Source organism: Paramormyrops kingsleyae, chromosome 23 (assembly GCF_048594095.1).
Source record: "Paramormyrops kingsleyae isolate MSU_618 chromosome 23, PKINGS_0.4, whole genome shotgun sequence".
NCBI classification, from domain to species: Eukaryota; Metazoa; Chordata; class Actinopteri; order Osteoglossiformes; family Mormyridae; genus Paramormyrops; species Paramormyrops kingsleyae.
Window position 1 is genome coordinate 13290293 of NC_132819.1, and position 70186 is coordinate 13360478.

At 44.5% G+C, this 70186-nt stretch overlaps 5 protein-coding genes across 8 annotated transcripts; 3 read left to right on the forward strand and 2 right to left on the reverse strand.

Moving 5' to 3' along the window:
* The first annotated feature begins 5958 nt into the window (after positions 1–5958).
* adnp2b (ADNP homeobox 2b) lies at positions 5959–15111 on the forward strand. Of its 3 annotated transcripts, none has more exons than XM_023812033.1 (4): positions 5959–6163; positions 8353–8470; positions 9088–9180; positions 10131–15111. In XM_023812033.1, exons 2-4 carry the CDS (start codon positions 8363–8365, stop codon positions 12846–12848), a joined length of 2919 nt encoding a protein of 972 aa, XP_023667801.1. In that variant the 5' UTR covers positions 5959–6163; positions 8353–8362; the 3' UTR covers positions 12849–15111. The 3 variants fall into 3 exon arrangements, with proteins under 3 accessions (XP_023667801.1, XP_023667802.1, XP_023667803.1); XM_023812034.1 differs by lacking the exon at positions 5959–6163 and adding an exon at positions 6179–6300; XM_023812035.2 differs by lacking the exon at positions 5959–6163 and adding an exon at positions 6314–8056.
* Positions 15112–17592: 2481 nt separating this feature from the next.
* Positions 17593–19191, forward strand: txnl4a (thioredoxin-like 4A). The gene is made up of 4 exons (XM_023811943.2): positions 17593–17785; positions 18140–18293; positions 18488–18591; positions 18852–19191. Exons 2-4 carry the CDS (start codon positions 18141–18143, stop codon positions 19021–19023), a joined length of 429 nt encoding a protein of 142 aa, XP_023667711.1. The 5' UTR covers positions 17593–17785; position 18140; the 3' UTR covers positions 19024–19191.
* On the reverse strand, positions 18849–21473 carry LOC111843937 (heat shock factor-binding protein 1-like protein 1). Its single transcript, XM_023811946.2, has 3 exons — positions 20957–21473; positions 19809–19875; positions 18849–19686 (listed from the first exon to the last, which is right to left on the reverse strand). The coding sequence occupies exons 1-3, from the start codon at positions 20999–21001 to the stop codon at positions 19592–19594; spliced, it is 207 nt and encodes a 68-aa protein (XP_023667714.1). The 5' UTR covers positions 21002–21473; the 3' UTR covers positions 18849–19591.
* A 53-nt stretch (positions 21474–21526) lies between these two features.
* On the forward strand, positions 21527–44384 carry slc66a2 (solute carrier family 66 member 2). Of its 2 annotated transcripts, XM_023811941.2 has the most exons (6): positions 21527–21822; positions 22113–22618; positions 24725–24858; positions 26860–26910; positions 32297–32513; positions 41849–44384. In XM_023811941.2, the coding sequence occupies exons 2-6, from the start codon at positions 22416–22418 to the stop codon at positions 42054–42056; spliced, it is 813 nt and encodes a 270-aa protein (XP_023667709.1). In that variant the 5' UTR covers positions 21527–21822; positions 22113–22415; the 3' UTR covers positions 42057–44384. The 2 variants fall into 2 exon arrangements, with proteins under 2 accessions (XP_023667709.1, XP_023667710.1); XM_023811942.2 differs by lacking the exon at positions 26860–26910 and having other exon boundaries at positions 21528–21822.
* A 732-nt stretch (positions 44385–45116) lies between these two features.
* kcng2 (potassium voltage-gated channel, subfamily G, member 2) lies at positions 45117–58303 on the reverse strand. Its single transcript, XM_023811801.2, has 3 exons — positions 57730–58303; positions 51617–52470; positions 45117–46376 (listed from the first exon to the last, which is right to left on the reverse strand). The coding sequence occupies exons 2-3, from the start codon at positions 52373–52375 to the stop codon at positions 45552–45554; spliced, it is 1584 nt and encodes a 527-aa protein (XP_023667569.1). The 5' UTR covers positions 52376–52470; positions 57730–58303; the 3' UTR covers positions 45117–45551.
* Positions 58304–70186: the final 11883 nt, after the last annotated feature.

A 70186-nucleotide genomic window follows, 5' to 3' on the forward strand; every position in this document is an offset into this window, starting at 1 on the left:
TGGTCTATGAGCTATGGGTAGTGACCGAAAGAACTAGATCGTGAGTACAAGCGGCCGAAGTGAGTTTTCTCCGCAGGGTGGCTGGGTTCTAGAGATAGGGTGAGGAGCTCGGTCATTCGGGAGAGACGAGTAGAGCTACTGCTCCTCCACATTAAGAGGAGCCAGATGAGGTGGCTCGGGTATCTGCTTAGGATGCCTTTAGGATGAAGTTATTTTCCATTTGTGGAACAGAGCCCTTTTCCTCCTGACTTTATTCTTAATTTCCTTAGTAAATCACCTTGGTTGCACTTTCCTAGATTTAGTTTTGCTGGGAACAGGTATGAAGTCATCTTGCACTTGCAACAATGTGCTATTAAAAAATTCTCATGCCTCTTCAACAGTTTTGCTATTTAACTCCATCCAGTTTACAGTTTCTAGTTTCAGTCTCATACCATTAAAGTTAGCCTTCCTAACATTGTATACTTTTGTTTTGGACTTTGCTTTTCGGACACTAAAATTAACCTCAAATTTAACCATGTTATGATCACTACCGTCCAGTGGTTCTAAATCCTCAACTTTTCCAATCCTATCCTGGTTACTAGAGAAAACAAGATCAAGAAGGGCTTCTCCCCTGGTAGGTACACAGTCTCTGCCTGCAGGTCTGGGGCCATGCCTCAACAGTAAGCACTGAGAGGACCTAGCTTTCTCCACCCACTGATTACAGTCAGAGTCCACAACTCAACGGGAAACTTCATGGACAGGATTGCAGACATCTCTGCCCTGGGAGGGGTGGAGAAAAACCCCACTCTTCAGAAATGTTGGAGGAAGGTCTTGAGAATGAAGGCCTGAGCTGTGCTGGTGGTGCAGGGAAGTAGGCCACTCATGGGCTCTTCTTGTGAGGAGGGGGAGCAAGGAATCAACCTGCTCAGCATCAGGCAGCAGCACAACGTTGGGGTGAATGAATAGGTCACATTGTACCAGAAAGCCTTTGCACTGTTCAGGGGAGCCATTGTATCACTCTGGAGCCAGAATGACAGGTGACAGACTGGGAGTCATCTGCAGCCACGTTGGGTGGTGAGCAGTGGAGCAGGGATCGGCAAAGTCACGTGTAGGGAAAGACCGCTGTTCCAAGTACTGATCTAATGTACCACTAATGTGCTATGAAGCTTTACTGGATCCATTCGCAGTATAATACAATAATATTTTATTAGAAAACTATTTTTCAACATTAATTGCATTAAAAGGATGTTCAAGTAATTAAGTTATAGGGCTGATATCGACAGATTCTTTGTTATGTAAAACGTGGTGCCGATCAGACCAAGGAATCGCAGCAGCGAGTGAAGACGACGAAAGGGGGACTGACACAAAGTTTTTTTCTTTACGCTTCTCCACACAACAAGCAACAATAACACGAAAGCCATGAATGACAGGGAAACACGGGGAAGTTACACTAAGGACGGTAAGGCACACACACGGAGGGTAATTACACAATGGCCCAGACGCAAGGATCAGGCAAGAATCGAGTACTAACACAGTTAAAAGTACATGTGACAACCGCGGCCACACAGCCCAAGTACCTACACTAAAAAATACAAACAGGGGCTATATGTCACGCCCTGCATCCCTGCCCCTCTTGTTCTCTCCCTAGCTACTAATTTGTCTAACCTCTGGTTTCAAAATTCATGTGACTCACTCCAGCTGCCTCTCCTCTGCTCCCTCGTTAGTGGTGTATGATTGCCTCTTAGTCCTGTGCTCCCCGGTTTGGTCATTGACGTCACTCTCTGTTTTGCTCCTTAGAGTGCGCAATGCCTGGTGATTCTGCCTGATCCTCCCTGCCCCGTTTTGACTCCTCGTGGTCTATTTCCTTTGCTCTGCCTGCTCTGTTCCCTTTAATAAAGCTCTTTTTGGTATTTCCCCACGCCTGCCTTTGCGTCTGTCCTTGCCTGTGACGTGACACCATACACAGGAGCTCACGAGGCATGCAGATACTGCCGGTGCTACAATATTATATCGTATTTGAATTATACATAGTTCAGTAATTTAATTTGTACAGGACTGTAATTTGAAAAGCGTTTGAAACAACTGTATTGTATTTTGAAACAGTCAGTAAAATTTTGTAAATAGCGACGTTGACCGTTCAATTACCTTATATCCATGTAGCCTAAGTATAGAAATATCAGTTGGATGGTAATCTGCCTGAGACATAAAGAAAAAGGGGAAAAATCGGTTATAACGATAATCTATTTCACCCAGGCAAACGTGATTGCTGTAAGTGGATTCTACTGTATATAAATGTATGCAGTCAACCGTAGATTTGATCGAGTCACATGTGCACCGACAGTGAGGGCCAAATACAAAAGAAATTGAGGGGCTTTCCCAGTGTCAATACAGACAATTAAAGGTAATCAGCCATTTTATGAAAATGTATGCAAATACATGAGATGAGTTTAATTTTCTATAATTGTTAAGGGTACAGGTTTGGCAGATGGTCTAAAGCCATTTACTACTTGAATAGTTTAATGCTTCAATATTTTGCGGTTCACTGAGATCGGCAACGCATGCGTGTCTCAATCCCACGGTTAGCTCAGATCCTGTAGTGACATGCACTATTTAAAGATACACGCGGTGCAGCATAAAGCATGCTGATAATACGCGTAATCGTCCTGCTGACCAACCCCGTGGTGTCACATTTATGTCAGCCAATCGTGGAAAGGGTGTGAGATGAGAGCAAACGAAAGAGTTCGCCTTGGGGACCAGGCACAGGTGGTGCAGATAAACGGTGATCATTGCAGCGATGATGACTCATACAGCATCGTCTTGCTAAAATGACATCGATTCTGTCGATTTCATCTGCAGTATACGGCCCCCTTTAGAACACCTACATTTTTTCAATTTTTATTAAAATGTACACAGTTTAACGTCTTAATGGATTGCGAAATTAATCCAACAATAACAAATAAACAATTGGAAATAAATGAATCGCAGAGTGGTTTTTTTTTAACATAATTTTATCTAAATTTTTGATTCATCAAAGCTGCCACCTTTTGCAAATATAAAGAGCCAAACACAATCGTGGCATATTCTTTATACAATAAATATCAAATATTCGGCCATCCCACCTAAGGCACATTGATTTCAGTGAGGTGTGATGAGAGACACCCAGGAGGGGGAGAGAGAGTTATACTTTATCGGGAAATACCGGAAGGGGGGGGAAGGGGTTTCGGGTGCTGGCGGTAAAATTTGCCAACTGGGTGGGCAGGGTTGTAGCTAATTTTACCCCTGCTGAATAGCGGAATGTCAGACTTCTGTCCTGTTCCTCCCAATCCAGCTTGATGGGGCTCCATCCATGTATGTCCTATTATTTGATGCCCACTGCCCAGTGCCGCCTTCTTTTCTTCTAAGCTGGTTCTGACATAGCCCGGAGGTTTTGGGTCACCATATTTCTGTAGGATGAACCAACTAGATGTAGACCTGGGGATACTTGATAGCCATTGTAAAATGGTGTGGTAGCCCTTTTGGATCAGGGTGACAGTCTCTCTGTGCAAGTCCTCCTGTCAGAGTTTCCTCCAGTTTCCAAATGCCTTTTGTTGGTGTAGGACAATGCTTCCCAACCCAGTCCTCTGGGACCCATTGGATAGTTCACATTTTTGCTCCCTCCCAGCTTCTGGTAGGAGCAAAAACATGGACTGTATAGGGGTTTCTGAGGACAGGGCTGGGAAACACTTGTGTAGGAAACTGTGCTCACTGACACATTATATGATAATTTAATTTAATTTAATCATATAGTTATATAATGTTATTAATGTAAATTAAAGCTGTTAAGGTATATTAGGATGTTAAGGTATACGTACATGCTGCTTATGAATGTTCTGTGACTGCCTTATGAAGATGCACTGTATGTTCTATGAATACATTATTAAAGCAGTTAATGTAAAGTATGACTGAATGTCTTATGTTGCACTTGAGGTCTGTGAATAGGTTCTTGCTTTTTTAGAAGCTGCTTTTGCTCCAGTACTGCGTACACTTGTACCTGGGCCTTCATTGGATGGCTATTTGCTTCACTTTACATTGCTTTGGACAAAAATGTCTGCCTAATGTATAAAATGTAATACAGACCAATTGATTATAGGTAATCAGCAAAAGTATGGACACCTGTAGAGGCTTCATTTCAGAGCTTAGTTTGCTTCAATTGCTTCAATTGATGCTTCTCCCCAAAGGGACCACACAACAAGCAACAATAAGTTGTTAAGTTGGTAACATATTACTTGTTTCCTTAAAGGGCCTTTCTTATAAGTCTGAAATTTACGTTATTTTTCAGTTTTGGTGACCTTTTCTTAAATCTCTGGCAGTTTACGGCTTGCCTTTGTACCATTTCAGGTTGCTCACTGGACTTGAACAGCTAAAATTTCAATAACACTGGAAAAATGGGGGTGTTTCTGAATCTTTTAACCAATAGCTTGAGTAAATCTGTGAACGATGACTCATCAGACAGCATCACATTTTCCTTTCCTCAGCAGGGTTTATGTATTTGTGCACTGGCCTTCAGTAGCAGCCCTGCTGTGAAACCTATGAAATTCAAGACAAATTTTGAGAGACTGAGCTATAGAGGTGCTGATTCGGTGCTCATTTTGAAGGCCATACCTTTGGCAGCTGTATTGTTAAGTGTCACTTTATCTTAAGACCACTATTGCTTTTTGCTGGTAGTTTGTTCATGTTTGGTATATGCTGTACTCACTTTTGAAGCTATTTCCGTTGATACATTAAATAATATATTATTCATGTATAATATATATTTATATTATATATAAATAAAACTTGCCTTTCAAACTGAACCCTCTAAACATTTGGACCAAAGACGGATTGCTTGTTGTTAAACAGTGAAATGGTATAAACAGATAAAGCATGAATATAAGCATGAATATATACACATAGATATATATGTGGGTGTGGCTCACCAGGTTAGGACTCTGTGCCTGTGATCGGAAAGTCACTGGAAAGTCACTGGAAAGTCACTGGAAAGTCACATGTCCGCTGGGCCCTTGAGCACTGTGCTCCAACCTCAAGCCTCCCTCACAACTGTATATGTGTGTATGTCTCAAAGCAGAGCAAGATGGGGAACGTAAAAAGAAGCACTCCAACGTACCTGCACTTGAGCAAATGGCAAATAAAGCATTGTTTCATTATTATTATTATTTCAAATTTAGATTTTTGGACATCCTGTTTTATGCCAGATTACGCCTTTTGAAGAGAAATTGTCTAGTGTCATGATTTCGTTCACAGAACAGCAGTATACGTTCAACTGTTCTAAATTTGTGCCCTGTAAATCATACTGAAAGCACCAAGATCAAATTAAACTTTATATGTTATACTGCAGATTGTGTAAGAATGCATATATGAAATTAAACCTTGGGTGTAGCGTAAATATCCAATATGTGTATTTAGCTACTTGTAACTAATATAAAAATACTATTTGTAGTCGTAATTATAATTTGGACATAATATATTCATGGTGATCAAATAATGAAGTAGTCCCAATACCCTAAAACATAGATCTTAATATTTTATCCAAAGAATTCGAAAAACTAGCTAGCTCAGTAGCTCCCCCTATATAGCTTTATCATTGGCTAATAAGAAATGGCAAGATATGATGTCATCACAAAATGCTTCCTGACCCGCCCACCTGCCCCAGTTACCAAAAATGCTTGGCTTGACATAGACCACGTGACACCTTCAGATCTAGGTTTCCCTTTAGACACGCCCACCCAGCATTTTTTCATCCAACCACAGGAGATTGGCTCAATTGACAGTAATTAACAAGTCAATCAAGGTGGCAAGCAGGTCACTGGAAGTGAACGCAATTGTATTAATAAGCTCTGTGATGAGATTAAATGAAATTCCCAACTTTATTCAGTAATCGAGTAGCCCTTATATTATTGGTCAGCTTCTCAATATGCAAATTGGAGGCCAGACGTCATTTCCTGGTTATCGCGAGCGCCATTTTTCCTTTCAAGGGAAGGGTGATGCAGCATAATAAAAAAAATAGGAGCAACTGAAGCTTGATAATTGTGCAGTTTTTAGTATCATCGGCGACGGCACGTCGTTTTGGGGGAGCACGAGGGCTCGGTGCGCACAACGGTTTGAGCCCGTCCTACGCTGACACCGGCGAAGAGGAGCTCGTGGATTGGTGAGAATAGACCGTGAGCGAGCGCGAGCGCTGCCCGCGCGCACTAGGAAACGCCGCCCGTTCGGCTGGCCAACTAGCTGCAGGAATGGGACGCTAAGGCAGACCTCTGGCACACCGAGGCCGGCCCCTCGGCGCAGGTAGCCGGCAGGCTAGTCAGATAAAGCAGCTATCTGGCGTTCACAGTTGTTACTGCAAATCCGTGGCTGTGTGTTAGCATCCAGGCTCGCCAATTTATATACGATGTTTCATGTCTTTTTTTTCCCTCCTTTCTTCAGTATGAAATAGTACACTGAGTTTGTAGATCCCTTTTTTATTTTGACTTTCTGGTGGTACAAAGTAGTAAAGCTGTTAAACTTTACTACTTTTAACCAAATTTGTGCGCGCTGGGCGAACGCAGAGTTTGTGGATGAAACATACTTGCGATGCATATTTTAAAGAGACTTTTTTTCTCGAAACTCCCGACCAAAGCCAAGAAAGACTGGGTTTCAAAATCACAGCATCTTAACTGTAATTAGGAAAAATCAAAGTCTCCTGCGGCAAGAGTTAACATGTCTGCCTAAGTGCAATTTTTTTGTATTTGCGCTTTAGCTATATGGTCAGGATGACTAGCACTCAGCAGTGCATTTATACAGCTTTTGACGTTATTTGACACTTACCAAATTATTTTGAGATGCCTGTAGCTATTGAAAAACTCTGACTTTGCACTGGTAAGTGCAAATGTGTGCAATATAACAAACACCATTATATAGCCACTTTGGCACAATGCAAGAAGTTTTGGGAACGGTAGGCTTAAATGTCGAGCATGCTTAGGAAGTAACTTTGCCTCCAAGCCCATGGAAGTAACGGTCGAGGTATGAGTGAGGGATACAAGTTAATATCTGTTTCCATTGGACACGTTTACGTTTTTGGGGGGTGATGAGAGATCTGTCCAGAGTGCTGGAATGTCAACACTCAAAATTTGATCATGTGAGGTCTGAGTATGCTATATAGGTAGACAGTATTTTATCAATCTCATAGACTTCACGTGCATTTTTGTTTTTGTAATCACTATCATTGTTCACTGGTTTGTGGTATGCCTGATAAATTGTTTTTACTCTGTACAATCTGAACTGTATTTGTTTGGAAAATGAACGTGTGAGTGGTGTTCAGGTGTTCATATATTTAATATACAAAGGTTATAGGTTCAAATCCCAGCAAGCCCACATAAATTTTAACCCTATTCTCTGCTGTGAATTGCTTTGAAAATTCTCATTATCTGAAAAGAAATGTGTAGTGCAAAATCATCCAACATGATGAATTCTGTTTTTTATTTTTTTTTATTTTACACGTTTTGATTTTTTTTCCCACTGTTGATTTTAAGTAAATTCAACAATGTCATGCATTATGTACAACATTTAATTCTAGGTCAGTTGTTTGTACCAGTTTTGATGCATATTTTTACAATGAAGCATAATGTGATGGGTAAAGCACTTAAAAAGCAAAGTCATCTTATAAAAAAGGCATCCAAACAGGAGACTTTGAGGTGTGGGTGTAATAAGGCCTTGCTGCATTCTCCCCATCTGTCAGAGCATGAAGCTGCCTTTGATTGGTATGAATGCTGTCCAATCAGTTGATGCCATCTGGCTGTAGTGTCTTCTGATTGGTTTGGGCTGCTGGGAGGAGTAATTGTTTCATTTCCTATGTTGATAGTAAATCACACGAGTCATTAGAGTTTATCTGGCTTTAAATTGGCTAGCCTGTAATTAATAATGGAGCTCAGGTGTTTAGACGATTCAGAAAGTACTGTGATGAATAAAATCTTGTACTTTTTACTCTGAGCACTGATGTCCCAGTCTGTGAGAAGCATTAATTGCTATACAGGAACAAGCTAAGTTGACTTCTTTGAACGTTGCTGTAAGTTACATCAATGTGCATTTCAATTAATTAATCCACCAATTAAAATATCTCAGTCATATATAAAATGTCTGAATTCAGAAAAATACTGTGGTTATCTTTTGATTGTTGCCAGATTTTGGAGATTGACTGTGAATTTTAATCCCGAAACTGATGTCATAATTCCTAGGTTAATTAACTCTTGTGGGCTCTGGGAATGCACACAGGAATTACAGTACTGAAGACTAATGCGGTATATACAGATTTTTGCTTAGTTAAAAAAAAAAAAAAAGGTTAATTGTCTGTTTTTGTTATAGGCAATAAAAGATGTATCAGCTTCCTGTGGAAAATTTGGAAAGAATAAGAAAGCCAAGAAAATCAGTAAAAAATATTCTGTATGATATTGGACTTGACAGCTGTAAAGTCTTACTGGAGGTAAGTGTTTTCCCCCTTGCATTCATTTACATTTATATTGAAGTCACATGCATTGAGGTAATATGCCAGTTAAAGTGTTGTCTGTTAAAATGTTTTGCCTCCCTCTCTAGTGAAGTTCAGATCGGATTTTGACTTGGGTTGCTGCACTTCCTTGTTCAGTATTTTAACAATTTTTGGCTTGTCCAGACTAACCATCTGAGAGCTGTCTGGCACAAAGACTCAACTATACTTACATCTTGACTATTCTGTCAAGGTTTTAGATTTGCTCTGGAATGGGAGCAGCTGTGTGGTTTAATTACACTTAATGTGCTCCAGAGGCTGTGACCTGAACACCAGCCAATCGTGCCGTCTGTTACTGAGGCACAGCTACGTGCCAATCCTACTGTTACCGAGGCACAGCTATGTGCCACACTGGGTTTTAACGGGGGAATTTTCTTAATGGGATTTGTTTTATGGAGACTGAATGGAAAATATTGTGCATCTTGCATTGTTTTCATTGGGAAATAATCATTCACATTTCACTTGATTACATTGTCTTTGTTGTCAGATCAGTTGTTGTGAAAGGTTTCTGCAAGTTTTGCGAAAGCTCAGTGTCTCTCCTCTCCCCCCTATGGCAGGAGCTTCAGAACTCTGACACTAATGAGAAAACTTTCCATGACACTGCGTGGGTGGATTTCACAGACGGCTTTAACGGAAAGCGCCGGAAAAAGGTATGTTTGAATAGAATTTAGAATTTAGTGATCAGTGGTCATTGTCAACACACCACAGCACACAGTGCGCAACAACGAAATGTGTCCTCTGCATTTGACCCATATGTGACTTTCGTGACATAGCAGGGGGCAGCTAATTCAGCGCCCGGGGAGCAGTGATTGGGGACGGTACCTTGCTCAGGGTACCTCAGTGGTGACTTGCTGGTGGGGGATTCGAACCTGCAATCTTTCAATTACAAGTGCGCTACCCTAACCATCAAGCCACCACTGCCCACGTGCATAGCTTACTCAGGAAAAAGTACAGAGGATATGATCTGTGCATAGATTATGCTTAAGGAGAAACATGTCGCGTACGTCACAGTTTCCCTGTCATCCTTCATTCACTTAGGTGTGCGATTAACTTCCAACAACATCATACCTGTTGGATATTGTAGCCTCATTCTCTGGAGCTGTAGGTCTGTGCAGTACTTTATCCTGCAGTCCAGAAACATACAGTAAACATGCAAATTGACATTTCTAAACTGTAGATAGTGTGAGGGTCTATGTGTGCCCACTGATGAAATGGTGTCAGTGGATATTCCACAGATGTTTGCAGTATGCTTCCTGGGACCCTGTGCTGGATGGATGGATGGATGGATGGGCTACTTAAAACTGACAAACCATTGTTGTGTGTATTAGTTGCTGAATTACATTATTTTGTATAGTATAGTACTTTATGATTGTTTTGGTTGTTCCAAATGTCCAGGTGTGCAAAAATCTTAGGGAGTACTATATATACTTCTTTAATCCATACACGTGTTGAGGCAGTATTATTTGTGGTGTGTTTTAGCATTATTGCGAAATGTAAAATTGGTTTGATCGCGTTATTTTTGGTCACATTGCTCTTTAACTACAGATAATGCATAAGGCTGGAAGTGAAATAGCTGCTGTTTCTCCTCCCCTCCTTTCAGTGGCGCTATCGCAGTCAGGCCCTGTGCTGCAACCTCTGCCGGTTCTCTGCGCGGACCTGGAACGGCTACCGGAACCATGTCCAGCGATGGCATGCAAGAGAGCTGAGCCTGGGGCAGCTCATCAACTGTCCTGTGTGCGCATTCGTCGGGCACCCGAACGTCCTCGCCAAGCATTTAAGAATCTTCCATGGCACCTCCACGAAGTCCGTTATGCACGGGCCAGCGTCCACGTCGGCACCTATGGTCACGGGTATCGGCAACGTGGACCGGTACACATGTCGAAGATGTGCTTATCAGGATTCCCTGCTGTATTGCATGAAGAAGCACATCTTGGTGAATCACTACGTCTCGCTGCTGGACCGTTACTTTGGACAGCGGACTGAGCGCGAGCAAAACGCCAGCAATCCCAAGGGCTCCAAGTTTTACTGCAAGGTGTGCCTGCTCTGTGCTGAGAGCTCAGAACATCTAATCTACCACATACTGTCGTCCGATAAGCACAAAGAGCTGGATGTGCACATTTCCACCTTGGTGTATGAGCACCCTAAGAGCGCGAAGAAGCAGCTGCCCAGTTTAGCACCTAAGGCTATGCAGCAACCTGTCTACAGTACTTCTCTGGTTCCTGCGAAAAACGACCATCAGGCTGTGAAGACTCTGGCTCTTCAGCGGTCCGACGCAGGTCCCGTCACCGGTGCGACCCTGAGCGGCACGATACTGCATGGGACTCCTCAAAGCACGACTACTCTTGTATGTGCCCCGGGGACGAACCAGGCCTTTCTGCCGGCCCAGGCCTCCGCTCTGGTGCAGCTGGCCAGCGCAGAAGCCAAAGGCTTGCTGCGACCTGGTTCGGTGATGGCCGCTCACCAGAACGTTCAGCCGACGAGGGGCATTGTGGCCACGCTGCCCACCACGATGGGTCTGGCCAGCCCTCTGGCTGTAAATTCAGTGGGTGCGTCCCTTTCGACTCTTTCGCAGAACGCCCCCAAGCCTCTACCCATCGCTGTGGGGGTACCTGCACAACCGCAACCTAGACAGGTCCTGTTACCCCCAGGTGTCCAAGTCAATGTCCAGGGGAGCATAGGATTGCGAGCACCGGGGCCGCCGCCGCTCCTGGTGACTCAGAGACTCCCCCTGAACCAGCCCCCCCCCAGGGGCACCATGCTTACGTCCCAGTCTCTCCTCAGCCACCTCATCCCTACTGGCAACAAAGTCAACGGCTTGCCCACCTACACCCTGGCGCCCCTGCAGGTCACCATGCCAGTCCAGTCTGGCAACATTCAGACAATCGCCAAAGGAGCTGTGCCCGCGGTGGCAGGTAATCCCACCGTCCTCCCACCACCAGACAAACCCGTCGCCGAATCCAATCTCATTTCCCCTCCTGCTTCCAAAGAAGCCAAGAAGTGGATCACGTGTCCGATTTGTAACGAGCTTTTCCCTTCCAATGTCTATCAGGTGCACATAGAGGTGGCTCACAAGGCAGCATCCAAAAGCAAGTTGCAAGGATTAGCCGCCCGCGCACCCTTCTTAAAGAAGATGCCAGATAAGACCGTCAAATGCCTGATGTGCAAAATCCTGCTGTCGGAAAAAGGTCTCTTTGAACACCTGCTCCATGGCTTGAACTGCTTGTACTGTCCTGGAATGTTCTACTCCATAAAGCAGCTAATAGAACATACCAACACTGAGCACACCCCATCACAGAAGGCGAGTTGTGACTTCATGAGGCGGGAGTATCGGCTCTACACTGACGACCACGGCAATCTCCTGTTTCCCTATTTCGACATAAACACGACCGCCCCTAAAGAGCTGCTCGGTGACCATGAGCTGAACTTGGCTCTCGTCACAGGGTCGCTAGATCTGATCTTCCTGAAGATGTTCCCGGCATCTGTCCAGCCGGTGTGCCGGTCGGTCATGAAAACCACCAGCACCGACTGTCCTTTCTGCTCTGAGAAACTTCGAAGTGAGGATGCTTACCATGAGCATCTGAAACTGAAACACTGCATAATGCCCACCATCCATGCCATCCTGAAGACCTCTGCTTTCAAGTGTATTTACTGCAGTGGAGTATACACAGGGAAGACCACGCCCAAGGCCATCTCCATCCATGTTCAGCGCTGCAGGTGTGCACCCAAGACCGCCAAAGATGTAGAACGGCTAATAAACCCAGACCCCAAAAATCAGACATTGCTGACTGTAAACAAGGCTGACCAGAGACTCTCTCTGGTCACCCGGCCACGGGGCTCTACAGTAACTTCAGCTCAGCAGTCTCCAGAGAAGGACTCTGACAGACAGAACAAACTTAGGCTGGAGATGGCCGTCAGGGAGGCGATGGAGGCCAACAAGAGAGAGCGGGATGCGAGGGCAGCCAAGAGGCAGCAAGTAGAACCACCGAGGAACGCCGTGCAGCCCGATCTCTCCGTGCCTCTTGTGCTGGACCCTACAGGAGTCGAAAAGCATTCCTTCGAGGAGCGGAAGGATTTCCTCACCGAATATTTCAATCGGAAACCTTACCTGAGCAGGCAGGAGGCCGAGGCCCTGGCCAGCCGCCTCTGGTTACACAGGGGAGACGTGGCCTGGCACTTCGGCACCAAGCGCGCCAGGTGCATGAAGGCGATCCGGAAAAACCGAGTCGCGATTCTGCTGGGCTTCAACATGGCTGAACTGAAGAAGGTGAAGCACGACCTTCTCATCCCGAACGTCGGTTCAGAGAAAACTGCTGCTTAAATAAGTACTAGCTGACTGTTTGTTTAAAAAAAGAAAAAAAAAATACATGTGTATAGTATATAGATATCACTTTTCTATAAAATATGTGGCAATGTTTCCTATCAGATGTGAAGTATATTAACAGTTTAGAACTGTGGAAAAATTCACGGGGGAAATGCAAATGTTACATGCTGTAATCCTTCATTTCTGCATCTGTCTTGTATATTCAAAAGTTTGAATCTAAGTTGGCTTTTTTTTTTGTTTTTCAGCAATAATTTTGAAATGACTCATTAGTTGAAATGTACCTTGTTTACGATATAAGAACCTGCGTTGGCCAGTGTATTCCAATTATCCCAACTAATGCGTGTTGTTATAACACACTTTTATGTTTTACATGTGAGGATTTTTTTTTTGTATTTAATCTTATTATCGACAATTAAACCCATATATTTATTTTCTTCCCGCTTCATTTTGGTGGCTTAACCAAAATTTTTAAAAAGTAAAGCACAAACTTTGCAGATCCATTAACGAAACAGAATTGCTAGATGGTGATAGTGGCAACTTTTTTTTATATATACCTGTCAAGGACGACTTCACTAATCTCACACCGTAAAGGTCTCACGCGCTACACGTTTCCTGTGTGATAGGCGAGCTTCTCTTCCTCTCACCCTGTATTTGTAGCGTGTGCCATGTGTTTGGCAAACGCAAGTCTCTGTGTCACCAGCTGAACAGCGATGGCACCATTATCGAGTTTAAATCTCATGTCACTTTCAGTGGTGCTTGTTGTAAGTTGTTTAGGCCAATTTCTGAAGACTCACGTATTTCCTTTTATAAAGTAATATGTATATTTAAATACATGTTAAATGTTGGTGGCATTGCAGTGATGGATATCAGCATTTTTCCCCTCCACTGTTGTCGTTTTCTACAATGACTGGATAGAGGTTTGTGAAATTTGCACTTTTCCCACTGTAACTTACAAGTTAGATTATTCCCCGTCATCCAACAAAGCAAAAAACTTCGTATGGCAGAAGTTTTATTTTAAGTCCTGAAACATGTGCCTCCATCTTTTTTTCTCTCTCTCTCTTTTGACCAAAAATTGTCAAGCAATTGGGGTGCTGCTCAACTATACTCCAGCCTCTGTCCGTCTCCTGGTCTTTCTGTCAGATTATTATCAGTCAAAGGGGGAGTATCGTGCACTGTACATGTCATAATGCTTATTTATATTTGCAAAGAACCATAATGGAGAAATTAGAATTGGGTTCATGAAGATGGTTGGTAAACATTGTCAATATCCTTTTTATAGTTTGTGTTCATACAGATATCTTACATTATTTATGTACAAATATATAACTTATCAGACTGCAGTAGTGCCCCCTAGTAATTGGAGTACAGGTGCTCTGCTGTTTTTGTAACTACAAACTTGTGCTTTTTATTATATAAGGAAATCTGTTGGTTTTTGAAACCTGACAGGGTGACACAAATGTTCAGCTTTGATTTATTTTCACTTACCATTTAGTCTTTTGAGTTGCTATATTCATGTGCACCTGCTCGACAGGACCGATCAGTGAATCTGACAAGTCCGGAGAATATTTTTTAAGCTGAATGACATGGGACTTCATACAACTGCCTAATTTGCATCTTGATTTCTGGAGGGAATGCGATAATCCCCCTCACTACAGTTAGCCTGATCTGCTAATGTTTTAAGCATTAGCCCTCTTTTAAAATGGAACTTCTGAAGTGATTCAGAGGGTCACCAAGTTCAAATTAGATCAGTGGTAAATCTGCATCAGTTTGGAACAAATCCTAATACTTATAAGCTGTGACAGGGTCCATCCGTACGACGGACACCTGTAAAGGTCTTTAAACAATCCTGTGTGAGAATCTGAAGAGATGAGTCTTCAGTTGTAAGTGTCCTAAATAAGATGATCCACTTATAATTGGCGGTTGCATGTATTTGCATCACTGTCTGGTTGACTGTTCATACATATTTGCTTGTTAAATTATTTTAATTGTATTCTCCAAAGCGTATTTCAAGGTTGGCACATGCCTGAGTTTTTCCCTTAAGCAGGAAGAAATATTTGATTTCACAAATAAATGCCTTGCCCACACGCTGCTTGATCATAACCTTGTCTTGTTAGTAACACAGCCGTTCATGTCGCATTTCCATTTCCCCTTTTCTGTCAGTTTTATACAATTCACTTTTGTCAGTATACAGACTGGTAAAGTGTGAAATAAAGGGTTGTTAAATTTGTGGAATGATTAAAGGACTTCTAATTAGAAGGAACCACGTTCAGGGATTTATTTGTGTTATTTGAGCATCCGGAGATGGGGGTGGCAAGACTCAAATTATCTTATTGGACTTTTATTAATCACTAGATTGATTGTATTTGTAGGAAACTGGGAAAAACATGTTGCAAGAAGTATAAATGATGCTGTCTGCAAACTGTCATCATATTACCAAGTTACATTTACAATTTTATAACACTCAAATGTGATTACATTAAAAGACAGGGTACCTCCTGCTTCTGTTTTCTAAGCCTTGAATATTTGGTATTATAGAAAGTTCTTTAATTAAATTATTTATGTAGAACTGCCACAGCACTGATTCACACACCAGCAAGCGAAATGCTGAACAGTTTATGAGCTAAATAAGTACTGTTGTGTGCAGATCCATGCAACCTAAAATATGAGAAATAACATGGCGTTACCAAGGACACTAACAATCCATGATTTTTCCAGGGTTCTGGTGATCTTAGCGCCTTATCCCAGGACGTAGAGTGCTAATAGCGGTGTACACAGAATGGGATCACAAACATAATCACATGCTGAAGGCAAGTGGGAGACACTAGTAGACTTGTAGTCAAGACCGCCTAAACCAAGACCAAGACACTACCAAGACCAGAGGGTATCAAGACCAAGACAGACCGAGTCAAGACAAAGTCGAGACGAAACCAAGACTGAGACTCAAAAAAGACTCCCATTTTGTGTGCTGTTGAGGACTGACATGATGGGTACTGACTGGTCCCAAAGTCATCTGACAAAACAGCTAACACCTCCAACAACTGTCTAAAGGATGGGAAATATGTAACCGATTTCAGTTATACTTAATTTGTAGATGAAATTGTAACATCAAATTGAAGATACATAATTATAAACTTGAAATTGCATCATGTCCCATTGTAGTAGTACTAGCAAAATGATGCTGTATGATATCAACTTCCCTGAAATGGATTAGGCCTGTTAAGTCAACACAACATGATGGCAGCGTGTGGCTCAGTGGGCTAAGCCGTGTGCCTGTAATCACAACATCGCCGGTTCAAGCACGTATGCAGATCCTTGAGCAAGACCCTCAACCCCCAGCTCCCTGGGCACCGCTACAGGTGGCTGCCCTTCACAGACAGCTTGCTCTAAAAAGAGCAAGTTGAGGGAGGCATAAAAAGAATTTCCCCACAGGGATTAATAAAAGTGTCAATTATTATTATTGATATGCAGATGTTATTTAAAAGTCAATGGTCACATTTATTTAGTCAAACAACACCATTTTAAGTAAAATACTGTAATCAAACAATACAAAGACATGCGCACACCTCACATGAATCAAATGCTAACTACAAATATTATATACCAATACAAACTGCACATCAAATTGTGCATTAATAAGAATAAGGACAAGTGCTTAAAAGACATCTTGATGTCTGCAGTGGCATGTAATTACACATTTAACTAGCGTTTAACTAGCGCTACACTTATTTTGTGCGTATAACGCGTATTTTGATTCGATGAGCGCCAATGTCTGAATCACAACAAAATGCATGTATGTCATTGACTGGTTGCATTTGAAGGGCGCGAAAGGCGAATAACAATGTTGCATTATCGAACGTTGCGTTGTATGTCATGGCTACTTTTCGCTCCAAATCTGACCACTATGTTGATCTGAGACAGCAAGACCAAGACAGTGAGACCAAGTCAAGACCGAGACATCCGAGACCAAGACAAGACCATAGACCGTCGAGACTGTGACAAGACTAAGACAGCATAAAAGTGGTCTCGAGAACAAGACCGGTACCGAGACATCCAACTCTAGACACTAGTCCAGTCAAACCATGTGTTTGGAATGTGAGAGGACACCCAGAGAGAGCATGTGAAGTACACTCTCAGCTGAGCCGCTTTGCTCCCCTATGATCACAATCGCTGACATTTTTTATTGCATGGCGTAAGTTAGCTGTTTGCGAAAACCCCTTTGTAAAGTGAATTGTAAAATTCTGGGTGACTTGGAACACCACGCTCTACCTATTCAGGTGATTGATATAATCGGTTCGTAGACAATGCAATATAGAATCAAAACAATAGAGATCAGGCTCTAACTCTAATGGCTTGCATTCTTTTTTATAAGAGTTTCGCCCCCACCATGGGTTCAGAAGTGTTGAACCTATGGTGGAGCTCTGGCCAAAAGTACGCAAGTCATCATAGTTAGGATCCGATCTAAGTTATTTTTAATAGGCTTACATTTTCCCAAGAAATGCATTACATGATTTTGTTTTTATTCTTCATGGCTGCATCAGTATCTATTAAAGACTCCAATAATTTCCTGGCTTGCCCTGATCCCAAATTACATTACGTAGAGTCGCATCCTACAAATCAAGATCTACATTTTTTAACATAATCTGTAAAATAACTGAGCATCGTAATTCGGGAGTAAATAACATGCAACTGATCCCAGAACAGTTAATAGTTAAACCGTCGAACGTCGCGGCGCCGTCTCACACTTATGACGTAGGCGAACGCAGACCTAACGTCGGGGTTGCCATTAAAAACTGTTGTTTGGTGGCGTCCTGTCCCAAAGGTTTATAACGACTTTGGAGGTTTAGTGCTTTCATGGCCGTTTTTTGATTTCAATCAGGATTCCGTATAAAAACGAATAACAATCGATAGCGAGTATCTGTTAGCCACTTTGCCAGGTAAGTACTGCTGTACTTTTAGTCGTTTCCAGGTTAGCCGGCTAGCTGGAGCCCCGCTGGTATCGTCCTACAACTGCCAGTGGTTTTCGGGCTCGGGCACCTCGGTGACCGTAGGAAACCGGTCTGCATTTCTAAGCGATCTACGACTTTAACACCGTCTGTAAGGCTTGTCATAAGCACAAGGCTTGATTTATTCAAGTATCCGACTCACAGAATCATCACCTTAGCTGTCTGTAACTGTCCCCTTCTATAATAAAGAAGGGGGGAAAGGACTTGTCGAATCACGACCAGTTGGCCCCACGTTAAATATTTATGTCATGATCGCCTTATTGTTTGTTTGCTTGGCCCTATCAGGATGTCGTATATGCTCCCGCATCTTCATAATGGCTGGCAAGTTGACCAAGCTATTCTGTCCGAAGAGGACAGAGTTCTGGTCATCCGATTCGGGCATGACTGGGACCCGACTTGTATGAAGATGGACGAAGTTTTGTACAGCATCGCTGAAAAGGTATGTATGTTGCATTTAAATACATTTTCCAGTACTGTATAAGGTGTATAATTTTCAGACTGACACATAACACTGATCAAGTCGATCTCAGTCTTTAATTTTAGAAATTCTGATGTCTGAAGTGGTGGAAATTCTAAGGAATGCATCTCTGTGTTGTATGTGGTTACATATCTGATTTAAGTTATCATCTTCAGGTAAAAAATTTTGCAGTCATTTACCTGGTGGATATCACAGAGGTGCCTGACTTCAACAAGATGTACGAGTTGTATGATCCCTGTACAGTAATGTTCTTTTTCAGGTTAGTGCTCTGCTTCCTTTTTCAGTGTAATGAATGGTAAATGTTTTTACAAAAGCTGATACGATCATTGTGATCACCTTCCCTTAATCTGATAACCATTTCAAGTTTGTTCATTGAAAAACTGAGGATTCTGATTTTTTTTTTTTTTAAATTGTGATCAAGACTGCCGCCGTGTTTCAATTATTTATAATTCTTGCATTAGTAAAAACCAGTTGATAGAAATGTTTGGTCTAGTTATTTCTTATGTTTACTTCACCCAGGAACAAGCACATCATGATTGACCTGGGCACAGGTAATAACAACAAAATCAATTGGACTATGGAGGATAAGCAGGAGATGATAGACATTGTGGAGACAGTTTACCGTGGTGCACGGAAAGGAAGAGGTCTAGTCGTGTCTCCAAAGGATTACTCAACAAAATACAGATACTAAGTACCTTTTTCCCCTCTCCTTGTTGGTTTACTATGGACATTTAGGGCAACTGAAGTCTGAATATATGATCTGTAGAAAGAAATTCACCAAGTCAACGTTTAAGTGTTTTTTTTACATAATGAATCCTTTGCAATTTGCAAAATGGTGGAGAAGTTGATTCTAGTCAAAATAAACTATTTGAAAAAAATGTTTTCTGTGTATCATTCTATTTAAAAATAGCTGGCAAGTGATCAAATTAGAATGTTACAAGAGAGGAGTATCTATGCATGATGTTTGGTCCTTGTGTGGAATTGTGCTGATGATGTTGTCCATTGCATCACAAAGCAGTGGCAAATACAAAATGAATCCCTTTTAAGAAAACAAACCTTTGTCAGATGCAGCTAACACGTTTTGGTTTTGAATTTGTACTTATTTCTGTTTTTAACTACTTCACTCCTGTTGTTTAACACTAAAGGCACTTCTGTTCACGTTATGGTTCATTTGCATTTAAAAAAAATAGTACTGAACATTTCTGTACTTAAGCAATTTACAAACGTTAACTTTGTACACGTATATGGCCTGTACAAAGTCATTTTGAAGATTGAGGCTCTTCCATCCCTGCCTGTTTCATGAGATCAGCAACATTCTTCTCCAAGTCATCAATTCTGGTTCCCATTTCGTCCAGTGTGTACGTTAAGGAATGTAGTCGCTTCGGCCACACACCAACCCCAGATATTTCATGTGCATCTGGCATGAATTTGAAACTGCAATTTACAGTGGAAATAGTGATATAGCGCTAAGGATATTTCTTGAGACCAGCTGGTCAGACATGTCCTGAAACTTTTTCTGAAGCTTCTGCATCGTAGTTTCCATCTGAACAGAAAAAGAAACAATCTGATTTAGCGAACACAATTAGCCAACAAGAGCGTTACACGATATACTGTTTTTCTATAATAGCCGGTTTCACTAGCTGAATTTGCACACCTGTAATTCCGTATGATCTCATTGTTGCAAATCAATTAAAGTGACAACAAAAACGACAAACAAAAAATGGCAATCCTCCCTCTTTGTTAACATGTTAAAAGTTGTATATATGGACAATATTCGTTTGATTGTTGCATTTTCCCGTTACCTACCTGAGTTGTTTAAATAGGATTAAAACAAATGAGAACTGTGAGTCAGTATTACCGACAGCGCAGATCAGGGGTGCCCACACTTTTCAGCTTGCGAGCTACGTATAAATGACCAAGTCAAAATGTTCTACCTACTATAAAAATGCAAAACATATTTATTTGTAAATATATTGCGTATTCTTTACTATTATTATTAATTTCCCTTTAGGATAAATAAAGTACTTTTTAATTGAATTAGGATTTTAGCTCCTTCACCTTTCTCTTTCTCAGCTCGCTTTTGGGAGGGAAGTTAATGTCGTAGTTTTTATGAACAGTCCGAAAATGCCGCTCCAAATTTCCCTTCTTCGGAATAGCAATAGACTGACAGGTGAGGCAAACGCACTTCGAATATGACATTGTGAAAAAAAACCCTCCTCCCATTCCGTATGGAAGTGGTCGGTTTTTGGCTTCTTACTTGGTCCATCTCCCCCATTCATTTTTATACCCTTTCTTAAGTTTAGTAGAAATTAATTGGAGGCTAACTAGGCGACTCGGCAGGAGTTTTGCAGCAGCTGGCGCGGTTGAACGCGTCATCCATCCTCTATTTGTTTATGCCATGCGATCTACCCACACCACCTTTGCGATCGACCAGTAGATCGCGAACGACGTATTGGGCACCCCTGACGTAGAGAGTGGGTTATTGGTGGGTACACAACTTAATAATTTTAATATAAAATTCTATTGAGAGAATGATTGAAGTCAAATTATAACTAAATATCAGGGGGTTCACGTCCCCCCATCCCCCTAGGTTCCTACGCCTCTGAATGTAACGTCAGACTTACAAAATCTGTTAAATCCTGAGCTGCATTCCAGTTCGATTCAGCCATCGCGTCTTTTAGGCAGATCGCAGTTTCGTTATTTGCAAATCCAGTTTGTAAGCGTCCGTTAAAGCAAAATCCTTCTCAAGGGTGATAAATAACCTAAGGAAAGCTACGATTTCAGGCCAAAACAGAATTCACAGTCTTCAACAGCTGCTGTCCAGAAAAGCACCATCAGCAAAAAGTTAGCGCCGCTTTAACGCCAATAATGTACTACCGAAATGTGTAATTAGATAATGTATTACACCTTGCTCACACACATACAAATCACAAAAATATGAAGAAGCCACGACAATCTTAACACCATGTAATCAAAACACTGTACAGCTAAATGCGGAAACTTCTGCGATAGGGCTACTTTCGTATTTAAAATGTTGCACTGAAAAACCGATCAATCGCAGCAAGGCGTTTCCCCCGCATCGCCTAAAGACGCACCCAGCATTTAACTTTAACCCCATACTGTGCGATCCCCTGCTGTTTTCTCCCAGCCAATCAGAACGCTAATGAACAACGCAACGTGTTTTAGGACCCTACGGCGTCCTGGCGAGGCGGTCGGTCTGTGACGTATCCCGGAAGCGCGGCTCGGTTTCGTGGAATCGGTTACAGAAACGAAGCTGGCTGCCAGTGTGGCGGTTGGCCCGTTGCGGGATGTGTGTTCTTCCGAGTCTCACTTTCCAGTCCTGCTCCGCACCGAAGGGGCCGTGAGTTCACCATTCCCGTGTGTCGATGTCTCCAAGCGGAGGGTGTTAGATCGATAGCCGCCACGGCGCTGTAGCTAGCCGTAAGGACGGACCCGGGATCCTAGCCGTGAGGAGGTTTGATGCATAAAGGCAAGTTTGAATTAATCACTTCATCTAGAAATACATTGCATTTGACAATGCGCCACTAACATCCCTGTGCATTGATGCTTAACCATGATCTGCATTATATTACACTCCCTTGATTTCTGCATCATTTAACACGACATAAAGATCCTTTTTTAATTACAGGTAAGAGTCGGTTGTACTTGACCAAAGCACCCAGTGATTTTGTTTCATATATCCACTCGGTCCTATTTCTGCAGTGTTTGTTTATGGGGTGCTTGTCATATTTCTTCAGTCTGTACTTTTCTCTGTTACAGGATGCTGCCCTGTTTGCGTGGCAGTGATGCGATGAAGTTCAGGATCTGAACCCACTTTAATTCCCACCCAACTTTGGGAATCGGAGCGATTTCCCTCCGATATTCATTTGAGATACAGATATTTTGCCGGACAGTTTGGAAATAAATGGTTTCCCACTGGTCGGTGGCAATCCGCTAAGCCTGACCACCAGTGAATAAAGCAGGAAGTACATCGCCCCCTGGTATCAGTGATTTGGAACCCGCAGTTAGACCCCCCTCCATTGCTTATCACCTCTCCGAGGCTTTTTAGGGCATTGATTGAAAATGGAAGATGAACTCTTTCAGCAGCTGACTTACGTGCTCAATCAGTTGGTGTCATGGTTCGCCGCCGGGGCCATGGTCTTCGGTGGGGTCGTACCCTATATCCCCCAGTACCGGGATATCCGACGGACCCAAAACGCAGAGGGCTTCTCCTCCTACGTGTGCCTAGTTCTCCTGGTGGCCAATATATTGAGGATACTCTTCAGGTAAGTGCCGATCGATACTGTCTTATTTTACACTGCCTTTGTCATTAGGCCTGCCGATATTAGGTTGTACAGTGAAATACCGGACATTGCTTAAGGATATTAAATGAGAACGGGAGGGATGGGTACTCAAACGTTACATAGCCTATTTGGTATCGATTACTATTTAAAGGTGCCAGTCACAAATGTTTTTCTCCAAGGTGGCCGCAATATTCCCTGAAGTATGTCTTGTATGTTTATTTTAAAAAAACACTCTAAGTGTTAGATTACAGGATTTAGTTAAGACCCGTAATAGTTTAAGCGCCCATTTACCTGCGGTTTAAGCTGGAAACCCCCACCGCTGTAACAATGTTAAAATGTTGTAAGTGCACATACTGTAAGTCCTAAAGGAGGTGGAAAATCCTCCCTCTTATGGGTGAGATCTCAACACACATGAAGCATGTAGGCGCTTATTGCCCCGCCTCCGCACGGTTTGACGTGGGTTTGCTGGGTAAACATCTCAAATGCCGCAGATACTTTGTTCCGGTAGTATGCAATTTGAAATTTGTTTTTGTAGTTGATAGCCCAGTAAGAAATGCTTTCATCACGCATGGTAGATCATAAAAGCTTCTATTATGTGCAATAAAATTGTGCTAATGATGAATACTGTAACTCCTGATGCACAACCTTCCCAACGTTTCGTTAAGTAGACCTTAAAGAAATGGTAATAATATCGAAAAAATATATATTAATATTGCTTATATTTGTCACACCAGTGCCATATTCATGCATTAATATTAGTATAAGCCTTGACTAACGAATTCCCCCCCCTGCCAGGAAATCAATAAAGTATCTCTCTCTTCCACAGAAGTTCTCCTTATTGCCGGACCTGTCAGCCTCTGGTTGTTCAGATTTTCTGCCTCATTAAACCAGCTGGCAGCTGGCTGTTCAGGGCAGTTGCATATGTGCTCGTTGTGATGCCTGCAGCCCTGGTATATTCTGCACCTCCAGTACCATGGTTCTGGACTGGCCTTCACAGTCTAGCCGGCCCACTGTAGATACCGTGAGCTGTACGGTGTGCCGGCTTTATCCTGTATAAGGCTGGTAATTGTCTTGTTGCTGATTGTGAAAGATAAAATGCACCCTAAAAGAGGTCGAAATGACCTCTTTATTAGGTACTGGAAGATATTGGCACAGCTGGCCTCATGGGTCTTATCTGAAAAATACAGAAAAATCCTTGCATTTTAGTGGATAGTTTTAGTGCAGTTTTTGAAAGAAATAACAGCAAGGTATACGTTGTCAAAAAGAGTGGAAAAAAAAAAAAAAAAAGATATTGGTGTGATTGTACTTGTGAGCACAAATACACTCTTACTTAATGTATTAATTAACCAGAAGTGTTAGTTACATACTGGTCCCATGTTCATTCATTATTAATCAACCATAAAGGTTCATGTCTCATTCAGTTACTATATTTGTTCATGATTTGAACTTAAGTAGTAACTTTGTTGCTAAGTTACTGGTGCCCCCTGAAGTAAAGTGTTACTGAGATACTCTGGACAGAGAAATGAAAAGCTGAATCTGAAGCCTTTTGGCCCTGTTCTTACACTCGTGTTCTTACACTCGTGTTCTTACACTCGTGTTCTTACACTCGTGTTCTTACACTCGTGTTCTTACACTCGCCTCCAGTCACTGCGCCACCTATTTTCTCGAGTTTTCTTTAGGGGAGTGCAGCCTCCTGTGCTGCTTCACCACTTGCAGTGGGTTGTTAGTTGTTGAGCTGTAACATTTTTTTTATGAAGTAAGTCTGTGTAAACTACAGCCAGGGAGAGCGTGAATTATGTAGCCCTGCTCTGACAGGAGTGAGAGGTTTGCAAATGTTTGTTCAGTACTGAGTGAAAATTCAGTTGTGGACTGTTTGGTCAGGACTTTATTGGGCATAAAGGAGAGTTTGCGTCGCGCTAACAGGGATTTTGCTTTTTCTTGAAATTGAACTACTGGATTTGTGCTGGCTGTGTTTGTGTTCTGTTTTAACCTCTGAAGGCTTTATTAAGTTCCACTTTACTTCCTTCTGTACTTTTGGTTTCCTGAACCTGCCAGTGACTCTGCCACCCATGTCCCCCCTTCCTGCAGGTTCGGGCGGTACTTTGAGACCCCCCTGTTGTGGCAGAGCATCATCATGATCATTACCATGCTGATTATGCTCAACCTGTGCACCAGCGTCCGTGTGGCCGCGGAGCTGAGCACCAAACGGCGGGTCTTCCTAGGTCAGTATGATGCGCCAACTCTCCCCCTCCAAGCTCTTGGGCTTTGGGCATCACTGGGCCCAGTTTCAGTGTAGACGGCTTTGAGAATGATTTACTACACAGGTGTCGCATTCCTCTGTCTTTCCTACTGTTTTGTTTTCCGAAATGAAAATATGGATAATTAGGATTTTATGGCCTAAAACAGTGTTTCCCAACTCAGTCCCTGTGAACCCCCAGACAGTCCACATTTTTGCTCCCTCCCAGCTTCCAGTTGGGAGCAAAAATGTGGACTGTCTGGGAGGGAGCAAAAATGTGGACTGTCTGGGGGTTCGCGAGGACTAGGTCGGCAAACACTGGCCTAAAACATAGATGAATTTTATTTATTTATTTTTCCTTTCCCCTTTCCTTCTTGTCCTTGATGCCCACTGAATTAATAGGGTTTTATTCATTTGTTAAATTGGGTTTTGATATTTTTCCCCCTTGAATGAGTACAGAATATATCGCTATCATTTGTTCTTGATGATCTTTTATACCTGATTTAGGTATTTGAGTGAAATGCGGAATTCTGATCATCTTGTTAAAAGATGTTGGTTAATTTTCAGCCCAGTTTCAGTCTTCAGTGGTCTGTGGACATTTATTATAAAATCTAGTTACTATATTCAACAAATGATTAACTAAATTGACTCATTTATAATTTAACAATATGTGAATAATTCAGTTAACAACTCTGTTAAATAGGGAGGTTCATAAATGCTCAGCTGAATAAAATAAGCTGTTAATGTGTGTTCATACTTTGATTTATACTCCCATCATAAAACCGGGTTCCATTTCACGCTTCTCTGAAAGGTATTGGCCACAGTTTCCTTCGAATGATGTTCTCTGCATGGCAGACCTAATTTTCCCCCTTTCCTGAACTTCATCTTGAGAGCTGACACAATATTATAAAAGGTGTGCTGACTATCTCTCGCCATAACTGCTGGAATGTTCCACCTTTCTGTTTATGGTTCGCAAAAGTCATTTATAATGAATTTTCTGTCACTTGAAGCATTTGCTGGCCCTAAACTTGCTTTTCTATTCTGACACATTTTTCATGTCTTTAAAAAATTATGAAAATGTTGAGCTATTTGAGGAATATGACAGAAGCTGTGGTATTAGTGTAGCATATGGCTGAAATTGCTCATGTTGGGTGTTGCGTTACATAGGTGGTCACTGACTTTGCAGTGTGTTACATAGATCCAAGTGTGACTAGATCAGACAAAACCATCATATGATCATTGCACATATGATTGTGGGATGTGTGAATCAGTGGAGCTATTCCACTTAATAAAATGCACAGCTTGGCTCTAGCTCTGCAAACCACACCTTTGGACCTCGCTTGCCTTGATCTTTATTTCTGACTTAACTACGTAAGGAATATAGGCTATATTTGCCGATCAGGTGAGGGCTCTGTGTGAGGTTTGTGATACAGAGCTGTGTAAACAGAGTGACTAGAGGATCTGGGAAGTTCTGAGCTGAATGTCGCTTTTCTGATAGGGCCTCTGGGTTTACGAATCTTTGAGAGGGAATAGGTTTGTTCAGGACTCCTCACACGTCAGGTTCAGTATAGTTGAAAATGGCCTCAATCCAACAGCTTTGAAAACGTACCTCATCTGGGTCGTCTTCAGGTTTTTTTTCTTCTTTTTTTTGGATTTAAAGTGGCCACCCAAACGTAGCTGCTTGTGACATCCCACACGGAGGTATCCCGTCACTGTGGCCAGTGTGGCATCTGTCGTTCCCCTTGTGTTTTGAGGACTTTGAGATGTTGGCCTCCACACCAGTTAAGCATTGGGTAATTCCCCCACCCCCCCCCTTGCGTCCGTAGAGGCGCCGGCATACGTGATCTTCGTGACGCCAGCCGGCTGCCTCCCCTCTTCCTCGAAGGACAAACGGCTTATTTCTTCCTTGTCGTCAATCCCAGTAACCCTGGAAACGGTCTGTGTGTCTTTTTTTTTTCTCTCCCTGTTTATTTTGCTTTGCGTCTAGCGTCAGACAGTAAGGATGAAGAGATCAAAGTTCCTAAGAAGCTTTTCCTGGGTAGGTACCGCTGTCTCCTGTGACCTGCCAGTCGCACCTCACCAATCACGCACCATCCACCCTCTCTGGCATTAACTGCATGGTCGACGCCTTTCACATCGCCCTTCCTGACTCACTAACCCCCTGCTGTCTTTATACTTGCCTTGTTCTCTCAGCGGTTCATCCAAGCATGCTGCCCTGAGTGTGACCCCCTTCCCCACCTTGAGTTTATACCCCTCCGGCAGTCTGAAGGAGACGAGGGCTGGTTGTTACCTTTTTTCCCGTAGCAGCAGATCCATGACCGGTGCCGGTTTGGGTTCAGACTAGCCCCACTGCTCTGGAGACGCGGCCGGACATGCTGCCTTCACGTGTGCTCTGATGTTTCTCCGCACTTGTTTTTGTGTAATGCGAGTGATCTGCCCACACTGGCTGTGTTTGGATCCCCTTTTGCTCTGTTGCATGCCATGATTGCGATGGGATTCTCTGGCATTGCCTAGATGTAGATGAACTCTGATGAAAATTGTTTGGCTTAGATTATGTTTGGTTTGGATACGCTAAAAAAACAACAATTAATAGGTATTAAATTTACTTCAGGATACAATTTCGCAGTAAATAGTGGTCGTAACATACACCTCATATTCTTTTAGATGTTTGAAAATGTTGAAATGTGTAGAAAACAAAATTCTGGCATATTTGTCTTTGCTTGGAGTTGTGAAGGAAGGATCTTTTTGTACCTTAGCCTGACGGACAGAGGCCCTTCTGCGGCTTTGCCAGCAGATGGCGCTGAGAGCTTTTCACAGGGCTGTTTTCAGGCTTCACTAGATTTTCTTGTTGATTAGTCTGGGCTCCTTCATACCCTTTGCATTTGAGATCCCTAACAGTACTGTGAATCCAGCAGTGTATTAAATAGCTGATTGGGTGGGTGACTTGCCTCATAAAGACCAGGAACAGGTCAGCTGAGCCTGAGTTGTCTTTTGCAGAGCGTGTTGTCTAGTGCGCGTTGCTGCCTCCTGTCCCTCACAAGGTGCACTCAGCCTTTCTCCTGTTTCCTGGGATTAGGTTCTGCAGTCAAGGCGTTCGTATCAGACTAGAGCATGATTCATTCTCTCATCTATATGCTTTTCCCGGCCAGGGTTATGGGGCGGGCGGGGGGGGGGATCTGGAGTCTGTCCCGGGAAGCAAAGGGTACAAGGCTGAATGGGATGCCAGTCCATCACAGGACACGCACAAAATCACAGACACCCATTAGCCTTGGGCAGGGTTCTTCAACTCTGGACCTCGATTCCAAATCCAGGCCGTGTTTTCAGTTCCCCCAGGTAGTTGTTTAATAATTACTGATTCTGATTGGTCAGAGGCTTCACACCTGACTGACGGGTAAAGGAAGGCTGGAAAACCAGCAGTGCTCGGACCTCGAGGACCGTGAGTTGAATCACCCTGGTCTAGGGCTTTCATGTCTTAGGGCTACAGGAGAAACCGCACATGCAGACAGGAGGTGGGATTCGAACCCCCGACCTGGTGGTATCCCGAAGCCGTCCCATTTATGCTTTTCGCTTCTGTCTCATTTGCAAATGTTATTTAGAATCTTTGCTACAAGCCATGGACATTGAAAAATGTTTAATGTGTAGGTGTTGCATGCACAAGTGTAATTATTACAAACCGCATCTACAGTACGAGGGAAGCGGCACTGGTCTGTGTGCTGTATCCACAAACCGCTTTGGAAAATCCGCCTTGTTCTGGGATTGCTGGTGGAGGCTGTTGAATCGGGTTTTGTGTGGGTGCAGTGTGCTGGCGAGGTGGGGAGGGGGGCTTCGGTCCTGCCCGCAGCCATCTCCTGCTTTTGGTGTTGGCACGACTGTCTTGCGTGGACCGCCACCTACATTTACCGCCATTCGGCGGACTTGCTGCTGATGTCACGCCGTTCGGATAGGTGTGTTCCCCATAGAATTCCCCTGGACGGAGGTTGGTGTACCGGGCATTTGGACACGAGGCTGTGGGTTGTTCCCGCCAGCCCAGCTGCCCTCGCTGCCCCCGTGTGGGCTCATGCCGCCCTGTCACTGCTGTCTAACTGCAGCATTTGCTTGCTGGGGGGGGGGGTGCTGCATGTCGCGTTCTGTAATTGCTGGACTCCTGACAGCCTCTGGGACTGATCTTACGAGGAAAACTGACAAACGGCATTGGATGCTCTTCACAACCTGTGCTGGGCCCTGTTTCCACACAGCAATGGGCTGTTAGTCATTTATTAGAGCATTGCTGTGTGCTGTAGAAGCCAAAAATCACATTTTTCTTTTTTTCAGTTGTTCAAATTCATGAATATTGTACGTTTACCTCCAGAGAGGGATTTTTTTTTCTTTTCTACTGTTTACTGAGGGTTGCAGGACTGATGTGGACCGCCCCCCAGGAAAAAAAAAGTCACTAAGAACGTAATGGAGTATTTAAGTGTGCCAGGGTAGTCATAAGCAGAAGGCTTATTCAGGAAGCTCTATTCATTTCTAAACGGGATCCGGTGTCTTCCAGCTGGTTCCATTGTCCCACCACGCAAGCTGAATTTTATATAATTTACATTTGACTCATAACTGTAAATAAGACTGCAAATATTTAGTTTCACTTGAAACTACTGAGGTCGGTAAGGCTGGTTTACACGCTGAGGATTTTGGTGCCGTTGAATTTAAGCACGAATACCTGTCCCCACCGATCGGAAGCAGATGAAAATATAGACCTGAGTCATGGGCGGTTTTTCCGGTTTGGGGCTGATGAGGATCCCTGTCGCCTGCAGAACCAGCTGAGTGCCTTTTTCCTCCCACGTCGCGTTGGAGCCAGGCTGCAGTGCGTGCTGATTTAAAAGCCGGACCCTTATTTATGTCCTGGGGGCTTCACGGTCAGCCTTCCTGTTACGGCTTCACGGTCAGCCTTCCTGTTACGGCTTCACGGTCAGCCTTCCTGTTACGGCTTCACACAAGAGTCTTACCTTTGTTTTGATGCATTGTTTATGAGATTGAGAGTGTGTTGGCTGTAGGTTTCTTTTGCTCTTTGCAGGCTGCAGATGAGGTGTGTGTGTGTGTGTGTGTGTGTGTGTGTGTGTGTGTGTGTGTTTTTTTTTTTTTTCCCCTCTCAACCAATTATCTTGCTTTCTCTGAGGATGTTGTCTAAAGCCTGTTGAAGGATAGGTTTGTAGGAGTGAGTTGTTTGTTTATTCCGTTAAAACGCTCTGGTGTGTTTCCCAGTGTACCATGCGTGTATGATTTCCATCAAAGTTCTTGTTGCTAGGGAAGAAGTCCCCTGAAATCTTTAATCCGCCGTTCTGGCTTAAATATAAGGGCTTTACAGGTAAGCCTCTCGAGTTTTTGTAGGTGACGTCCTTCAGATGATGAGCCTGCGTCCCTGGCTGCCCATCTGAACGCCTCTGCGGAGCATCTCGAAGGGATATCGAGTCTCTCGGCCCTCTGATTCGGCTGCCGGCGAATGCGCAGCGTGAGAGCCCCCATCAGGGAGTGCAGGGTTAGGGCACGTCGAGCGTCACCCCGCCTCCGCCTGTCAGTAGGTTGCTGTCAGGATGCTGCAGGGGAGGCTCAGGGAGGATGTGGGAGCTGTTCTTCACATACTGTGGTTGAGTATCTGTGCTGCCCCCTAGAGGACAGGATGTCCCGGTCGTTCTTGAGGAGGGTGGGGACTCATTCATCACTAAATTTGCTTGTGTATGGCTTGGCTGCACTGGCATGATAGTAGAGAATAAAGGGTCCCACAATCGGTCCCAAAAATGCCCTGCCTTGGTGTTCCCGTGGGGAGGGGTTATCAGCCGCCACTGTCATGTGGTGCAACTCTCCCTGGGTTAAACAGGGCAGGCGGTGTGTGTCATTCTGCTCGCCCCGCCCCCCCCCCTGCGGGGTGTGTATCTCCACGCTTGCTTTAGCGGTTCCTGCCTGGGGGCAGCTAAGGTTCCCCTCGTTTTTTCGAGCTCTTCTTGCTTGTCAAGTGAGCGAGTCGGCAGCCCCCAGACGACACTGTGGAGAAGATGAATGTCCCGAAGGCGTCACTGTTAACTCTCATGTCAGATCTCCATAGAGCCGGGGGCTGGAGCTTGCTGTGCTGAGGTCGGCACCATAGCAGGGTTTACCCAGACTACCAAGGTGGGCAAATCGTAAATCAATATGGTTATTCTGTAACAGTGGGGGATGGGGGCGCACTACGCGTTCACATTTAATTCAGACCCTTTTATAGAAAGCAATGTACATTTTGAGAAAGTAGGTTCAGCCACGGGTTAAGGGCCTTGCTGAAGAGCTCGACTGTGGAAATCGCTCAACGCTGGGATTTGAACCCGCAGCTTTCCGATTTACAGGTACAGTGCCCTAGCCCACTGAAGCAGATAACGCACCCCTCAAAACACGGCACCAAATCAACATCTTGCAGTCATATTTCTTTTTAAAGCATTGTTTAACCTTTATGCATAACACTCCATCTTGTCACCACGATTAAAATGATTGGCATCTAGTGCTCTATTCACATCTAGTTTTCCAAACTCATTCACATCCCGCTAGCAAATTGCCGTCCATGTTAATGTCATCACTCTGACTTTCAGTGTTACTCAGAGGTACACTGCCCTTTGCTGCGTCGTGGACCTTTATCCAAGAGCAGCCGGTGATCTCTCCACGCATCAGTGATAAATCTGTCTGGTCCGGTCCCTCGCACTGAACAGGCCTTCCTTATGCTCCTGTGATAAGCGGTTTCTCATCCTCGGACCCGAAGCGAAGAGTACTCTCACAAGCTCCAGTGGAATAGGGAGGGAAGCTTTCCTTGTAGGACCCCAGAGTGTCTTTTACTTTGATTCTTCCTGTTAGAAGTGCCCTTTATGTAATTGCATCAGGCAGGATTGGCTTATGGTGGCAATAATCTTCTGATCTCCTGCTTGCTGTACTCTCAGGACATCTCCCTGAAACGGCTGCTGATCACTTGAAAATATCAGGCAGGACTGTGTGCTGTCAGGACGGTCCCTTAGAAGCAGGTTTTCACACATGCAACCAGCTAGTTGCTGACTATCAGAGAATGTTTTCAGCACGAGGACACTGTCAGATTAAGAGTCACACTTTATGTAATTGTACATTTATTCCATTTTGTGGCTCATTAAATGACTTCAGTAGCTGTACTCTTCCCTGTCAGACCATGTTTCCTTGAGGAATTTGAGATCTACCGTGACGTAGTTCTGCTTCTGAAACGCAAGGAGAGCCTCTGAGACAGAAACAGATGTTAGACTTATATGAAGATCATCCTCCCCCCCCCGCCCTACCCCCCATAACCGCTCAAGACAGTCAGTGGGGTGTGACACTAATGGAGGCCAAGCCCCCTCACTGTGAGTTAAGGGCTTTAATGAGCAGCTGAACGCAGGCCGCTTGACATGCCCTGTCCCCACTTGCAGACTTTGACTGGAGCTCCTTCTGGCTATGGAGTCGCTTCGTGGACTACCTGCAGTGCGTGCTGACCTTCACCGCCGCCGCCGGCTACGTCACCTACCTCCTGCTGGACTCCCCGCTCTATGTGGAGACTCTGGGCTTCCTGGCCGTCTTCACGGAAGCCATGCTTGGCACGCCACAGCTCTACTGCAACTACCAGAACAAGTCCACTGAGGGCATGAGGTAGGAGCCGGCCTGCTAGGGGCCCCCAACATAGAGGTGTGTGTTATGCATGTATTATATTGTGTCTCCCCCACAATGTGATAAAAAAATCTGTTATTTTGTCCCAGTGGGAACATTTTTTCGGTACCCACAAATGGATTTTATCTTTGAATGCAATCAAAAAACTAAGAATTCCAAAAGTCTTGTATTTTGTTTGGTTACTTATGGCTAGGCCTGGGTAGAGGATAAGGTCATCGTTCCTGGGATTAGGGTTATGCTCATAGAAATAAAGGTAGGATCCCCACAAAAGAATAAATACAGACTTGTGTGTGAGTGGAGATGTTTTCAGTCCACGTCATTTCATATGCTGATAGTTTTTTAAAATTGCTACTTTTGCAAAAAAAATAAGCATGACTTTTTTTTTTCCCTGCTGTTCACCAAGAATACAGAATCAAGTTGGCTATATACAACTGTTTAAAGATTCTGTACATTTCACAGTAGTTCTGTTCTCCCTGCTGTAAAATGAGTGTTTGTTTGTGGCCTACCAGCTTTTGTCATCCCAAGCCTTGGTCACCTTTGGGCCAGATTCTCCCAGGCTATGCGGGCAAGCTGAGCTGACATCTTGTAGGATTTCAGCCATGTGTCTATGTGGTCCAATTTGCCTGAGTCAGCTACTCTGCTAATGCTAAAGGAGTGATGGCTGATGGGTAGCGGTCCTCACATGCCGTTTCCCGCTACACAGCTAATGCTAAAGGAGTGATGGCTGATGGGTAGCGGTCCTCACATGCCGTTTCCCGCTACACAGCTAATGCTAAAGGAGTGATGGCTGATGGGTAGCGGTCCTCACATGCTGTTTCCCGCCGGTTTGTGCAATTGGCCCCCTCAGAATCAAAGTGTTGCTTCAGCCTGCCCTGGGCCAGCTTCACATAGGCTACGACGGGTTCCTGATTGCCCCCTGCTCTCTCATCACCAGAGCATGTGAGCGGAGTGGAGCGGTGAGAATTCCCGCTCCTCGCTCACGAGGCTGTTGGCTCCGTCTGCTCCTCCGCTCTAATTCACACTAAGCCGCTCCGCTCAACACCGCTCCTCGCTCCACTAAAATTTCCTCCTGCTCCAGTCAAATCGCTCCACGGTCGCTCCAATTTAAAAGAGGGACAAATAATCTGCATGCCTAACAAATGTCACCTTAAACCGAAGTCTTATCATAAAGAAATATGAGCAACTGCAACATTGCCAGTCAGAACAGAAAATATTTATTTTTAAGCAACATATTAGCAACAACGCACAGGTTTGACAATGGCATTCCACACAAAAATAGGCTTAAAAATAAAGGAATCAGTGGGCTTAATAGCCTAAAGAATATATTGATAATTGTACAGATGAATTCTGGGTAGAGGAGCGAAATTGGTGCGAGACAGAGCGACCGCTCCAGCCTTAATTAAAAAACCGCTCTGCGCTCTGACCAAATTCCACCCGCTCCGCTCCTCGCTCACGCTCCGTTCACATGCTCTGCTCACCACGACGTGACAAATCAAAATTTTGCTGTGAACACTTCAACGGCAAAAAAACGTGTCTAAAATAGATTGATGGGGACATCTGGCATTTAGCATCCAGCGCGTCCTGTATTTCACCTGCGCTGTTAATATGCGTTAATGTTCAGCGTTTTAATCATTCCTCGTGATTCATACCTTTATGCATGCTCCACCTAGCAGTGTGTGTTGTTAAGTACTCTGATCACGTTTCAATGTTTGTTTAATTTTTTTTTTCCCATTTTAGTAATTATACCTATAAAAGCAGCCAGGAGGCACTGAGGAGTCTCCCGGACTGCAGGATGCTAATTATGACGGTGTCAGCTGTTTGTTTTTAGGTACTTTAATTAACGCGGCAGTTGCTGCTGGCTTTGGTGCTTGGGGAGGCCTGGATTCTGCGTCAGATGCTAAACGGGCTGCTGAATCTTTACCGTACGGCATGATCTTTGAGGGAGTTCAGGTGCCTGTGGCCAAACTGCATCTGTTTGACCGGCAATTAAAGCGGCCATGATGGGAGGCAGCATAGCCGTAATTTACACGATGACCGTAATCGGCTGCTCTGGCCAACCCCACACCAGTTATTGCTGCTGAGGTTTCCTCCTCTTCCTCCTCGCTTAGAAGGTGAAGGAGCCCCCTGCGTTACCTGCCTCTCTCTGCTTTGCTCTGTATTCTGTTGTTTCTGGCGTGCTTCCGTGTGCTTCACAATCTTCCAGTAGGGGGCTCTCTGCTATTAGTAAACCTGCTAAACCTTTAGCATGTGGCCTATCTAGGGCCCCTTTGAGGCCGCGCTTTATATACTACAGTAATGCAGGTTCACCAGGCCCTATCAAACCAGAGTGGGTCCAATAATACCTTTCAGCTTTCATATCTCCTTGGAGCATTAGAGCGCCACCGAGTGGCCACCTTCGGAAACACCGATCTTTCCCTCACACCTTCCCCCCCCTTTTCACACCTTCACCTTTCCTTGTTCCTAATGCGCAGCTTTTCCTAATGGACTCATTAGTGATTGTGCAATTTATATCCAGCCAGGCCTTAAACTGAATTTGTCCTGCCTGCGATCTCTCTCCCTCTGCCCTGACCCCCTGGATCGCACAGGTTCCCTCCCCTAATGAGCTCCGTGTCACACAGGAAACCCGGCCGCCCGTCCCGGTGGGTCTCAGGATCTGGCTCTGGGCCCGCGGCCACTTTGTAGGGGGTGGGGGGTGGCGTGTGCCAGGGGCCCCCTCTGATTCATTCTAATTACTGGGCAGTGGAGCAGGAGCCCGGCTGTTCACTGCTGCATTACTCTGACAGAAGCGCTTCGGGGTTGGGGTGGCAGGGGCCCGAAGGTTAATGGCTTCCTTTGGATTTTGATTAGCGATGTTTGTTCCCTGGAAGTTGTTGTGGAAGAGCACGCCCCCCCCCCCCTCCCCAATCAGTGTGTTCTGTCTGCTGGTTGCCTAGCTGCTCTGCTGATCTCCAGTCAGCAACTGCTCAGAACTTTAAATGGGAACGTATCACGGCTGGCAGTGCCCTCGGGCGGGGGAGGGGGATCTGTCCAGCTGGGCGTGTCCTCGAAGCTAAAACCCTGCTAAAGCCCCCCCGAGGCTGCTAAGCTAACATCTGTCCCCCCACCCATGATGGCCTTTTTTCCACACACTCCTCCTTCCTTTGTGTGAGCTGCTTTTCACTGTCGTCACTGTCATTATGAGTAATTAGCTCGCCCCGGGCTTGGATGGGGTTTAATACATTAGTGTTTTGGGAGACATTTTGCTAATGTTTCTGAATTGCGCGCGACCCCAGGGGCTCCGTCATCCGGCTCCACTCAATGCGGTGACTGAGACGGCGGTGGCGCTGAGCCGGTTTCCCAGGTCCCGTCATATCGCTGTGGGTCCACGGTCTCTGGTGTCTGCATGTACACACTTGTGCTAAGCAGTTACTGTGGGATCTGGGGAATCCTTATACAGCTGGTGCTCCTCTCCAGGCCCAGGACGGCCCTTATAAGGGCCCAGAATAAGTTCTTGCTGTGTGTTTATCACTGGATTAGATGGCCTGTCCCATGAAGATAACCTCTAGGCCGTGGCCCGCATGTTTTCTCTGATTGGCCAGCGGCAAGCCAAGTGATTCCCATTGGGTGTCACAAGCCACACCCCCATCCCCACAGTCAGCCAGCTGATGTGGTTTATTCAGTTTGCCTAGTTACCCTATAAGCAGTGCAACAACAGTCCAGTTATCCAGCTGCCCAACCAACAGAGAATGATGACCAGTTAAGTTGAATAATATTACAGGAAATGAAAAATGCAAACTGCAAATACAGGAAGTGGAGCAATCGGCTTGACCAACATTAGTGTAGGTATTTTAATAATACCTACAATAATGATAAGAAGAACTCAAACAAAACCCGACGAATGCTTTAATCTTGCTTATCACCTACCAACTTTTTTTGTAATACTTGATCATAATCGCACCTCCCAAAAAGGAAATATGAAGTGTCTTCCGCTTAAGTGATTGCAGGACTGCTTTTCTTTTTTAGTCCCTGTCTTAACATTCTGTTTTTTTTTTTGAAAAGCACCCCCATCCCTTTCTTTAATGGTTCATCCCAATCAAGCCCTCTAACAGCGTAATGGCCCATCTTGGCCTCATCTTGGGGGGCCGCAGTCAGACAGGCTGGGGACTGTCCGGGGCGTCGGCTGGCAGGGCTGTAATCAGCCAGCATGGGTTTTCTCCTCCGCTCATCGTTAGGTGACCAATCACAGTTATTTTCAGGCCTGCACCTGACCTCACCTCACTCCTTTGACATGTGATGGTGAAATGTCTTTATTCTCAGCAGATTGTTGGCGGGCTGATGGGTAAAATGAAGAACACTTGTAGGTAGACTCCTGTCACACCCATACCTGTTGTAACCATGTGTTCCCCTGGGTGTATGGGTAAGCTGGCTCAGTAAAAGCTGATGCCCACCACCCGACCTCTGACCTCCATCCACCGCGAGGAGGTGCCGCTGCGCTGAAGCCCCAGCCCTGAGCGCCTCCCTGTCCTGGATACCTATATTGTACTATAGTGGTTGCATAATGGTTCCCCCCCCCCCCTTCACACAGGAATGGTTCGTCCTCGGTCGGTCCGGTCGCCGCTGATGCCCCCGGATGCTCACCCACGACGTTGTGTTTACTGTCTTGCATCCTTAGCACGATCCCCCTCCTGCCTTTTCAATTCCCCGCTCTGTCTCCATAGTAACTCTGCTCGATGGTCCTCTCTCTGTTTAGAAAGTGTTTTGTTTCCGGACAGAACATCAGCGGACGACTGCGAGAGCGATTTCTCTCTCATCAGGAGTTAAGGCTCCCATGTGCCGCTCTCATCCCGCTTCATGCTCGCTGTCGACTGTCTAACAATCGGCTGGAAATTGGCTTTCATCTACAGCCACGTCCTCGCAGCGTCTGCCAAAACACAGCGTCCTTGCCGCTGCCGACGGCTGCCTGCCCCGTCCCCGTCTGCCGCCCACAGGAAACGGGGGTGGGGATGGGGCGTTCTGTGTCCTCCATCCTGACGAGGCCCACCATGACAGCTGGTTGGACGGCCTCATTATCTCCTGCTGATTTAATAATCAGCGGGAGGTGAAGTGGCGTGCATCTGCGGGCAGGCCAGTGGACCATGCAACTCGAATGCTACACAGATCACAGATCCCCCCCCCCCTCTTTAATTGGGTACACCTCCCCCCCCCCCCCCATATCGCTAATTCTAGCCACTGCAGGGCCACGACATGCTTCCTATGGGGAACATGGCTATATTGTCTTAATCTCATTAAATATCCATCAAATGAATAATTCTGGTTAAAAGCTTCAGCTAATAAACAGAACGATGGTCTGGAACCCTTTCTTCTGAGGTCATGGAAGCATTACTGTGTTCTGTAGAGTATCAGCTCCTGTGAGGTCCCAGTGGTGGCCTTCCAGAGAGCGAGCGTGTCTGCTCTGTGCTGCTGGGTGGTCGGCCTGCCAGGGGATGCCGACGGGCTGCTGGTGCCCGGTGAGGGAGGTACCCGAATCGTTAGATGTTACACAAGGTTGCCTGGATACGGGAAGATGCCATTTGTATCCGGAGGTCTGCTACTTGTGGTGTTTCTCTAACTCCGTTACGACGTGGTATGTAGAGGTTTATGACTTATAATTCACATTTGCTCCATGTGCGATGGGCGTAGCAGTTTCCTAGTTCACGCCAGTTAAACTGTTTCATGCAGTGTCTAGTTGGCATTCCTCCTGCTCCTCAGCTTTTAAAGTTTTTAAAGTGGATTCAGCAAATTGCCAGCTATAAAGTGAAACCCCGCACCACTGGAGCCTTTCGGAAGGGTCCGTCGGCTGATTGGAGACGAGTGTCCACATCTCCTCTTTGTCTACATCTCCTCTTTGTCTACATCTCCTCCTGCTTTTTCTCTGCTTCAAGGTCGGGAGAAGTCAGCCATACTTAACTGAATATTCTATAGAAACGGCACGTGTAGATACAGCTGTGTGTTTGTGTGTGTGTGTGTGTGTGGGGAAGCGGGGGTCATGTGTGTATTACATTACAATGTCCCCACAGTGTGACAAAAATCCTGTTATTTTGGACTTGTGGGGACATTATTTCAGTCCCCACAAGGGGAAACTCTGTTTTATAAAAATCTATGAATGCAATCAAAAAACATTTTAGCCAACAGTCTTGTATTTTGTTTAGTTACTTATGTTTAAGGTTAGGGCTGGGTAGGGGTTAAGGTGGTCTTGGTTGGGATTAGGGTTATGCCTACAGAAATTAATGTAGGGTCCCCACAAAGACCTAGATACCTAACTTTTTTGTATGTGTTTGGGGTGGGTATGGGCCACTTTGGCAGACTTCCTCATCTTTGACCTTTTGAAGAGGTTGACTGAGGATCATTAACCTCCCATCGGCTGCTGCAGGCTTTATTTTGGGCAGTATGAAGAGAGGGGCTCCCTGTGCAGCTGTGACAAGCTGATGTCAGTCAGATGGGCCTCTGTCGGCGCCCAGTACACGCTGATGTCAGAGAGACGGGCCTCTGTCGGCGCCCAGTACACGCCGATGTCAGCGAGACGGGCCTCTGTCGGCGCCCAGTACACGCTGATGTCAGTGAGACGGGCCTCTGTCGGCGCCCAGTACACGCTGATGTCAGTGAGACGGGCCTCTGTCGGCGCCCAGTACACGCTGATGTCAGCGAGACGGGCCTCTGTCGGCGCCCAGTACACGCCGATGTCAGTGAGACGGGCCTCTGTCGGCGCCCAGTACACGCCGATGTCAGTGAGACGGGCCTCTGTCGGCGCCCAGTACACGCCGATGTCAGTGAGACGGGCCTCTGTCGGCGCCATATGTCCCTGGACATGCTCAGATTAAACATGCTCACGGCTGTCAGATTGCCTGGGTCAAGCATCATGCTCCTGCTGAAACGTACACATGGTTCTTTTTGGGTTGTTGGCTTTGGTTCGTATTGATGTTAGGGCTCCAGAAGACCACTGTGTCTTTCATGGTGACTCGTGTTCCAATCCTGAATCAAGACCAAGGATGCTCTGAATGGCCTCCATCTACTGGCTTTGTGACTGTGGTGCACATTTTCTCAAAGGCAGTGCTTCCAGGGAAGGTCTGAATGTCTCCTGGAGAATCTCTGGATCAGCATGTTTTTGGTATTGAAGAATGGAAAGTAGCAGGAGTGAAGACTGAAATGAGCGAGTATGAACTTTCAGCCCAAAAATGTCATTGCCTTTCGGGTAAATGTTTCATTGTATGCTCCCTCTCTCTCTCCCTCTCTTTCTCTCACTCACACACACAGGTTTGTAATTATCTTTGTGGGGACTCTCCATTATTTCTATGGGGAAAACTCTAATCCCAATATGACAACCTTAACCCCTATCCAACCCTAACCTAAGTAACCAAACAAAATACCAGACTTTTGGAATTTTTACTTTTTTTGATTGCATTGAGAGTTCTATAGATATCATAAAAACCTGTTATTCTGACTTTGTGGGGACCATTTTCTCAGGTCCCCACAATGTCAGAATAACAGGTGTGTATGACATTGTGGGGAACATTTGGCCCCCACAATGTAATATAAACATGATCACTCACACACACACACACACAATTACACACAGACACTGAGAAAGCCATGAAGGTTGGAAATGTTTACTTGGAAAAATAGATGTGAGAAATACTCTATACAGCCAAGAGCATGTGGACACCCCTTGTTAATGAGAGGCACTGGCTAATTAAGGCAGACCCATGGCTGACACAGATGTATAATTAAGCTCAGGGCCAGGGAGTCTCCAGCGACGTACATTAGCAGAATGGCTACAGAAGAGGCTTGTAACTTCCAGCTCGGCACCATCACTGAAGTCAGGTTGCTAAATGTCTCCACTGCTGGAGCTGACCTGGTTAGGAGCAAGTTCAGCTGCAAAGTGATGTATCATGCAGACTCCCAGAAAGGGACCTAATCCCCCAACATCAATATCCCCCCGGAATGGCAACCCACCGGCAATGTTCCAGCGTCTAATGGAAGCCGGCCCAGGAGTGTTCTTATAGCAACAGTCAGCTGACCAACTTCATAGTAATGACTTTTGGTTTCGCAGTGAGATGTTGGTACTTTTGGCCTTTATAGTGCGTGTCTGAGACGCCCCTCTATCTGCACATAGTGGCAGAGATGCTCAGTAAGAGCTTTCCTGTAATTCCTCTATGGAAACTTGCTCTGACAGTCTGTCCTGAAGTAGCCACCGTGATGTTGCCTTAACCTCATGGATATGGCGCTGACTTCCGGGGGGGGGGGGGGCAGGGCACTTGCTGTCCCAGTACATGTCGTATGTAAATTTGGGAGCTTCATTCACATGTGTTGTGCGAGAACTGACTTTGCGAAGCTCAGTGTGCGAGAGATGTCTGATGCCGTACCAAAGTCAAAATTCATATTTAATGTGCAGTGTGAAATGGTTCTGGAATAGTGCACACGTAATATGAGGGCAGTCTTTTAAACTGAGCTATAAATTCAGCTTTTTACTCTTTGCACGTTTTACATATAATATTGCACTTAATTTTGATAAGGTCTCCAATTGACCAGATAAATTACTAATCAGGTTATTGGATTCTAAAGTGTCCATAAATTATGCTATCAAGTAAATGTAACCTGAAGCCCCCCACCCTGCCCACTCCCCCATCATTAACACTGTAATTATTGCTCGTGTGGGATTTCTGTAGCTGAAACTTTGCTCGCCATATTAGGTACCGCGGTGAATCAGCTGGCTTTTGCTCTAGTTTACACTGTGGGTCTGTCGTTTGTAAATGTTTATGGCGTCTGGAGACCTGGAGGCCAGCTGATGATTAAAAGGGCCCAGAGATGCTCATCATGGTCACACCGAACCTGCAGCGGCCATGAGGAGATAAAGGAGAAGGCCGATCTCTCCCGGCACTGCAGGGCACATTGTGTCCGTTTGTGAAAGTCATTGATCACTTTCACTTTGTCGTCCCTGTGTTCCTGAGGTCAGCCAGGGTCTGAGTCACCCAGTGTGTGTGTGTGTGTGTGTGTGTGTGTGTGTGTGTGTGTGTGTGTGTGTGTGTGTGTGTGTGTGTGTGTGTGTGTGTGTGTGTGTGTGTGTGTGTGTGTGTGCGCGCGCCTCTGTCCATCGGTCCTGGGTGTCCTCTGTTCTATGCCCTGTGTTCAAGTTACCTTCTCATAATTGGCTGTGGCCACACAGCTCCTGTATAACTTATGTCGCTGATCGTCACGATTAATATCGTCGAGCTGCGAGGCGTCAGCCGAAAGCCTCTGAGATGCCTACAAGCCTGCCCCGGCTTTCTCCGCACCCCTCTGACCTTGTCCCCCTTTCTCGGCAGTATCAAGATGGTCTGCATGTGGACCAGCGGCGACACCTTCAAGACGGCCTACTTCCTGCTCACCCAGGCCCCCGTGCAGTTCTGGGTTTGCGGCCTCCTGCAGGTCTTCGTGGACCTCGCCATCCTCTTCCAGGTCTACTACTACAGCCGCTACCCCCAGAAGCCTGTGTCCCACACGGCCCACACCACCAGCGCCAAGGCTCTCTGAGCTCCCCCCTCCCCGGCTAGGTGGGGACACTCATTCCCCCCCCCCTGGGCCACACAGGCATGCCATGGCAATTGCCATGGGAGGGTCTCTTCCTACTTTTTATAACCAGTCCTTTAATATTATACGCAATCTATTTGGGCATATGTCAGTTTGTGAGCAGATTATAAATATGTATAGTTGTACTTGCACACACCGATGATTTGTACATATGTATACAGTGCACAATGTGTGTGTTTGTAGCGTAAACACTCGTAATATGGATGTTTTCCTAACGCCTGGCCTGCGTCTGTAACGACTGCTGCATGCAAACCTTGCCTTAGATAATTCCTGAAGGGCTGTCCCGGCTTTGGAGCGTCGGGAAAGAAGCGGGTGCCACATTGGAAGAACACCCCCCCCCCAGTAAACTGTTAACTCTTCTGTAGGTTTTTAACAATCCCGACAGTCACGACTTCCGACGCCATCGTCGCACAGTCCCGGCGGGGACCTGGTTACTCTCGTCGTTCCGGGCGATTAGAGAGCCCTGCTGAAGTCCGGGGGCTCAGTCGCCATCAATCGCAGCTATACCAAAAAAGGCCATGACCCAGCGACGCGCACACAACAGCCAGTAGGGGGCAGCATTACTAAGACGTCAATGTGTCAAACGTGTTAATGATAGACTGTGACAGTCGAGCCAATCGGATCCATGATGCGCGAGCTGGCTCATTTCATTGGAGGTTTAGTGATTAGGTCTCATGGTGTCAGAGTCCAGCCATTCACCTGCAGCCATTTCTAGATGACTCCGTGTGTTGCAGGATAATATATTATTTTCATTATTATGTTTAATTACTTGTGAGATATGGGCATGGGTTACAATAGTTAATGTGTGGACAAAAGCCAATTTAAGCCTGAACTGCATAACCACTGTTATGCTGCAGGTGAGAGAATGAAGGTCTGACCTCTCCCAGGGCGGCAGACCTTCTGGCGGTATTCGGAGTGGGCACCAGCGGTCATTCGCTCCCGTGTCCATGGTTACCCTTAGAGGTTCAGCTTTCAGGTTTTGGATAAATAAATCTGTTGGTCACATGGATTTGGGGCATTCGCTAATCTCATTTATATTATTCCTGAGGTTGTTTCTCCATTCCAAAGGATTTTTGGAGACTTGCGTTTTTCTGTATTTTGTGTTTTTCTTAGAATTTTATCTTTTTGTTTTATACATAATTTTTTTTTTTGAAAGAGCATATCACTTTGTAGTTATGGATGTGACCATCCTTTATGTTACACGCCATTAATGCGCTCCTGGTGAGCTCACTCACCACATGCAGGTCACTTAAAGTGCACGTATGGCCTTCGCTAGCCGGTAAGGCCATCTCCTTCCCTCTCTATCATCCATGCCCCCCCCCCCCCCATTCCTTACTTATATCATAACGGTCTGTCCTGGTTTCACCTCGGTTCAATCCAATTGGGTCTGTAAAGTTTAGCACATCTCCCGTATCTGTACTGTCCTCCTTTCACGGAGAATTCTGGAAAGATGTCAGTGTTACTTTAAAATGGAGTGTTTAATGTGAATGTGAGAGCTGAACCGCAAACCTGCTTCCCTGACAGAGCGGCCAAAACAAAGTCGCTCTCGCACTTCCGCTTTTCTGATGCTTCACGTCGCACCCACGTATCCCGGTTCTGTGGGGGGGGGGACGCTCCAGCTCCCCAGACCTGCCTCGGGGTCACACTGCCTCTTCCCTCCTGCACTTTCAAAGTTAACCTTTGACACTCCACCTTACCCTGTGCTGACCAGAGCTGGACACATCTGTCATTGCTCATGGGAGTTTTACTGATACAAAAATGTTCGGAGGGCTGAAGGGAAAATGATTGGTTCAGAGAGATAACTAGAGGACACGGGGCCAACCAATCAGGTCCTGTCTTGGTCCTGTCTTCTCTAGTTGCTTGTACCCAGAGAGAACCAATAATTTGTCCTTCTCCCTCAGAACATTTTTGTGTAATACTTCCATGAGTTCCATCTTAATGGAGCTGTTCTTTTTAGTCTTTTTTTTTTTTTAAGTTTTCATATTATGTTATTTGAGGTATTAGCCAAATGTGGTCATTTGCTTATGCATTTGTCGTAAATGGGCATGGTAACGGCAGCTGGGTTATTGTCATTTATATCCTAAGTCCCCCCTATAAGATGCAGGGGTTGCCTACATGTGTTCATATACATTTTTTTTTATAAACTGTTTGTATTCTATGAAGATTCGGTGGGAAGAAAATGTAAAAATAAATAAATAAATAAATAAAAAAGCATAAAGAAATGGTTTGAAAATGTTGCAAAGGGTCAGTAAAGGATTAAAGGTGAACGGATGAGGCTTTCTGTGTGTTCATTTCTCCCGTCTGCTGTTCTTGCTACCAGGTTTTACTCCGCAACACGGCCACACAGTAAAAACATTGTTTTATTACATTCTATGCCAGAAGGTCAGAGCATATTATGATGAGCCGATTTGTTCAAAGCATTTTAGATAAAACGGCTGAAGGATATTGATCTCTGCCGTCGTGTTTTGCGCGTTTCTGAATACTTCTGTGCTTTCATGTTCTCCACCCCCTCCCTCCCCCCCGTAGGCACAGAGCCGAAGGCCCAGGATGGCTGAGAATAAGGGTTGGAGATCCCAGACAAATCTGCAAAATAATCGATTTACCAAAAGTATATGGTTGTTGGTTTCCGTCACTGCAGATTATATCTGACTTTGTTACGGAGCTGTATTCGTCCCATGGGCCTGCTGAAAGTAAGATCCATGTTACACAGTTTCCCTGCAAAGTCATGAGGTTGTTACTCCAGCGTCCTGCAGTCTGCTGCCAGCGCGGTCTAGGTTCTGTCTAAATCTATCACTGTAGCGTTCCCTGCTCCAAGATCATCTCAGCAAAAGGCTCTTGTGCTTGATATTAATGGCAAATATTATGACTATTCCTCCGCATGGAAATGGAACCCTTTATGTAGCTAATAAAGAATATCTAATTAATGGCAATGAATTTAGGCTACCGTCCGTGTGCTCGGATGTTCAGCTGAGCTGTGCCGCCGCTGGGGAATATTAAACAGGGTTTCGGTGTCAAATAAAGTTTTAATCTGCACACAGTATGACTTAAAAAGACAGAGCAATGACATTTTGTAAAATGAGCTGATCCTGAGTCTACTGCATCTAAATCATTCAGCAAGTATAAATGCTTCATTTATATACATTAGCTTATTATTGCAGAATATTATACAACTTTTTAGTAAAACTTTTGTTTTTACATTATGGGTTGAGTTTCAAGCTGCTGTTTTGTAAAGAGGATTAAAATTCTTTAAAAAAAAAAAAAAATCAAACCCACAACAACTTCTAATAGTTGTCTATACTGAGCAGCCAATGTACCCTTGGGGAGGGGGGTGGTACCAGTCCTTCCTTCATTTCACATCCACCTTCACCTCATTTCTGAACCCTCAGGCTGTCTGATATCCCCTGAGCATGTCCACCACTGGCCACAGGAGGGCGTTTGTTAGGCGTTTGATGACTTCCTGTTTTCCACAGCTCTCTGAGCCGCCGCGACCGTGGACTTCCTGTGTGCTGCGGCCTCCATCATGGAGGGGAAGGAGCTGTCCGTCTCCTGCGAGTCCTCGCTGTTCTGCGACTTGGTGCTGTCGTGGGAGTCCGGCTTCTGCCGGGATGCCCTGCTCTGCTCCTCCTTCAGCTCCAGGTAGGAGCGCGAGAAGGTGTGGAAGATGGAGGTGACGGGAAAGGCCATGAGCAGGATGCCGCTCAGGATGCTGCTGAGCGCCACCACCTGGCCGGGGATGCTGCGCGGCACCATGTCCCCGTAGCCCACCGTCGTCATGGAGATGACGGCCCACCAATAGCTGCCCGGGATGCTGGTGAACTCCTGCTTGGCGCCCATCTCGCTCTCGGCCAAGAAGACCAGAGGTGAGAAGAGCGCCATGGCCACGCAGAGGAAGAGCAGCAGCAGGCCGAACTCGCGGGTACAGCGGCGCACCGTCAAGCCCAGCGTCTGCAGGCCCAGCGAGTGACGAGCCAGCCGCATGACGTAGAAGATGCGCAGGGCCCGCAGCACCCGCAGCACAAGGCCCACCTTCTCTAGGTAGTTGTTCCCCGAGCCGGCGGGCCTCTCGCCTGCCGACAGCGAGTCCACGATGAGCGTGATATAGTAGGGCACGATGGCCACCACGTCGATGATGTTGAGCGGCGTCCGCAAGAAGAGGCACTTCCTCTGCGTCTGGATGAAGCGCAGCAGGAATTCCAGGGAGAACCAGGCCACGCACACCGTCTCCAGCACGAAGATGTTGCGACACCGCTGGGAGCACTCGCCCTGGTGGGGGGGGGCACAGAGCGCACAGTGAGCCACTCCCCTGAGCCGGGGGTACGGCCCCCCGCCCTCCACACCCCGCAATGTCTCAAATCATATCAGACTCTGTGTTTCAATAGTCCTTCCATACTTAATATCAATATTTACTTGCTTGAAGTAGTAAGAAGAGTAAAAGAATAATTCTGTCTGGCCAATAAAAAAAAACCTGTAAGTTAGCCAGTCTGTGGAAATATCCTTCAGACCGATTTTAATTCCCCCTAAATTTTATGGCCGCAGTTATTCTTGAATTTCATTAAGTTAAGTACGTTCCGGTGGCTGCAAATTTGCAAATTCCCTCATTAATTTTTGTCACCCTACCATATCTCAAACGTCACTGTGTAATTAATCTTTGATTGCAGTAAAGTGGCTTGCAAACATTTGAGGGTGTAATTACCAGTGATTATTCCTTGTTCTCCTAAGGACCAGGGCTGCCCATTTTTGGTGCCTGTCTGCCAGACATGCTGGCCTTCTGGCGCCGATCAAATGCTGGGCTTTGAAATCCGATTTATTTGTCTGGAAAAACATCTGAGCTTTTCCACATTTTATCCAGTATCAGCTGTTCTATAGATGTCTTTTAATTTATGAGGATTTAGATGGATTTTTTTAACCAAAAAAAAACTCATCTGCGCTCTCCAATAGAGGCTAAAACTTAATACTATGGAAGGAAGAGTTTTTAAGTGTCATATTTCTGGCCGGATTTGCTTGAGGAATACAGAGTAATGGGATGGGAAGTCAGAATTCGGAATGTCAGATTAGAGACAGATATCCAGGTTTAAGAGGAACTTCTTACATTAATTCCTACAGCAAAACCCAAGGGGATCCTACATGCAAACACTTTAGCCGTCAAAGTAAAAGTTAAATGGAATTTTTGCATAATTGGCACCATGGGACACGAAAGATCCAGGCTTCTGTTTGATCTGGATTGTAAAAGGCTAGAAGGTCATGCTACTCTGTTTTGTTTTTCTATGTTGTTTCCCTCCAAAATATGTTCCCCTGCAGCTACACAAGCATTGCTTATTTGATCAATGTTGACCTCTCATCTGTTAATAATGAAGTCTCCTCTCTTCACAGGTTTAAAACCCCAAGTGTTCAATAATACCTGAAACATTGATAAGTCACCACACAGTTGCCAAGTTTTGTAGTCAGAACTACAGTGTTAAATTAGTATCTGACTGGTATGTTTGGAGATATGAGAGATACATCAAGGACAGCAATTCAGTTTCAGTTTTTATCTCAATTTGTTTACATTTTCTGGTTCAGTCTAAAGGTCTGAATTTGACAAGAACTGTCATGCTGGAAACCTGAGAGAACGAGGGATTTAATCATCTGACGAGGTAAAGTTGATTAACAGCAGCTAAAACCTAACCCTACCAAGGAGGCAGGAGTAATTAACGAATTAGTCGATTTAACGGGCATTAAACAGGGCTTCCACAGCCCCATTTAAATGCCCTCAAATGATGGCCAAAGCAGCTTGCAGATTATTTTTTTAAGATGTTCATGCTTGTGGGAGCTGGTTGTGAAGGTAATTCAATCAGCAGACCGTTCACATGTAGGCTTTCATTCAGATTTCCACCCTGAAATAAAATAAGGAATTCATCATTAATCCCTTTCATATGCACTCCAGCCTAATCTCATTAGGGTGTTATGATTCTATTCTGTTACTTGGTAGTTGGGCTTCATGCCATTGAATAGACTGACTGGCTGATTGCATCGACATTCTGACCCATCTCTGCCCCGTTCCTGATGCCATTTGGGAATGGGCGATTGTGTCCCACCATTGGCGCCCCTACAGAAACACGCGCTTGATCACCACAAACTCCCCGACTAGCTGAGCTCACACGATCACCATTTCTCGAATACTGGAGAAAGTTTCGAGTAGATTTCATTTACCAAACGTGTATGTCTCCACATCTCTTATCTCGGTATGAGCTGTAATAATCAAATAGATCATGGAATGGGAAGCTTATCTTACTGGTATTCAGACGGAGGAGAGCTGCAAGGCTGGAAGACTTTTCCCTCGCTGGTGAAAGTTATTAAAGCTAAACACTGTTTAGGGTGAAATCTGCTAGGGATAGCAGGCAGGCCGCAACCAATGCGTGTATGAAAATATGTACCTTTCAAACATTTCAGTTGTCAACAATAAAGTTATTTACAGGCAGTACTCAATTTATGAACGAATCTGTCTATAAATCGGATTTATAGGTATGTCGGAAACATAATAATACGGTACATTATTATGATTATTATACGACAATAATAAAAGTAACTACATACGGCATTCTACTGTAGGCCGAGTGCAGTGTTTTCACGAGCGTCACCAAGTAGCGCAAGTTTGTTATTACGAACTATTTAGCCCGCATTTTTTATATGACAGGCTTTATGGCAGTTCGTTCGTAAGTACAAGTTGTTCACAAGTCAGATGTTCTTAACCCGAGGACTGACTGTCCTGAAATGAGTTGTCAATGATGAAATTATTAAAAGTGTTTTAAACTGCTGCTCTGAAAGTATAATCCAGGAGGGATGGTCTTTGACAGCGATTCGAGAGGGCCGCTGTGACCGGCGCTGGTCAGGAGGATTCAGAGGAGAGCAGAACAAAGCTAAGCGCCTGAGGCTGTCCTAGCGGGAGGTAGCGGAAACCGCCAGGTCAGCTGGCCTCTGGCAGATCAAGGTGCCTGGCAGCACCCGTGAGATTGGAGGTGATGCCTATCCTGCTGTCTGCCGTGCAGCTCTGGGCTCTGGGAGACGCTCAAACTGCTCACCCCCGACACTCCAGTACTGGCTTCTGTCACTTTTCCCATTTCAGCTGAAGGTTATTCCCAGTGCAGCATTCAGAGTACAGTTGTGTCAGAGTGAAACTTCCATACCAAAAATATACTTCAGAAAGTTTGAGGACAGGGTACTTTCGAGTCGATTCATTACCCGATTTGGCATCAAATTCACAGTACATATTAGGGTCTTTAATGCTAACTGTTATTTCTGTCAAGGAATTCTGTCTTTAGAAAACATTTCCAAAAGTCACCCAATACCCTCCCTGCTTAGTTTTTTCCTAGTGAAAGTTACTTTTCCTGCTGGCTTTGTGGAATGACATACAGCAAGGCTATGATCTCCACATGGCCAAACAGAGGGTGAATCTCAATACCAAGAATTCAAAGACCATACTTGTGGTCTTGGCAAGACCGGTCTTGCAAGCTTGAAGAACAAACTTGGGGTGCAATGAATCATGGGATTGGTCTCGTTCGGCGAGGATACAACCAATGTATCCTTGGCATTTGGGGAGGAGCAAGACCAACATCCAGGGATTTTTACCTTCCTCAGTACCTGTTTTCTTAGTATTTGAACTGTTCTTCGGCAATGGAAGACGACGTAAAACGGGTACGCGAGATCACAAGTACAGACAAGTACACATACTGAGATTCAGCCAGAATGTCTTGTAAGGTTCCATATGGTACAGTCTGCCCAGTCTGCTTCCTCCTTTCACTGGTTCCCGTGTCCCTCAAGACTGATTTGAAAGCAATCAAACTCCTTGTTATCATCCTAATAGACTGACAGGGCCTCTTTCTGGCTGACTGGCTTCTCTGTAGAAGCTCCCTGAACTGCTGCCCTTTGTGTGTAAAATCCTTTCAGGGGTGTGTCTGCCTTAAGCCGCCCGCATTTACCCTCCACGCTCCCAGCTTGCTGCGGCTTGTACTGCGACCCAGGCCAGGCAAAGGCTCAGCTTCCTGGGGAATTTTGAGGTTTTTGGGGTTTTTTTTTTTACTGGATGCTAATTCAGTTCCATGGCAAGGAACAGATGATGTCATCTTAAGCTTACACACAGAACTGCTTACTGTGGCAAGAACGAGCAGAAATGTCCCGTGTTTTCCCTTGTCAGTGGGAATCCTCTGGGATAATTAACAGTTGTATGAATTGTCAAACTTAGTTTATGGGATTAGCATCCCTTGGATGGGAGTATAACTGACACTGAAACTGAGAAAATTACCTGTTCTGAATCACTTTAGTATGACTCACACTGTATAGAGACAACAATAAGTCATTTTGTATAAAAAAAGGGTGATTAAAACCTCACAAAGCCGTGTAAAACTTCATATATTTTTCCCTTCCAAAAGCAATTTAAAGATAAATTTCATATGGAGGGGAAATTTGTTTCTTAAAGAAAGCCTAAGTTCCCCCTCTGATTTGGGTCTCTTTTGAGAATAAAAGGCTCATTCATGTTGCAGTGTTGTACATGTGAGTTTGATTGTGTTCAGACTGCTTTTTTCATTCCGCTCTTTACTGCCATTTTTCCAAAGCTTCATCGGGGTGTTTAGTGCAGAGTTTGTTTGACACTCAACACGAGCAAGAAATAAATTTCTGTTATAATGTCAAATGATTTGGGTGCGTAGAGAGTTAGTTCTGTAGCTAATACTACAGTCATTCAGTACTGAAAATGGTTATCTTGGACGCACTATCTACTATTAAGGAAAGGGTTGTAAAGTTTGACCCTACAGAATTGGGCATGAATGGAACAATGTATGGTAACAGTCATTAATCGAGTCAAATAAACTGGAGTCAAATAAAACAAGGATCTGAATGTTATGGACATCAAGGTGAATTTATTAATAATAATAATAATAATAGAAGATTTTTATGTGGAAATTCTCCCCCAACTTGCTTTCTGTAGGTGAGAGCAAGCTGGCCGTAAACTACATGCTAGATCTAAATGCCTGTCACTCATGTTAAGGCGACAGATCTTAACACTCCAGCATTTCTGGCTGACAGTGAGTTCTTTCAGCTGTAATGAAGTAGACACAAACCAGACTGAATGTTTTTCTGATTTATTTTTTCTCCGTGATCAAAGTAAAACAGAATTTTTTAAACTCATATCCACCTTGCGTAAAATTGATTTAAACGCCACCTGGCATCTCAGGATCTGCATGGCGAATCAAATGCACTCCCTACACGACTGGGACTCCCTGCACGACTGGGACTCCCTACACGACTGGGACTCCCTGCACATTGCCATATGCCAATTTGGAGAAGGTGAGGCCAAAAGAGTGACATAACACTCTCATTTAAAGTTATAGTGATCATCAGCTAACGGACTAAGGAAACTATTGTTAACATAGGTCACTACTATTTCGGCGAATTAGCGTAATGGTTCCTGCCATGGAAGAGACCGTTAGGAAATGTAAGTGGACGGAACCACGACGTCTCCGAGGACTCACCCTCTCCTCCTGGGCCCGCAGGTCGGGCATGGTGCTTATGCAGAGCGTGACCGCCGTGATGGCCACGAAGACGACCGAAAGGCAGGCGAAGATCTTCCCGGGCAGCCCAGACTGCGGGTTCTCCACCATGTCCCTCAGCCTATGCATGCAGCCCGCCGTGCGACCCTCGTCCACATGGGGACAGGGTGCGGCCTCCTCGCTGGGTGGCGTAGCCTGCCCTCCATCCTGCCTTTGGGCCTCCCGCTCCTCCTCCTGCCTCTGGCGGAGCTTGCGCAGGCAGCACCACTCCAGGCTGGCCTCCTCCACCCCCCAGTAGAGCAACTCCTCCTGGAAGGACAGGGCGCAGACCTCACGCAGGAGGCGCAGTTTGCCCGCTGCCAGGAAGGTGACGATGGCGCGGAAGGCACTCGGGTTGCGGTCGAAGAAGAACTCGTTGCAGCTGATGTCGTAGTCGTCACACACGTTCATGATCTCCTCGTGGTTGTTGCAGCTCCTCAGCTTGCCGAGCCGGGTGAGCGGGAATTCCTCCAGGGTGGTCCAGGGGATGCGGTACTTGATACCGCCTACGTTGATGACGGCGGCGCCCCCATAGTCCTCCTCCGGGTGGTACGCATCCTCCTTCTGCCTCAGCAAGCTGGCTCTCTTGTAGAAGACGCCTTTGTTGGTGGTTATCTCGTGCACGTTCTCCAGGGGGTTCACGTGGAAGGTGGAGAACTGGCGCTCCGCACTGCCGGCAAGAAGGGCCACTTCCTGATACATGGCCCGAACTTCCTGCCTCTCGGCGTCAGGGCACAGAGGTCTTATTGGTCGATGGTGAGGAGGGAGGGGCTCCTTTTCCACACGAGTCCTCTTACCTGAGAGCGACACATCAGGAGCATTCGTCATCATGCCTGAACTTCCTTCAGCATCCCTCCTAATTTAACTTGGACACCAGGCAGAGTTAAATAGAGCCTGACAAAACGTCTATCGAGCCCGAGCATCCTACCGCAAGGAGGGATACCTACCCAGGTGCGCACATCTCTATTTGTATGCTAATGTACTCTGCTGATAACTGCTTGTCTGGTTTTAACTGCTCTACCTCTGATATATAGATGTGTTTAGAACTGTCAGATCGGGTTCATCAAAAACCACTTAAAATGAACTTCTACAGAATCCCAGGGTGTAGATAATTAGCGTTAAATGGTGACCTCAGCCTCTGCGCCTCTCTCTCTCTCGCATAACCAAACCTCCAAATGAAATTATTCCATTTAAAGCTTTTTTTTTATTCAGAGCTGTAGCAGAGTTTGCGTACCAAGAGCCTTACGTAGCACAGGCATGCTAGTGGTTTTCGCTAATGCTAGACAGAGACCAGATCTCACCATTAGGTCTTAAAGGGGAGCTGTTGTGCTTTTCTGGTTTTTCCCTTTCCTTTAGTGCGTCATATAGCTTTATGTGCATGTTATTAGTCTGTAAAGTCTTAAGGTCTCAAGTACACACCAAAGGGAGTAACTCTCGCCACAAAACTTATCTTATCTAATTTGCCTGAAACGCCTCGTTAGAATTCTAGCCCTATCTTCATCTGCCCTGATATGGTGAGGTCACCATGCCTCCCTGCAAAGATCTGTCAGCAGACTGCAAGACAGGGGTGGAACATATAGGGCAAGCTGACCAATTGGGCAAGCTGACCAGCCAGAGCACACTGGGCTCATGGGGGGGTTGGGGCTTCAAACTCCAACAGAGCGCTTCACACAGAGGGTGAATAGAGATGTACAGTAGGAGAAAAATCATTTTTGGAACATTGAAGCATGACCCCAAAAAGAGTGAAAATGAGCACAAGTCCCCTTTAAACTCAGGCTTTAAACTCAGGCTTTTACAGCAGAAACCTTCCCTCCGATTCTCCTTTGATTATTATTACTTTAACCTTCATTAGATTTACCAGTTGCTGAAAATGTCAAGCGGGATATAATGGGACACGACAGAAAACTGTCCCAAAGTCGACGGGTAATTCCGCATAGGTCATGACTGACTGCCAAAGTGATGCATTTCACTGATAAATGGTTCATGCAGGAGGTCAGTCATGTTGGCCACTGTAAAGCTACAGGCAAAGCAACAGGGTAAAATCAAACAGGAAATGAATCGGATGGCTGAAACAGTATGGCTGCCATCTGGCTTGGCCAGGAGGGGGGTCAACCGATTTCACCACTTTAAGTGTCAAATTGGGCACAAGAGCTGTGAAAACGAGCTCTGCACCGAATCCGTCGATTTTTACCATTCTCTGGATATCGCTTTCCGCTCTGCTAACGAGGCTATTCTATGATTACCCAGGTTACGACCAGGGTATGATTCGTGATTCACCTTGGGCTGCTTTGTATAAAATCACCCAAAAACTAATGCAGCAGGGTTAATGGCTTTTGATGATAGGCTAACGATGAACGGGGGTATGCAGTCTGCAAATTCAGGTGAGTAGTTTGACTCTGAATGCAATTTACTGCTGTGACACTGAGACGGTGGGAAAAATGACTGTTTTTGCCTTAAGCCTATTTTGCATGCATGGCAGAATAATTGCAAAAGAGTGTCTAAAACAAACACTTTCTGACATTAGACATCAGTACAATAAACTAACAGTTAAACACCATTAAACGCCAAACCTTGGCTCTGTAATGCCCTTTTGCTCATATAGCCTATTCAAAGTGACAGCAAAACATGCGATGAAGCGCTTGTTTTTCTTTCTGGAGAATATAGTGTCTTCCCATTGGACACTGACATGTTATGACAGCGCGCTTCAGACGACGGGAGCGATTAATTTGAGCTAATTTGGAAAACTGACAGACGCGCTTCTACTTCAGCCATCCGCAATTTGCGCTAAGACAGCGCCCCCCTGCAAACATTACATTTCAAAGGACTTCTTGGGTTCACCTGCTACAGCAGAACTATAATAGCTGTGCTGTTGATTCTTGTTTTATTTTTTATTTTTTTCTTTGCAGTTGGTGAATAATAGTGTTAAGGGCCTGTCTTAAATCAATTAGAGAATGCGTAAAGAAATAGGAAAATAACTGGGGGGTGGGAGGTAATCAGTTTTATCAACATATTTATAGAAATGTGCGCTTAACAGAAAGGCTTTCCTTTTTCTCTTTCAAAAGGGCTATTAACGCTGAGAATATTAATGACTGCCTCATTTGTGCTTGGTGCCCAATTTGTATGGAAAACATAGCTGTTGTCATTAGTGCACTCATAACGATGAGCTACGAGGGAAAAAAAAATCAGCTTAATGGTTCTCGGCTGGTCTGGTCGAAGCTTCATTATACAACTTTTTGTGTTTTCCGAGGCGTCGCCACTATTACAGCGTCCTGGATAGGCAGCTATGGAAGGCGGTGGGTGTATGATCGCCATTTCACTCTTGTTGGGTTAATACTGTATTATCTTATTGATAGAAATTCACCTAGATGCAGCTATAGACCATATAAACCCAATGTAATAAACATATTTAAATAAAGATATTTAAATCAATCCAGAGAGAACTTTAAGTTTAACGTCTTTCATCTGAGGTTTAACACAATAAATTGAATGGCATAGTACATCGAGTTACGCATGATCGAGTAACGTCCGATCGCATTTATGTTCGACGTCCTTAGTAAAAATAATATATATGGATCGAGAGACGTCTGGAAGCGACATTGTAGGACGTGATCGGGTGTGTCGCTTAATGTAACAGGTGCAGGAGAATAGGCAGCGCTGCCAGAGGTATAATGACCATCCATATCTAAGCTGTAATACAGTATGTATACAGTAATGCATAGACCTATGTGATGGGCAGATACATCATTACACCATCATTACACGGTGGCCCCCGTCCCAAATGCAAACGCAAGTCGATGCAAGTCCTACACTCACGGGCGTCGTAGCCTTAAGGATGCCCTGGCAAATTCAGGGGGGGCGTCCTGCGTTAAATTGTGCGTGGGGGGGCGACATTTTGTCGGGGGCCCCAGAATTTCTACCTGCGCCCCTGCCTACACGTATTCTTCAGATAAAGGCTTCATATTCAAAACATTTATAATTCTGTCTTCTGTATAATATAATTTCAAGTGGAGTTTTATGAGTAGGCTATTCCATGAAGGGAAGTCTCTTTAAACGGAGATAAAAAGGAAGGAAACTTTATTTTAAAAGTTACAGAGCAGTGGTTGATTAAAGCCATTTTAAAATAACTATACCGATAAGTGATTATGACAGTGATGAAGGAGGTTTAGTTTTTGAAATGTAACATTAGACAAACGCAGACTCCCTTTTGCCCAAAGACATAAATCTGAAATCTGCTGTTCGCAAAATATTAAACTATGCCTATGCCTAATCCCCAGAGCTACACAAAAATGAATGTTTTTAAGTTAGTAAACGTAACACTTACTGGATGTGATTTTTTCATATCCAACTTTGTGACCAGAGAATGAGGAAAAATCAATAGAAGTCTAAGATTTTGTAACCGTGTAGGGGCACTTTCCTCACAGCCTATTAATAATATTTTGTTGTTATAAGACATTGGTGTCCTTGGTCGTTTCAAAGGGGGAGTTATATAAATGTAAAATATAAATGGCAATGCTTACAGAGCCCAGTTAGAAAAGATCTCCGAGTCTTAAATCCTCGGAGGACATCGCTACGACAAATAGGTGTTCTCTATGCAGCGCGTTATATAACCATTCATTTTATTTTCAGCCTTTGAGGTATTGAGCTGCTGTTTACAGCTAGCTGTCCGTGTGCTTAGGAAAGTATAAGAGATGTGCCTCATTAATCTGCCTCCAACAGCGGTTGGTTTGTCTCACTGTCATTGACATCTTGAACTCTAAAAGGGCATTTAGTCCGCACCTCTGCGGCTTGTTCCAATGTCTCCTTTCATCACGATCATTACAGTCGCAGAGGCTGAAAGGGATCGACTGTTTAATTAGTAGCTTCTAAAATTTACCATTTTAGAACTGATCGCGTTTTACGTAAAACTGAATAATGGATATGAAGCGAGGATTACAGAATAGTCCATCTTTTCAGCCTGAACTCAAAGCTCATGTTGTCAGAGCCCTCTGCAATGAAGGCATTTTAGAGGCGAACGATACCATATTATTGGCAAATATATGGGTTTTCTTCTTTGTGTCGCGTTTACTTAATGATCGGACAGAGCTATGTACGAGTTTTGCATTATTAAACTACTATGCATCAGTATATGTCAGTTTTAAAAACCAAACACTGTGGATCGAGGTTTACCTGATTACTGAAACACCCCGGACGCCTGAAGCAAAGCAATTTCGTACGTACTGGGGACTAAAACATGCAATAATCTTAACAGGACGTCTTTATCTAGTCCCATTCCCCCACGTTGCTATTAAAAAAAACACGACCGTCCAAAAAGTTTGCTGCCCAAACACGCTGCAGAAATAAAAGATGGATCACATTTGGGGCGCCGTTGACAGACACGTACTCGGTATCTGTCGGTATCAATCAGTACTAATCAGTGCCGGTTTAATCAATTACCTACAATGGACAGTCTGTAGTTATTTGATATGAACCCCCTTTTGAAAATGTAACCACGGTTTTGCTCGTTAATTTAATTAAGCGCCATCGTCAGTTTTTGAACCAGTAAGCTAGAATCAGGCATGTAAATACAGCCTCTGATCCAACTCTGATCCAATCGCATAGCTGCTTTAATAAAATCTTTATGTTTTAATTTATAAAAATCAAAGACATCTCAGTATTGCTTGACAGACGTCGCTCGATTGAAATATATAAATGTGTGGTTATTCTTATTTTAATGAAATAATTGCTTGCATATCTACTAACTATGTTTAAATACGTGTAGCATAAGTTCTTTATATAAAGACGATAACCCAAAAGTAATTCTGTCATTTAAGCACGTGAAGATACAGGCACAGCATAAAGTCATGTAATGGTAAAACACACATTTATTTAAAGCGTGAAATCGTCCTTTTCACAGCCGCTTTTCAATATCAGACGAAAAGTAACATATTACACGTTACTTTGAGAGTGTTTCACAAAGTTAATAATAAACAGCGCGAATGCACTCGTGATGCTGCCGCACATACTATAGCAAACCCAGTATTGCCTGAGATATATATTTAAGAGGAAAAGCATCTCACCTGCTTTGGATGGTTTGTGTCCATCGGATCATAAATTCCTCACATGTCAGTAAGAATAATCGCGTTTTTTTTTCTCGAATCTCCCGTCTCTCGTCTTTTCCTCTTTATGTCCGCTGCCTCTTCAGCCGCGTTTTCCAGGTGTTTTCAAACCCAGGTAGAGTCACGTGTTTTTTTTTCCCAGAGCGTAAGGATTGGCGTTCATAGCTCTTTAATGACTGTAAAATGCAATGTAATGTAATTTTTGCCTAAGATCGCCAATGCATGATGTAAATGTGGACGTATAGGCAAACGCAAATACAGATCTGTTATAAACGGGTGTACATATGCATGCAGATTCTTTAAGTCAATTAGATGGGCAAAGATAAAATAATGACTCAGGGCTACTCTCTCTATGGGAGCTGCCATGTCATCGTTGCCACAGAAGTCTGCCGGCGTCGCCCCGTGCTTCGTCCTGATCCCCCTTCGCGAAGAGGGTAGGGAAGGAGAGGCGAAAAAACGGAGGAGAGAGAAAGAGTGGAAATGCAGAAAAAGGAGAGACTCGCAACTCAGCAGCGCTTTCTTTCTCGCATTAAAATATAGTTTTGTTAGTACTCCAGCTGGCAGCGAACAGGTGATGGAAAGTACACCGTGGGATTAGACAGCCCACAGCACAAACGCTTTAATATCCTTCATTACACTGCAATAAAGTTGACTGTTGCAAACTCGACCTTTGTGCATATACTACTTTGCTTAATTTGATGTTTGGTTTAAGATAGGTGTATATTTATCTTATTAATGAAAAAATATATTTAAAAAAAAAAAAAGCAGTAACCTTCCATAATAAGAGGTGACGTTAAGCAATATAGAGGCCTAATATGACAAAGTCAACTGCAAGTTATTGATTCAACGATTTGCATAAATCATGATGACAGATTCATTTTTGAACCAAACACACAAAATGAGGGTATTCCATACAAGTGGAAAAACCCTGAACTGCGAACTTGGACGTATCTAATTTAGTATCCCAAATGGAAATGTGTTCAAGAATCCGCATAATTTACGAATAATACTCAGTCTATTGATGAAACACTGATGGATATTCAGTGGAAATGCATAGCACATAATTTGGTGGTATATTAATTGTTTCTTCTTTCCAGAGGAGCTTCTCTGGTCATATAAACATTTAATATGTAATTTGATATGTTAGCACTCCGCAACCCTGTATTAAATAAGCACGTGGAAGATGGATGGACGTATTGTGGGGAAACTGCAAGTTTGCAAGACTCAGCAATATGTCCTCTAAAACTACGACCCTAAAGCTCATGCAGTAAATCTTACGCCGGATAGATACATTCATAAATTCTGAATGTGATTCCCGCTGATACGGTTGTGAAATTCACCGCTGCAAGATTTTGCAGTATTATGCAGCAGTTGGACTGGCATTTCTGCGTTTGAAAGAAGATAAAAACACACCTGCTTAAAGCAAATGGATTGGTGAATTAGACCAAAGCCTGCGAGTAAAGGCAGCTCTGTTTCTAACTTCTAAGGGCTGAAGTTAGACGTTAAGTAAATGGCTTGTAAAATACTGTCGTGTAACCTTTTTACTAAGTAATGTTAAACAAATCCGTGATTAGACAACAGTACACAAATGACAAAAACAGGTAAACTGATTTTTAAAACTGAAATAAATGTAACTAATGGCTTTATTCAAATACATTGTATGATATTGGTATTATACATTATTAAACAAAAATCCTATTCTCAGTGATAATTCCAACAGTGGAGAGCAATCTAGCAATGCTGTTAAAATGAGACGTAAACCTGAAGATTAAAATGAGCTTTTTGAGTACATCATTAACTCCTCAGTGCTCTCCGCTGCACGGCTCACGGCATCAAATGGCAAATTAATTCTTAAGAGTTTATATTGTTATTAGAATAATTTTTTTAAATGTCGCTGTAATGCTCATTCAAATCAGAGTGCTTCTGGTCTCTTTCTGGCTTTCTGTAACATTGAAATTAATTAAATTAAATGATAAGTGAAATAATGAGGGGGAAGTACTGCAGGCAAGGAGATCTTTCATTTTCGGGGCAAGCGCGAATGTCTTCAGCTTCAGGACAGATTCCGTGGGGCGTAGTTTACTTCTAAATCCAGCCCAGTGGTCAATTTTATGTTATACAGTCTTAAGGAATGGAGCATATATGTTATTTATTATTATTAATAATAATAATAATAATAATAATGACACTTTGTTGATCCCTCATGGAGAAATTCGTTTTTCGCCTACCCCATCTTACTCTCCATGACACACAGACACCTAAGACACCTACACTATACAGACAAAAGTATTGGGACACACCTCTTAATCATTGAATTCAGGTGTTTCATTCAGACCCATTGCCACAGGAGTATAAAATCAAGCACCCAGCCATGCAGTCAGGTTTATAAACATTTGTAAAAGAATGGGTCGTTCTGAAGAGCTCAGTGAATTCAAGTGTAGTTCTGTCACATAATGCCACCTTTGCAATAAGTCAGTTTGTGAAATTTCTTTCCTGCTAGATGATAACAATAATTGATACTTTATTGATCCCTGGGGGGAAATTCTCTTTACTCTTCTCTCAAGTCGCTCTCTGTAGGTGAGAGTAAGCATGACCAAGAAGGGCGGCCACCTGTTGTGGCACCCAGGGAGCTGGGGGTTAAGGGACTTGCTGAAGGACTCGCTGAGGCTGGGCTCAAACTGGCAACCTTCTCATCACAGGCACAGATGCTCAGCCCATTGAGCCACACACTATTCCACGGTCAACTGTAAGCGGTATTATTGCAAAGTGGAAGCGTGTAGGAACAACAGAAACTCCGCCACGAAGTCTAAAGTAACAGAGTGGCTTGCTGAGTGCTGAGGTGCATAGGACATTAAAGTCGCCAACGCTCTGTTGACTCAATTACTGCAGAGTTCCAAACTTCCTCTGGCATCAACCACAGCATAAAAACTGTGTGCTGGGAGCTTCATGGAATGGGATTCCATGGCTGAGCAGCTGCATGCAAGCCTCACATCATCAAGCACAGTGCCAAGCGTCAGACGGAGAAGTGTAATGCATGCCGCTACTGGACTCTGGAGCAGTAGAAACCTGATCTGTAGAGTGATGAATCACCCCCTTTAGTGGAGGAGGGATAATGGTATGGGGTCATTTTTCAGGGGTTGGTCTAGACCCCTTAGTTCCAGTGAACTCTTTATGCTTCAGCACACCAAGACATTTTGGACAATTCTATGCTTCCAACTTCATGGAAACAGTTTGGGGAAGGTTCTTTTCAAGGTCCATAGAGACATGGTTGGGTAAGTTTGGTGTGGAAGAACTTGACGGGCCTGCACAGAACCCTGACCTCAACCCCATTGAACACCTTTGACATGAACTAAAATGGAGACTGCGAGCCAGGCCTTCACATCCAGCATAATGCCTGACCTCACAAATACTATTCTACATGACTGGGCAAAAAGTCCCACAGACACACTCCAAAATCTTATGGAAAGTCTTCCCAGAAGAGTGGCAGCTGTTATAGCTGCAAATGGAAGACCAACTGCATATTGATGGCTATAGACTGCGAATGGCGTGTCATACAAGTTCATGTGGGTGTGATGGCCAGGTGTCCCAGTACCTTTGTCCATATTCTTGGCAGCAGCGCCCACAAAGCTGGGGGTTAGGGGTCTTGCTCAAGGGCCCACAGACTGGACTATTCTGAGGAGGTTGGACTCAAACCAGCAACCTTCCTATGACAGGCACAGAGGCTTAGCCCACTGAGCCACATGATACCTTATTATTATTATGATTTTTAAGGAAATAATTTCTATTATTTTTATTCTATTACCACAAGGTATTTAAATTCATTCACTCATTTCTGGCCAGTTTCTGTGCTGCTTTGCTTATTATTTGTCAGAACACATTAAATGCAATAACAGGTAGGCTTACAATGCGGCATAGCAGAACCCCTCAGCTAAGCCCAGCTCTGTGTCCATGCAGACGTTATTTGCCCTCTGCAGCGGCAAGATTACCGCCACTCGGCCTAATGATGGAACAGGCACTTTGTAGCTCATAGATTATTTTAACACACACCCTTATGCCAGTCTGTTTTCAGTTCTTCTCGTTTTGGCGATCGCTCTTTATGGATGTCGTAGCCAAGCTGGCTTCATTCACTGCGGCTCCATGAAATGGTTCATGTCTCAGGTGTGACGATCTCTCTCTCATTGAATGCTACTCGCTAAAAGCCGAATAAGTGCCTACGATAACAGCACGCCGTTTTTGGCTCCTTTGTCCACACTTCTAGAAATTAAGAAATGTGCCATCCGTTCATGGTTGCTGCTCCCTCATACTGTTTCCGCTGCCGTTAATGGCACTTCTCCTTGCCGTGCGAGATTCTGGCCCTGCTGCGATAGTTTTGTTTATACAAAGTTAGTATATTCAGCTGTAAGCAGCCACACAGCAGCTCTGAGCGTCAGAGGCCTTCATGTCCGTGATCGTCCTGGTGACACCTTTATCATTGATTAGTAATTAGCAGCTGTGGTTTACATAATCAACCCACAGCCATATGGAAGCAGTTAGCGACAGTGTGAGCTGAAGCCCCAAATGATTTGTTTAGCTCAGATGTTTTTACAACCGTGCTCTCAGTTTGAGAACAAGGAAAAGCCCCAGATGTCTTAAGATCCCGGCAACGCTCGGATCCTAGTGTTCAAGTTCACCTCTGAATGTAGAGACATTTCTATGTGGCACAGTCTCCTGTTGCTTCAGGTTTTTCTGTTCCCACCTAGCTGTCAATCAGGTTAATTAATCAAGTTAATTGAAAAAAAAAAAAGTAGGCTAACTTGTCCCTCACTGATCCTTTAAATAACCTACTTAAAGCTGATAGTCTGACTTTATTTCTTTATCGCAGGCCATCTTGTAGCCTCGCCTTGTTTGGGGACATCAGTGGAGCGACTAGATTGTGCACAGGATTCAGGAAAGCCATTGTGCAAGTGTATGTCACATAGGCAATCAATCACTTGGCAGTATATAAACAAGAATCTATTCAACCTCTCGTGGGGGCTCTGACAGGAAACAGTATTCTCCATAAGAAGCTGGTTATGGCCTATTTGAAATAATGTTCAACAAAACAATCCTCTGGAATCATTTCCTAAGAAAAGCCCCATCTATTTACTGACTTTATATAATGAAATGGATGCCTGTTTTTGGCATTCCCCACCAAAACCTAGTCATCTATCCATTTTCTGTAACTGCTTATCCAGTTACAGTTGTGGGGGGGGGGGGAGTCCAGAGCCTGTCCCAGAAGGCAGGGAACAACTCAGGATGGGGGACCAAACCATTGCAGGGTGCACTCTCTCTCTCTCTCACACACACACACACACACACACACACACACACACACAACTATGGGCAGTTTGGTAACTCCAGTTAACCTCAGCATGACTCCCCAGTGGAGACTGGAACACTGGTCCCACAGGTATGAGGAAACAGTGCTAACCACTGCACCGGCATGCCACCCTGCTTCTAGTCATTAAATGTCATTAATTCCAGTAAAGATTTGTTACGAAAACATTTCATATTTCAGACATACAGCTCAGCAGTTCTGTAACTTGTCAAGGGTTTCCGGGAGAAATATCCACAGAATAATAAAAGGGTTAAATGTCTGGTCATCCTCTCTCTGGGTTGGCGTTAGGGATGTGACACAGAGCCCGCATTATCAGTGTGGATTCAATAATCAAAATCCACTTAAAAAGGCCATTCAGTCACAACCCAAAAGAAAGAAAAATCACACCAGCATAAAAAAGTCTTTTTCTATCAACCCAACAGACTGTGTCTTCAGATGTTGCTAAAAAGTGCTTGGCAGAATGATAAAAAGTATCGAACTCAATGAGCTCCATCCATTCATCCCTCTATTCTCCTTAACCACTTTCCCAATCATAGCAGTCATGGCCAAGGCACATTAAATCCATTTATATACATCTCTGATACCACTTTAATAGCATTTATGGAAAATTATTTTTTAAATATTCTATTGCCACGGACCTTTGCAGTTTTTACATCATAAATGCTTTGATGGACAAGTTAACTCGTGATCTTTATACTGATTAATTTACACATCCATGTATTTTCTGATGTTACTTCCAAGTTTGATAGGAGTCCACGAGCACCTCTGTCCAAAAATGTGCATCTGCTACCTCGTGGAAGATCTCCAGCCTAAAGCAGGATGGCACAGTTTCTCCCTAATTACCTATTTTTGAATCTTTCTTCTCACTGCTGGCAGTGCTGCTGGAAACCTGCCTATATGGCACACTTTTCCCCAGCAGTGCAGTTCGAGCGATGAGACCAAGGGGCCATCCTGGCTGAACGTCCCATACGGAGGGAGCCCCTGCTGGCTGACTGTGGTACTGATCCACCGTCGGCCAGCTGATATCGCCACAGTCTCCGCAAACAGAAGGTATGAAGCTGTGTTCAGAAAATTAAATGAACCGGGCACGCTGCGGGGTGGAGGGGGGTGTTAGATTTATTAACAAAATAAACTGCCTAATGATAAGATGAGTCGCTTAATGATTAACCTTATTTTCCTCTCTCTCATTGTCCTTATATACGTATCACGTTACATTGGTAGGGATTTTTCTTAGGCCTTCAGATGGCTGTGGTTTGGCTGAGTCTGTGCCACTGTTTGCAGCATTAAAAGGCAGCTGTTATTAAAGGGATTTGGCAGCATCATCGAACATTGCGTATTAATTTTTCTGTTTGTGGAGATGTGAGGGGTGAAACCGCGGTGCATTTCGTGATATATAAACAGTGGCTCTGTTTGGACAGTCGTTGCCGGGCCAGCGTCAAGGAAACAAGCTCCACTCTGACTTGCTGAGTGCCCGAGTGCACTACATGCATCACATGACAGGAAATGATGATGTAATGTCCTCCTGATTGACAGCTGTTCCCATGAAACTAGAGATGCTAAATAAGGCTTTTTGCATTATTACCTAAAGTAATGTTTGAATGTCTGTCTGTGTGTCCGTCCATCCGTCCATCCATCCATCCAGTTGTGAGTGGCATCTCTATATTTCAAAGTACTGATCACTGTCAAGAACCAGGAACTCATACCAAAACGGGTCGATACTATGAAACAGGGGTAGGCAGCCCTAATCCTGGAGGGCTGGTATCTGGCAGGTTTCCTATCCTACCCGATGAGTTACTATCTGCCTGAGATCAGGTGTGGTTCATCAGAGACCAGATAGCATGGAAAGCCTGCTGGATGCCGGCATTGCAGGATCAGGGCTGCCTACCTGCTGTAATACCTGTAAAATGTACTTGCTGTATTTGGGATATAGGCAGTGAATTCAGAGAGAAACATGCCACCAGGACTCCACACAAACCTCATTTACAGTTTCTTTTTAGTGCGTTTAAATGGCCACACAAATCTGTCGGTAGATGAGAAATTTCCTGTCACCACAAACATGGTGTTTTGACATTTCCAACTTAATTATAAACAAATCTCCAGTGTAATAACAATCAGGACCTATACCCAAGGGTAACAAACTAATTAAGACATGCGAGCATGGCTCTCTTTAAATATCAAGAGATGCATTTTCTTGCAGCGCTGATGATGTGCACACACAATGGTACTTATTGATTCTGTCAGGGGATCGATGTTGTAACCAGAGGAGATCAATGCAAGAATTTCATACTGAGGCTGCTGAAAGCAAATGCCCCAGTGCAAACGGGTATCCATCAGCTTGCTTCTGCTCCATCCGAGTATCAATGTTTTGGGTACTATAAATATAGCTACTAACTATAACAATGACCTTCGCTGTAATTGCATGCACAGTACTTTTACCAAGAATTTAAGTAAATGGTAGATACTTTTGGTTCAGACTTGCTTCTGCTAATCTCTTGAGTTTGTGTTTCTTCCGAATGGAAAAATGCCAGAAAACGGTGTGAGGAATAGCGCCGCCCTAGTGTGTGACCTGTAATGACACCGGCCCTTGACACAGGCCCCCGCCAACACAGTCACATGGTTTTGGAGTGTCAGATATAGCGTCACAACCCAAGACTGTGCGTGAAGAAACACCAGAGACTTTATTCGAGATCAGAGAAGCCTAGTTGGCAGGAGGTCAGGGAAAGGTGTTTTAATGCCGGATCATTCCGGTAAATCGCTCAAGCCTGAGCCATCCCCTCGCTTTCAGATAAAAACATCGCCTGAGAAAATGTGCAATGTGAAATGATGGCCATGTAATTTGGGTGGCAGAGCAGCTCTGGCAGATGGAACTGAGTTTCACTTTAACATGAACCTCCACGGGGTGTTGGCGGTGTCCCCATCCTGCCTGGCCATGCAGTATTGGACAGCTCCATCTCCAGTGGTGATCACACGCAGGGCTGCGGCTCCCCAGCTGGGCCTGTACCGCCACTGATCTTTCTCTCCAGCTAGGCGGTACCCGCTCTCATTCTCCATCGTCACCAGATGCTGCACATCTCTGTGTGAACTGACGCACATTTACCGAACACTGCTGCATATTTTCATTGTTAGTATCCATCCTAATATCTGGTACTGTGTCATGGGGGGGGCAGATTCCAGGCAGCAGAGGGCCCAGAGCAGGGGCACTAAAGACAGGGTGCCAGTCCATCGCAGGGCACTGGTGATGCTAATCAACTAAATTAGCTATTAGCTCATTGATTGATAGATAGATAGATAGATAGATAGATGTTATTAATCCTGAAGTATACAGTAATAAACAGTAATAGTAAATGAAAAATTATATTGTTATGCGTAGAACTTCATAATCATATTATCACTCATAGACATATAGCTACTAATATACACCAAAAATTTATCTAGTTTGACAATTAGACAAGTAAAACACTGTGTAATGACTTGGAAAGTGTGGTATAGGAGTGGATTTGAGGGCTTTACTGCAGTTCCTGCATTGAGGAGAAAGAAAGTAAAAGCTAATTATGTTCTACATGACCCAAATAAACAGGCGAGAGGCGATAAGTGGCCCGTAATGTCATTCATGCTGGGTAGCTTTGCATTTCTAAAAGTCGTAAAAATGACTGAGTTTTTGTGGCAGGCCTGTGATTTTTCCACTACACAGTACATGTAGCATCAAAGGAAACGTCGGACCAAAGGAGAGCAGCCTCATTCTGTTCCTAATGCCTGACTAAATACACACAGACTCCCACGCAGACGCAAACATCCGCTCAGGCGTCTTTTCATACACCCCCCCCCCCTTCATTCACAGCCGATGGCATTTTTAAGACAAGGCATTTTGGTGAGGACACTACATCGCGAGGGTTCCACACTATCAGGCGATAGCTGATTTGAGCCATGAAATCGTCTTTAGATAATGAAGCGTAATGTTCCCATTTATTGGAACAAAGTGCCCAGTTTGGATGCACGCAGACCGCGATGCAGCTTTTCATCATGCGTCACCGCGGTAATAACTGACTACTTGCTAAGCATTACAGAGTAGGGTTTGGGGGGGGGGGCTTCATTCCTGCTCACCACTGAAGGTTTCCTGGAATCAGAATTTAATGAGTATACAGTTTGGTCACCTCACACTGTGTCTGGCAGTTACTGTTCCTGGTCAAGCAACTGAGGAGCTGGAATGTAAGAATGTTGTCTTTAACAGAAAGGTTAATCAGATTTCCAGCCAATTTTAATTTGTCCTGGAAGGGGAGGGCGCTGGTGGTGCTTGTCTAGGGTGCCACCCAACTAGGACCAGTATTGGGACAGAATTACACCACGATAAGTTCCAGTTACGCCTTCTAAAGGCTTCTAAATTCCTTGCAGGACTTCGTAGGGAAGCAGAAGGCTGAATTTCACAGCATTTGCTTCTGTTCTGAACAGGAAGCTGGAGAGGAAAGGTTGAAGATTAGTGTTAATAATCTCACCCCTGTGTGCACAGGCAGGTGGGTGGGGGTGTCAGGAATTCACACACATGTGCAGGCGAGCTGGCAAGATCAGTGCCGAGGCCTTCCACCCCGGCCAGGCATTCGTCAGAAGTTTTTCCCTCTGGGAGACGGCTCCCGTCCATCAGAGCCACAAGACCGACCTCTTCGCCCAAGCAGCCGCACTATCCAACACCAGAGCTGCACTCTACCTCAGTTTGCCTTGTTTTTTGTTCTAGTTAAGATGATGAGATAATTTATGTCAGGAAAGACACTTAGAGCTACTTCCGGTTTTACAAACTACTTTAAAAGTGAATGTTTGTTTTTTACTCAACAGTGCTGTTCATGGGACCTCGGTACTAAATTTCGTTCCCTCACATGCTTACCCCCATGTTCTTTGGAATGACAATAAACCTTGAATCTTGATTCTTGTGTGTTTTGACTGGTTTGTTTCCTTGATTTAAAAGACTCATCCAGCTGTTTCACATTAACATTAGTGACACGTGCTTGATTATAGGAGACTGACCAATCGGCACACAGCAATAAGTCAGCGCTTATGTGAAATCCAGGTCAATTTAATCAAAATGGTAGCTTACAAATAATGTCCTAGCTCAAAGTGTCCTCCCTGATATGGATTATCTGGTCACCATAACTTTAGCTTAGTTTAGTTTAGCTTTATAGAGTTCTACGGGTATTAGGGGCATATACACCACGTCAAATTACTTGTATGCATACATACTTGGCTAATAAAAAATTCTGATATACTGTGTGATCCTGTAAGGGCACCTCCGTGATAAAACACAGACAATATGGTCTATTTGCCGATTTTTCGTATTTATTCGGCAAAATGCGACAGTAAGGAATGGTATTCCATCTAGAAAAGGCCCAAATTAGAGGGAGTCACAAAGGAAGGGTGTAGAATGAGAGATGATGTGACATTATTCCCCTGGATCCTTCATATAGTATGTATATAGTGAAAGTTCTCTTCACTACTCAGGCTGCTTTCATAGTGCCTGTCGTAAGGCCTCAGTGAGACACGGAGCATGCGACATCCTTTGTGAGTCAAAGAATGGTTTATATGACTGAAGCTGTGACTCATTCTATGGCCTGAGGAATGACTTTGTTTATGTCACTTGCTCTGCAGCTTCACCCTGTGAGCTGAGGGATAATTTATGACTCCCTTTGTCTCTCTAGGTTTGGTTTATATGACTCTCTCTGTGTTGTGATGTGAGTTTATGTAACACCTAAACATGCCCATGTGACTCACTCTGTGACTCAAAGCGTGTTATATATGACTCTCTCAGTGTTTTTGACGTATAAGTTTATGTGAGGCCTAAAACTTCTCTGTGACTCATTCAGTGACTCAAAATATTTTCTGTCACTCCCTGTGTTTTTGATGAGTTTACATGAGGCATGAAACTTGTGTCTCACTCCGACTCAAGGCACATTTGATATGACTCCCTCTATGTTTTGAAGCATGAGTTTGTACGACACCTAAAACTTCTGTGACTCAAAACATGGTTTAGATGAGTCACTGTGTTTTGATGCACAAGTTTACGCGACACCTACAACGTACATGTGGCTCCCTTTTTCACTGTAGAAACAGGTTAAACATTACCTCTGTCACCTGGGATCTGGTTTATGTGGCACTAAATTCAAGCTTTTTTGGCAAGGTGCAATCTGTCCCCCATTCTCTAGTCAAAGGGATACTTTTCATGCATTAAAATGAGGCTGAAGGATCAGGTTGTTGTCTTTGCATTTAAAATCAACATCCTGGCCATGCATTCCACAAAGATAAAGAAAATTTGATCAGTAGTGTTTTTTTTTGTAGGACACCGTGATACAGTGTAAGAATTCCTTAAATGATGGGAGTTAATTTATGGAGTGTGCAGTTTCCGGATTTGCTGCGTGTAGTAGTGCTTTAGTGAAGATGAAACAGACGATTATGGTATTACATTGTATCTCAAAGTGTTTGCACTGAATTCATTACAGAGGCATTATGGGGGCCTATGCGCTTTCTCTGGGAATATGCTGCTAGTATAGGATGGAAGATCGAAATACACCATAAACAGCTATGAGCGGTGACTCCAGCAGACACGGCTCCCTGTGCTGCAAAGGGATTCTGTTTTTATGTTTTCTTCCCTTTAGCTTGCTGTTTTTTGACTGCATGGCTCACATCCACCACCCCCCCCCCTTTCCCACAATGCTTACAGGCAGACCTCGTATGTTTACTGTAGAGCAGGAAAAAAGACCTGCAGGTCAGAAATCGCAGTGGACGCCGGGCTTATGCACCTCTCCATCCAGCAGCTTCTAGAAGACTCTTCTGAGACACAAGCTGGGCAATTCATACCCACCTCCCCCCATTCTGTGACACAATGACGCCAATTATGTTCAGCTAATGCTGAACTCTGGGTCACAGTTACATCCAATCCAAATGATTGGTACCATCATGTTATGCAAAATGATTTATTTTTTACTTACACAAGGCCAACACACAAACACATCTGACCTTTCACGAGTCATTGAAGAACAGAAATGAACATTAACAGGACACCATTCCCTGTAACAGCATTCAGAC

Coding starts and splice junctions, on each gene's coding strand:
- adnp2b (XM_023812033.1), top strand. CDS start 8,363: ATGTATCAGCTTCCTGTGGAAAATTTGGAAAGAATAAGAAAGCCAAGA. Junction 8,471..9,087: donor GCTGTAAAGTCTTACTGGAG/GTAAGTGTTTTC, acceptor CCCCTATGGCAG/GAGCTTCAGAACTCTGACAC. Junction 9,181..10,130: donor ACGGAAAGCGCCGGAAAAAG/GTATGTTTGAAT, acceptor CCCTCCTTTCAG/TGGCGCTATCGCAGTCAGGC.
- txnl4a (XM_023811943.2), top strand. CDS start 18,141: ATGTCGTATATGCTCCCGCATCTTCATAATGGCTGGCAAGTTGACCAA. Junction 18,294..18,487: donor TGTACAGCATCGCTGAAAAG/GTATGTATGTTG, acceptor TATCATCTTCAG/GTAAAAAATTTTGCAGTCAT. Junction 18,592..18,851: donor ACAGTAATGTTCTTTTTCAG/GTTAGTGCTCTG, acceptor TACTTCACCCAG/GAACAAGCACATCATGATTG.
- LOC111843937 (XM_023811946.2), bottom strand. CDS start 21,001: ATGGCTGAATCGAACTGGAATGCAGCTCAGGATTTAACAGATTTT. Junction 19,876..20,956: donor CTCAGGATTTAACAGATTTT/GTAAGTCTGACG, acceptor TTTTCTGTTCAG/ATGGAAACTACGATGCAGAA. Junction 19,687..19,808: donor TGACCAGCTGGTCTCAAGAA/ATATCCTTAGCG, acceptor TAACGTACACAC/TGGACGAAATGGGAACCAGA.
- slc66a2 (XM_023811941.2), top strand. CDS start 22,416: ATGGAAGATGAACTCTTTCAGCAGCTGACTTACGTGCTCAATCAGTTG. Junction 22,619..24,724: donor ATATTGAGGATACTCTTCAG/GTAAGTGCCGAT, acceptor CCCTTCCTGCAG/GTTCGGGCGGTACTTTGAGA. Junction 24,859..26,859: donor CAAACGGCGGGTCTTCCTAG/GTCAGTATGATG, acceptor CTTTGCGTCTAG/CGTCAGACAGTAAGGATGAA.
- kcng2 (XM_023811801.2), bottom strand. CDS start 52,375: ATGTATCAGGAAGTGGCCCTTCTTGCCGGCAGTGCGGAGCGCCAGTTC. Junction 46,377..51,616: donor TGCGGGCCCAGGAGGAGAGG/GTGAGTCCTCGG, acceptor CCCCCCCACCAG/GGCGAGTGCTCCCAGCGGTG.